Consider the following 72,089-nt stretch of genomic DNA (forward strand, 5'->3'; position numbering starts at 1 on the left):
ATTATCAAGGGCAGAGCAGGCACCACTCTAGGTAGATCTTGCATTTGAAAATGTGTTGGCAACACCCGAACCACAAATTTTCTAGTAAAGTACAAAGCACCTTATGTGTAGAAATCACAGTTTTATTTTATTTTGGGCATTTGTGTCCAAAACAACTTCAATAAATCTTTCATGGAATATTTAATGAGATTCTATATCAAATGCTTTGCCAAAATTGATCTGTGCAGGTATTCTTCTCCTCTCCATGTTGCATTTCTATTGAGGAAAGCAATGAAATTAGATTATTATCCTTCTCTTTGTAAAAATAGTTTGGTTTTTTTTTTTTACTTTTACCCATCCAAATTACATTGTCTTTATTGAGTCTGCAGATGTTGCAACTTAACTACGGTCATGACTGATGTCATTTTTATTCAGACTTTAATTAGTCAAGATGCTCATAGGTTTCTTTCTTTTCATAGTTTCACTCACCCTTTCATTATTGATTGTAATTGAATTAACCAGATGGTAACTGCCAAGTTCACATTTGTTACTTATTCCAGAAGACAAAACTCAAAAGGCACTTGCACTGTCATATTTGTTGAGATTCTAATTTCTGCAGTAAAGCTTGTGCTAAAGGCAGGATTATTGTCTATTATTAAAATGTTTTCAGATAGAAACAGAGCAATTCTTTGGAGACACTCAAAGGCTGAGGTTTTTCCTGAATTTTATAAAGAAGCCTCACAGTTCTGTTGAGCACTACTCAGGTATTTCATTGTTGAGGGAGAAGGTGTGCTGAGCAAGCCTTTGTGAGAGGCATGTGTGACCCCACATGAGCCAATGGATAGCCTATCTTTTGGGAAATAACTCTGGGGTAGGAAAGCAGTTCCTAGACATTTCACAACACAAAAATGTAATTTTCTGTGTAGCTGACACTATCTTAAATGGCATTAGTGTTTCACTCCACGTCACCGTGGACCTTGGAAAACAACAAAAGATTGATATATTAAGGTTTTGTCACACTTGTCCATCCTTGTTGAAAGTAGAAGGTTTTTTTTGCAATACCCCATAATCATCAAAAAGCAAATGTGTTACTAGTTACTATAATTTTCAAAGATTATATTTTTATTTATATTTTGGAAAACATGTTTGTTTTAAGATTTTGTCTTTATTCTCTTGCTTTTAATGAAATAAATTTCATCCCCCCCCCCTTTTTTTTTTTTTTTTGGCAAAGGTAAAATGGGAAGAAAGAAAAAGAGAATAAAATGAATATAAAATGTTGACATAGTTTTTATGGATTGTATTAAATCTTAAAAAATATTAAAATAGACCAAAAAAAATTCCAATTAAAAATAATGATCATGACATTTACCATGATCATGACATTATTTTTAGCCAGAGGGTTGTATCTGTCTATGAGACTCCTATGAGGAAAATAAGATCTAAATTTTAAATGTGTTTTACATTTTGTCAGGCTGAAAAACTAAAAAAAACAAACCAGAAAAAGTCTAATGCAAACAACAATGGCATGCAGTTTTACACCTGTTAAATTTTCTGCCTATAACATACAGGCTCATAAGATGCAAGAAAGGTTACACATGTTCTTGGATGCAGACATATCCATTGTTCTAAATGATGATAATATTTTCTTTTTTCTGTCAAAACAAAATTTTTCCTTAGGAAACTTGTTTATAAAAGCATTATTTTATTGGAAAGCCTTTCTCATGGAAAGTTCTCAAATCACACTGATTACTTGCTTTCTGCCAATAACTTTGATTTAAAGTATTATTATTACAATGTTTCCTGCTATGCCTATTAGTTGTAACAGCTCGATGTAGCGTTTGACAATTGTTTAATTTTTATTCTTCTCAGCTTGAGTTAAAGACAAAAGTTGAAGAAGCCAAGGGAAATAAAAAAGAGATCTCTTTGAGAATCACAGATTGATTTTTCCTTCTGACATTACAGAAATTAGCCTATTCTTAAGTAGTGCAAAAGGGCTTGTATCTCAAAAGCTCACTGAATTTCTATCACAGTGTTCTCTTTCTCATGGCAATCTTAACTTTTGCTTTAACCAATGGGCTTTTAGATGGTCTTTATATCCAGAAGTTTTCTATGCTCCATCCATACTGGTGTCCTCAGCACAGACTCGAGGAGCCAAAGTGGGTGCTGAAGTTTCACCTGCAACAGCAGGTTGTAGTTTCACCTGTGACAGCACTTGGCTGCTAGAACATCAGCAGCATTTATCTGACTGAGATAAAATTAGCAAATAAATGACAGGGCATTTCCATGCCAAGGACATTTCGGATAGACACTTCCGAGTTTCTCCCTGAGACAAATGTGTGTGCAATTCTTCTCCCCAAGGCGAGGGGCTGTCAATAGCTCTTTGCAAACTGCAGAGCATCCACCATGCTGCCAGCCTGCAGGGAACAGCAGCTGTGGGGCCGTGGAACAGTGGACTTGCATACAGAGATTTTTGTGTCCCAAACACTGCAGAGGTGCCACATACAAATTTTTGTATAGCCAGGATTAGCAAATGTAAAGAAGATTTGCATAAAAATAAATATTTAGCAGGGACTTAGCTAACTGGGTAATCTCCCAAAAGCTAAAGCTGCAGAGTAATAAAAATTGAATGGCACAGATATATTGGCAATAGCTATACATGCAAAACTTAGACCATCATGTTTTTTCCAGTCATTGATATTCAAATATTCTGAACTGGGTTTTCACAAAGCATCCTATGTCTGAAACAAATGTAAAGATTTATGTAAAGATTAATGGAGATTAGAGTGAAACAAACAGGAAATAAACTCATTCTTATCTTGGCACAGCTTACAAAGTCACTCTCTATTTCCTTTATCTCTTAGGGAATATATGAAGCTTAAAGATTTCAAAATCATGCTACATGCTATAGGGTGGAAAGAGCAATCTGTAAGAGCCTTTCTGAAACTATGTTTACAAAGAATTTATTTGCTGAAAAATAACTTGACATTTATTTATCTGACTCGTATAATGTGTAAGCTAAACCCAAAATCTTTCACAAACAAATATTGCCATTTGTACATCAAGTAGTAATTTGTGCTTAACACAAACAAGCAAAATTGTTTAGCAATTTTATTATATTCTTTGAAAGTATGCATATTTTCTGTGCCTCCAGAATAAAGTTAAAAATACCATAGCAGGCCTTTTGGAATGATAATGTAGTTTATTGATGCACTTTATTGAGGTCATCCTTTGTATGTGAATACATCCACCAAAATTTTCATTAAGACTTTTAATTCTCTTTCTATTAGATACTGATGTTTTCTCATGGTTCCATCACTATGAAAATACTGTATCAAACAGCAACTTAACAAAATTAATTTTTTTCAATTATTCATTTTTGAGAAATGCAGTTAAAAGGTTCATGACAAAAAGAATATCATTATCTCAATGGATAGTTTTTTGTTACATGGCCTTACTCTGAAACACAGATTCAATGAGATTTCTTACTTTCATAAATGTAACTATGTGTTTTAAAGGGCTGAAGCCCAATCTGGTTCAAATTGCAGAGTAAATTGTGTCATATTTCTGTCATTGCATTGTCATTTGTAATAAACTGTACCCTTGTTTCTTGAAGTTTATGTCCTATCATATATCATATATATCAAAGTTAAAAAATATATTGTTGACCATGCGCAGCCACAATTTTTTGAATGTTCAAACACTTATTTGCTAAAATGTGTTAATGCAACAACTTTAAATGACTATGAATAGAACCTGTTCTATTTAATTGTAATGGCCATCAGTGTAGAAAGAGATCTGCAGGTAGATTTCCTGTTGTTAGGTCCTTCTGGCCCTGTAGGATACCACTGGCTTTGAAATCAGTTTATGTTTTCTATCCCAAGATTAGGTGCTTTAGGCAATAAAACTTGTTTATTCTCTTCTCCTCCCTTAAAGAATTAAACTCAATCTGGCATATCAGCAGCACTTTTGCTCCCCAGATACTAGGCTTTACAAAGAATTCTGAGACTTCCAAGATTCATTAGGGTCCAAACTGGCAAACTGTTAGCATGTACTTAAAATGACAGTGCAAGTGAAACAGAAAATTTCTTAATAAGGACACTCATGGCACAATATGATTTAAAAGTTAAAAGTAACAGAATAAGACAGATCTTTTCTCACGATACTGATCACATGATTAATCTGTGACCCTAGACATTAGCCCTCTAGACATTTAGAGGTATATACAGTTTACTTGGATTTTTTTTAGCAATCGTCACTGTTACTGCCTCAAACACACAATGACACATAAAAAACATGTCCAAAATTAACTTCTATAAAATCAAAATTCAGAGGACTTCCCTCTTGAGCATTAACCTTGAAGTCATTACCACACACAAAATAACGATAAGGTGTCTGGTTAAGGGACTTCAAAAGGTATAATCTTTGAAAACAACATGATCGGGAAAAGAATCTCTCTGCTTGAAGTTCTGAAGGGAACAAAAATTCTTTTCTTACAACTGTTGGAAAATTTCGTATGAAACTTCACCTTTGTTGTCAAACCATTTTATTTGACTGTAAACATCATTGTTCCTACTATAGTGTGTTTTAAAGAGTTTATAATGTTTTAGCATTCCTTTTACAAGCTTTTTTTATTAGACATTTATAATGACATTGGATGAATTCTATGTTTTTACCATTTGTTCTGTGTTCTCAGAGCTTGATGAGAAAACATTTGTCATATTCTTCCTCTCGTTACCAAAAAATCCCTATTTTTTATAGGCTATCATAACATTTTGCCTCCACCATTAGTCTTTAGAAAGACCTGCAAAAATTATGTAAAATGTTTTTGCAGCCATTTATTTATTTTCTTTTATGTTGCTTCCTACTGGCCATGGGCCCTTCTGCTGCAGGCAGGTGTTGCAAAGGGAGTGGTCCCTAGGACCTACTTGGGATCTAGAGTCACATTTTGGCTCTTTAAATTCCCCTTCCCCTGTTGTGCAGTTCTAAATAACTTATCTGCTTGATTCTCCACCCAGTACGCCTCAGAAACCTGCAGCCATTACATAACCACACCATCTAGTCATGCCTGCATGAAGGTACTGAGCTGGTGCTGCAAACTTCCAGAAGAATCCAAATAAACAGTTTCTACAGCTATCTCATTGCTAGCTACACAACCAGTAACTATTTTCCAGTCACTGAATGGGCCTCACATAAGGCATAAATGATTGGCTGGTCTCCATGTCAAAGCTGTTCATTTCAGCAGATAAAAAAGTTACATCAAATAACTACCGCAACAGAGGCTGATGACAGGCAGCACAATTGTTGACAGATATCCTGCAGCAAAGTCCTAGGAAGGGCTTCTCCTTGAATTTTAAAATGTTGTACTGCATGGGGAAAGATCTATGTTTATGTGGGCATTCCAAATTAGTTTAAGCATGCCCAAGTTTGTAAAGAATGTAATAACTCATTTAAGAAAATTGATACAAATTGGAAATAAAACCCCAGAAGTTTCCCTCCACACACTGATGGAGATTAATAGAAGAGCTTATGTTCTTTACGTATTGTGTTTTTTCCACATAAGTTGTTATAATAAAAATGTTGAGTCTTTTAGCATTAAAACCTTCCTTGCTTTAGAGAGCCACAGATAGAACAATACCTTTCATACTCACCTAATTAAACTAAGTAAAAACATTCCATTCTTCAGAAAAGATGCAAAGGGACTGTTCCTTTCACAAGCTTTGTTTTATCCTGGAATGGAGCCACAGCTGGGAAGAGACAGAAGCTGCTATATTTATAGACAGAGTTTTGTCTTTCTTTACTTATCAATCTATAGTAAACTTGAAATCTTTACCTAAGACCTGGAGTAACTACCTCAAATCAAGCCCCTGTGAAAGTCAGCTGTTTGACACCACACATTGCACTGGCCTGGGATTTTGCAGTGCTTCTGAGTCTAATTCTGTGACAAGGAACAGAAGAGCCCTCAGGGTGTAGCCACCTGAGACTCTGTGCTCCTCTGTGCTCACAGAAGCAGTTATTGGCTTCAGGGCTCTGGTAAGGATTAAAGTGTAGCATGTATACTCCTTGGTCCATTTAAATGTGGGAGTCTGTGGATTTGATATTATTACCTTTATTTATGCTGAAAAATACCTCAGTGTAAAAAGATGTTATAGGATGTTGTTAAACTGAAACTAGGGTAACAACTTAATGGGTGGATTTCCACAGGAGCTACAGAGAGTTAAATGCACAACTCTCCTATTTTAGAAGAGTTTCAAAATCACAGATAATAGCAAATTAGATTTCTTAATGCTAGGAAATCTTGGAAGATATGTAACATATTATGCTGCCTTATTATTTTAGTCTTTCTTCTGCTCATCAGTCTTTCAGAAGCTGAGGTCACACAGTGTGAGGATGTGAAAGGCTTGTCATTATAGCAGAGGGTGCTGCTGTGTCCGTGCCAATAACAGCAACTGAGGCCTCTGCTGACTTGTGTCAAAGCCATTGCAGCAGTGATGATGGCTACAATGGCTTGTGCTACTTGAACATCTACTTAGGGAAATTTTGTGCTGTTACCATGGTTTCTGGAAGTTGCACTTTTTTTATTTCTTTAAGACATATTTGTGATATAGAAAAGAATATAAAATTTTTGGGCCAATGGTTGGCTTTGGGGCTCATATTTGAGCATAATATGTGGTGATATGATTTTAGCCCAGAATTTAGCAGTTCAAATTATAATTTTAGACAGGGTGAAACACCAGTCTAAATAACTGGAGGCCAACCTTACAGGGAACAAAGACTCAAGATCTTTCACTGGGTGCATCAAGGCTGAATTTGCCACATCTTAGTCTTGTCTTTAGATTTAATTAAGAAACAGAAATGTGATCTGGACTAAAGGACCAGATTCTCAATCTCTTAAAAAGAATTTGTGTAGAAAAAAATGTCACAGAATAGTTTACTAGACAGCCTCTTGGATTAAGCTGCTCTCTTTCAACAAGAAACAAGGAAAATCTAGCTACAAGGAACCATAAATAGATATGACTTGCCCAGTGGCAATTTGAGAGCTATATTTCAACACTTTTGGATTATTTTTGGCAAAAAAATTGTAGGCATGCAGTGTATGGGCAAGTAGCAGTCACTTTTTAAAGCAAGAGAGAGAAAAATCAGAAAAAGTTTATATGCAGCATTCAGTACTTGCATGGTACAAGTTGATGTGAAATACTCACTTGCAAATAGAGATACAGTTTGGTTTTAAATCCTTTCCTTTCTAATTGTATCGTTCAGACATGATGTGTGCCATATTTTATCAAATCATTCTATCTACTATCTATGATAGTAGCTCAAAAAATTTGCATCACTGCTGACATAAAATGATATGACCTGAAAAGCCTAAGATAACCTCATATGATTCCATGCTTAACACAAGTACCATTTTGTATAGCTGAGGACCATGTTTCAGGTCATTTAAAGCTGTTTTTTTTTTTTTTTTTTTTTTTTAAATATTCTAGTTGCAAAGGAGTCTGCATGTGCCAAGAGCAGTGATTTTGTGAGCTGAAAGAAATGATACTGCTCGGGGTGTCACCCCTAGCATGGAGGAAAGAGAGAGATTTTTCCCACTGAAAGTGGGAGTCAAACCCCAGTCCTTCCCGCGCTGCTTGCTGCAGCTGATCCTGACTTGCACATATGCCATTAGTTGTTCACTGCTGGAGCAGAGGGATTCTCAGCCCACCTGCTATGCAGGTGCTGCCACGCAGCTGCTCTCTAGGCAAGTGCTTGCACAGCAGCCCCAGGAGCTCAGTGCCATGTCTCAGTCCCTGCTACAACAAAATAAAACAGCCATAATTAGTTCCCACACTTCTCGTCCTTACTGCTGTAACATACAGGGCTTAGGAAGTCTAACACTATAGTCTTTCTGAATGAATCCTTGCCCTCTGTAGCTTGGGAAATGCAGTAAGAAGAGTCAGCAACCTAAATATTTACTGTCCAAAAGGCTAAATAGATTTTTTCTTTCCTTCTTTTTCTGAGGGATTTAAGTTTTAAATCATGACCTGGCATTGTAACAAAAGTTTTTGATGCACCAGGAGGAGCAGATTTAACTCATCAACCTATAATGCCAAACTATAATGCTTTAGTCTGTATCTGAAACAGTGGTCTATGCTATTTTTATGATGACTGATAAGAAAAAACATTTTATGTCTGACTGATATTATCTAATTCAGGTATCTGCCTGAAGTTAAAATGAATTTTATCTCAAATTTGCCTACTTTTTCTGCAAAATTCCAGAGTCTAGACAACCAGCTCTGATGCTGACTTCTGCATATAGAAGTTTGAAGTAAGGTCAAATGAGTCCCTTCCTTGGTTTCAAAAAGTGTTGAAGTCTATGTACACAAACTGTAATGCACTGAATGACAGAAGCCTAAAGCAGAAAGCAGGTAACAGTAAGATACCTGTAGCCATCAGCTCTGCAGTGTGTTCCCTTTCTCTTCTGCAAATGTGACATAATTAGGGTTTGAAACCCAGAGCTATCCCAAGCCAGGGTAGTGCTTTCCCAGCTCCTCCCAAAGCAAACAACTCTTGTGAATTCAATGGATCTTTTTTCTGAACTGCGATCATGGAACCGTGCTCAGTGTTTCTGTTTTGCCACAGGGTTTTATCCTTTGCCTGCAGTCAGTGACAAACTCAGATAGATTTGCACCAGTTGTTTTATAGTAACATTCTAGTAAAACTAAAACAGACCGCAGAAACTCTAAATTCTCTAATTCCTTCAAATATGAACTTCATTGGTATTGTTATGGATTTAACTTTTTATTTTCAATATTATTTGTTGCTTTTCCTGGAATATGTGAGCTGTATATTACATATGGACATATGTGCTGTATATTACATGTTACTATACTTCCTATCCCAAAAATCTCACGAAAGTGAAAAGTAGGCTGATGATGCTAGAATAGGACTTTAAAAAAAATATAATAATCTTTCAAGCTTCATTAAACAGCAATTTTGATTACAGTTACCATGAACTGCTCATGTGCTGCTCTAACCAAAGAAAGAATGGATCTTTTTTCCAGCTATGAATATGACTGACAGTAGCAAGAGGACATAAACAGTCCAATTTTACTCAGAATTACTTGACTAACTGGTATCATTTTGTCTCTGTATAAAACAGATGCTTCCATTCCAATCTATGTGTTATGAATATCGATAGCAATTTCATAGGAGTATTACATGGCAAGTATTGTAACTGATCTGAAAGATGTAATGATGTAGCATGGTATGAATAATAATGGGTAATGACAAGCAAACAACTAAAGCAAAAGCTCTGTCCTGCTGAAGTTCATCAGAGTTTTGCCACTGACTTAAGCAGGGGAGTCAAGGGTTGTGCCACATTTTTACCTTAGACATTAAGAAAATGACATTTATGAAAAGATTCTGAGGGTTGTTCTACTTAAGTTGTAATTAATTGGACTTTCTAAAGAATATGAAATATTATTTTCTTAAAAGTACAGTGGAAATAAGGTATTGGCTATGGACTTGATACTTGCAGTAGTTTTGACCCCAGAAGTGGTTATGGATGGATCATGAAGTTGGTTTCAGTGTTCAGGAAAATAATATCCCCATGTTGCTATGCTGAAAAGCCAACCAGAAGCTTCACCACGGATTTTTTGCTATTTTTTTTCTCACTGCTCTTTGACTTCTAGAAGAAAAGAGAGCTGTCCATATGTTGTGAGCATGCATTTATTATTTACATCTATCCACACTTACCAGTACACCTTTCCACAGGTTCTGGTAGAACAGGGAATGCTGCATTTCCATGCCCCACTCTGCACTCCACCTCTTCTGACTGTGTGAGTGCAGCTGAATGGGTGGGGACAAGCTGGGGTGACCTGCACTGCAGCAGTGCTTCCCAGTTGCTGTTGGGAAGCTGTGTTCTCACTTTGTATATGTTTACCATCTGCTTTGGGATAATGCTCTATGTCAACAGATGACATGAATATTTACTGTGGGTTTTATAGGGAGGTCTGATTATGAGGACAAAAAAACTCACAGCCCTATATTTTTCATGGAAGAAAGAATACTCAGACCTATTTCAGCCAGGCAATACCTGCATAACTCTTTACTAAGGTCTTTAACATTATATTGTTTTTTATGCTTGCAATATCCTCTGAGATAGGGAAGCGTGTTTTGCTTTCAAATATCTATTCTCAGATGACAAAAAAAAAAAGAGATAAAGACACACTATGAAACTTGTCCATATTCACTCAGAATGTCTGTGAAAAAGACCTTAACCCAAAATCTTACTTGCGCACAGCCTTGTGTTCTAGATAATTGTAGATCTGAAATACTGTATTCACATCTTCCTTCTAACTCTTCTCATAAAATAAGCAAGCTGGTATTCCAAATAATGACCAATATGCACAGCTCATTTCATTAACATCTTCATATTAATTTATTAAAAAAAAAGATAACTTTTTCATATAGCCTTTTTTCATGGATTTTTTTTAAAATTTAGGTTTTGCTTCTTTTTTTTTGAAATTTACATATTCTTGAAAGTGAGTGTTTCTTTGTCTGAAACCCTCTAAATTAATATTTACTTCTTCTAATTATTAAGTTGCATAGCTGTCTTACAGTTAATTGGAGAGTAGTTCATACTGTGTAGGTAACACCCGTCATGGTAAAAAGAGGATTTAGACAGCTCTGCAAATAAAAATATGCTGATATTTTCCTCATTAAACCATGGAGAGATCTGCAAAACTGAGACTTCCATAAACCAGCAGGTAGTTATTTAATCCATTAAGCAATCATTAAAATAATAAAAAGAAAGAATCCATCAGTTTTAACACACTGATTCCCACCACAACAGAACTGACAGCTTGTGTACAAAGTATATATATCCCAGCAAAGAAAGTAGACCAGAGAGGAAAAGCTGCTCTGTAAAAGGAGACAAGTCTGAAAGAGTGTTACAGCAGTGACTTTACATACCAAGAATGACATAAAGACCATTCCCTTAGTGCTATCAATACAAATTGTATACTCTAGGGACTTAGAGACTTGGACAGCTCGTGACAGTGGGGTGATACATCCTCACGTATGCAAGTGTTCACACAAATACAATTGAGTCTCACAAAGTTTCACCTTGGGGATGTGGTGTCATGCAGTCAGCTGAAAACCTGAAATTTTGTAAAGTCTTAAGTTTGAAAATTGATAGGAATAGAAAGAAATTGCATCAGAGGCTACAACAGACACACGTGTTTGCATGCATGCAGAAGTTTTGTATATTGATGCTTTAAAATACAAGTAAAATTGTCATCCTGATTCACAGTGAGGGCTACCACAGTTTACACAGCAGCTGGAATACAACTTAGTTAAGAAGAAATTTAATATTATCATCCTTTGTCTGACAGTAGAAGTTGTGCTTTATCTGAATGAGAAAAAAGCAATTCATGTGTCTTCTACACTGCACACTTATATAAGAAGTTGTAAAGGCTGCTTTTTCTTAAGAGGTTTACTTATTTCTTTTACTTGGTCTTTCTGAATTGGTCAGATTTATTGCTTGATAACAAGTGCCCTTAACACCCAGTTATGTTTGTCATAAATTGAAAATTACAGTAGAATTCACATGTGATATCACTTCTCTTAAATCAGCAGAGCTCCTCTGTATATGGATTATAATACTTGGAATTAAATACATGAGACACAAGTAATGGAAACTGACGTCCAATAATTTTATATATAAGACTGAGTAAATACAGAGTTGTTGGTGTTTCCAGATAGCAAGATTCCAGTGTTTTCCATGAATAATATTAAAGTGAGTTTTTAAGGGAAAAATGACATTGCAAGATTAATATTTTTATGAAAGATGAGATGAATAACTATCCTCTTATTGATGACTTACATGACCACAGAATTACTTATCATTAGGGTCCTGAAACTGAAGATGGACATATATTCAATTGACTGGAGCAATTGTGTCTCAGGATGGGAAAAAGGTTACAAGTTAAAAAAGAAGCAAAAATAGGGTCATTATTTGTTCTCTAGGGATTGATTAAGTGTGTCAAAGGCAGTCAGCCAGCAATCTCTTAGTCTCTTCTTTTCAGTGGGAGGTAATGAAATTTAATTAGTGAGAAGAGACAGCTTTCACACTAAGGAGAGGAGGGAAGAGAAAACAGGAACATCAATGTGCACAGAGAATAATGCTACAGTACATAACAATCCCTATTAAAACTGAATTAATAGCCAAAGCTGTTTGGCCTCTGCTCTTTGTTGCAGGGCATTCTCACTTTAAATAAGCCCCCGAAAAATGAGGTAAAGCTGTATTTCTGTTATTAATGGTATGAGGCTTAGTTCTGCTAGGGCTGAAGGCACAAGTGCAACTCTGCTCCTTCGCAATTATATAAATCCTTCCAGGTTGATATTAAAACATTCACAGTTTTTTTTCCCATTAGAAGTAGTAGTTAGTTTGTTTACGTTCTTTTTTTTTTGTTGTTCCCTTTTTCTTCTTTGGCTTCCCTATTTTGTGGACTTATGTGCCCAGTCCAAATAAATATGAGTTGGGATTAATCCAATTTATATGTTTTTGGATCTCACTGAGAACCTCCAGGCAAGATTTGGTAAAATGTACATTGCTAATGCATCTACGATATTAGCAGGGAAGGACTGCATTAGAAGTGTTATAAGCCTGTGCCTAGGGTCTCAAATTCCTTGCAATAACTGCTTCACTCAGGAGTGAAATTCTCATTAAAAAGAGATCCTGGAATTGCTGTTTGCATGCAAGAGCTTGGAACTGTGATCAAAATATTCCTGAAGAGGTAGTGCATGCCAGCTGAAACAGGTTCCTTAGTGACACCCAAAGATGGCCCAGAGCAGGGGTTCCCTCCAGCCCAGCTCAGCCAAGCCACCCAGCTCTGGATGGCCCAGAGGTCATACAAATGGGGATGGGTGGGTGAGCACCTGTCAGCTGTGAGTCCTTTCAGGGCTCTCCCCAGGGTGCAGATCAGCCCCACTGCTGATCCCCGAGGGCAAGGTGAAGGAATGAAGACAGTGATTCTTCAAATGCATGTGTATTCTAGAAAAAACCCCAAATCTCAAAGTACTATTTGTGCACTGATGTCCTTTTCTTTCTCTATTGTTTCTCAGATAATCTACCAAGATCCATGGTAGATGTCTATCATCTGGAAGTACAGACACTTTATAGATTTGTGTGTATTCTGTCTTAGAAGCAAAACCAATTTCTTCCAAATGTCACAGTGTGTTAAGTAACTATTAGCCTTTTTTTCTTTCTTTTCTTTTTTTATGCATAGAGTGGAAGTAACCATCTTTTATTTCCTTCCTCCAGGGGAAAGAAGCCTCCAGGGATTTAATTGTCTAATTCTCCCTGAAACTTCTGAGCCATCTTCCCTAGGATGAAGGACTGCCAGTCTCTGGTAGTGCTGGGTGACAAAGAGCAATCCCTGCCTCCCAATACCTTGGGCACTGCAGAGGCTGATCCAGTGCCAGGCATCTCATGGATGTTCTTGGGCTCCTCAAGCAGAGGCAGGACTTTGCTTCAGCAAGGCTGTAGCTTCTTCATGTGGCTTGGGAGTCTAGATGCAATTCTAACCTTAAACAGATTTTGTTCTCAGATTTTACTGCTGAACAGTGATTCAAGTATTGAACTGAGCTATTTAAGAAAAACAGAGTTTTTTACTCTGTTGTTTGGGTTGGTTTTGATTTTTTGTTAATTTGGTTGGGTTTCTTTCATTTCTTTTTTTTAACAGAGACTTAGTAATGTGTGTTATTTAAAAATCCCAACAAAACTAAACCCCAATGATCATTAATTTTTAGTGACTATTTTACCATTCAAGGCATTTAGAACTATGACTTCCATGTCATACATATGTTTCTGAAGTACCAAAAGAAAAAACAAAATAGAAGATGAAAATGCTGAAGCTCATGCTTGCAGTATGTGTACTTAAGGCCCATTGACTCTTTTATTCTTTTTCTTATCTCATAGTAGATAACATTATATAACTTGTCTTTGATACTAATTTTAGGCATTGTTTTTAAATAGGGCTTTGAACCATTCTAAATAAATCTATTGTGGAAACATAACCATGTGAAACTTAAGGGAAAGTACTTATCTCAGGAAAACTACTGAGAGAAAAAATTTATTTTCTATGTTCAAAACAGCTTTTTGATAAAACCATCTTTCTGATCACATGTAAGCTAAAGAAATCTGGGGTGCAGGGAAACACTATTTTACCTCTATGAACATTTTTAGTTGAGAAGGAACCGTGTTTCTAATAATAAGGCTGTGAGTATACACCTATGTCTAAAGTCAAATACTTCTAGTTATCCATCAGAAAAAATTCCTAGCCACGAACAAACCAAAGGCTGAGACACCCCAGTTTGCCTCTAGTTAAACACAGACTTCATTTCACATGTATTTGAGGATCAAATCTCAAAATTCTGTCAAACATTGCGGATGACTACAAAGAAGTTCCTATTACAGTTTTACTCTCTTCATTACTGTTCTGGATCCTAAGTCTTTCAAAATCACCAGCTTTAATTTTGTTGTAAATGCAAAACAAGACACAGAAAAAAGAATTTTCTTCTGTCTAGGGAGCACGTAGATCTGTCAGCTTTTCCCAGTATATATCTAAAATTTCTTATTTTTTGATTAAATTGAGTCATGTTGGCCTAATGAGCATCCCATTGAAATCCCACATCTGGTTACTTACAGGCAGCAAAATTATTCAAAACAGCTCAGCCACTGATCATCCCTGCTAATTTCTCCTGAGACACAAATTTAAAAAAGAAGGCAAGTAAACGGGAATAAAGAACAAAAGCGTTCAGACCATCAAATATTAGAGTAAAGGCTACGGGCTATCAGACCTGCAAGAAATACGGGAGATAAGCTAAACAAATCAGAAGTGTTATTTGGTTTCTGATGAATTTTCACACCTATACTAAATACTACATTGTATTCTTCTGCATTGGGCTTAATGAATCTCCGAGTGGCAGCCAGGCTTGCTCAGAAGCCATGAGTCTAAGAGAGTAAGTGCAGTGTTAGAAAAAAGGAAAATTTCAAACTGCAATTACAATTAAAGATTTCAGAAATATGTGACAGTTGATATGCTAGACAGAGAATGAGAGGGGAAAATGTAAGTTAATTGTTCCTCAAAGAAGGAAGTTTCAATTTAAAAAAAGCTTTAATTTACGTTATACATCTTGATCTTGAAATAAACCAGGTATTTCACATTTCCCTGAAGATACTCAGGGATGCTTCAATTCTGATTATCTCCAAAGTGCATTGATTGAGTTGCAAACCATGATTATAAATGTAAGAGAGAATACATCATCTGGGATTGTTTCATCAACCTGAAAGAAAACTGTAGAGAGAATCAGGAAGGAAATAAGCCTTTTTATTTAATATAAATAACTAATGCTTTTTGGTATCGTTCAGAGGCTCAGATATTCCATCTATAAATGAAATTAGGCCATTTCTTACTTCAGCCCTTTTACAGGTGCTTTCTACAGGGGGACCAGTTTTGATGCCAAAGTCTTTAGACATCTCAAGGAGCAGCTTCCTTGTGCTGTAAGGTTGAATATACGTTTGAGCTGCATTATACTTCACCAAATATCTCAGAAAGCATCAGCATTTGGGAACAAACCAAGATAAGATACACACTGTTCACCCTTTGGAGAGAGCATGTGGGTATAGATAGCACAGTACTGATGCCAGTTATACTGCTCCACATGTAGCTGAAAAGCACTTGGATATTCCAGTTAGGGAAGTGACATAAGAACAATACCAAAAAAATTCTATTAAAATTAGAAACGTGCTGTCTGACTAATAATTTTTAAACTTCAAGTTTATGTGAATAGTCATGTTGAAATGTTGCCTACACACTTTCACATACTAACTTACTCAGGATAGTAGAAGTCTATCAGAAACATTTAATTGCCTATGAAGACAGGCTTCCTGTTTCATTGTTGTTGTTTTTAAACGTAGAGATTTTATGCCAGAATGTTTCTAAATTTATTTCCATACACCTTAACCTAAAGCTGTAGTATTAGAAATTTATTTGCATATTTTCCCATCTCCCTTTGTGTTTTAGCAAAACTGCAGAGTGGAATACTCAGTAACAGAGAGTGCTTGTGAACTTTAATATTCCAGCTTATATTTATATCCTCAGCTGATGCAGCTGAGCAGAGCTCCACTGATTTCAATTGCATTGTTCTCACACTGACTGGTAAGGCTTTTAAAGACACTACACTGTGGCAATAAATCCTGGGTCGTTGACACACTGCAGGAAGGAGCATAAAATTGGTGGAGTTTTTTGTTTGTTTTCTTTCAGGGCTGAATTTACTTAGAATTTTATAGGCTTTTTCCTGTACAGTTGTGTTGGTTGTTCTTGGACAACAGAAGTTCACTTTGTTGCCATGCCTCATAGCTCTGGAAAAACAAGGTAAAATTGAATTTATTCTTCTTGCTGGATTGAGGTAAAGCTTATATTCACTTAAGGAAGTAACTTTGCTGAAAGATCTTATCTTTTAGTGGAAGGTGAAAGAAGGTAAAAGCAAAAGGCAAACAGAGGATGCAGTCGATACCCAATTCAAAAATGTCTCGAAATTCTAGACATGTGAAGATACCTGGCTTTATGTGAAAACACAGGTCTGTGTCAGAAGTTCCTCTACAAGGCCAGTTCTTTCAGGAAAGTAGTAACAACATACTTCAGGGTAAGGAGTGGGCGTGGAGGGTTTGAGAGAACTACACATTACAGAGCAGATCTGGACAATGAGGTACATCCCGCTTCCTGAATTTTTGGAGGTGTAAAAGGTTGTACAAAAGCACCAATGAGTGAGAGGGCATTTTTTTTGGTCAAGATTGTCTGCTATGAGTTAACATACTCTTCTCTCACTAATGCCATTAATTTAGAGACATTTAAGGTCAGAAATGGTTTTTAGGTCTCCTGGTCTTGTTCCATAAAAGACCCAGGACACTGAAGTTCATTTCAATAAACAATCACATGAATATACCAGTATTGAATCTACTAATTAGATCAGATTTTCTAGGGAACTTTCCTGCTAGATAGCCTTCTGCAATGCACTCGTTGTTGGTGAGAGGATGGTGATGTAAAGACAGTGGTTACTACAGTGACCCAACAGGCGGTTTCTGCACAGCCAAGGCTGCAGCCTCATTCAGGGTGGCTTGAAATCTTATGGAGGAGCAGTGAGGATTTTGCAGCAAAAGCAGAGGGTCTACTTGCCCTACAGCATTCTTGTATGCCAGTGGGCACAGGCAGGAGTAATGGGATTTGAAGTTAGTATTGAGCAGAAAAGTAAGAACTAGTAACTTCAGATCAATTATGCAGGCCTGATGGTGTTTCCTTTGCAAAGAATATCAACATACATGTTATGTTGCAGGAAGCAGACTTGAAAATACAGGAGAGAAAAACTGATGTAAATTTTGTACCACTGAGGGAACTGAGTTTTCTCTATAGACTCTCTATGGTACTCTCTCACAGGTAAGAGCTGTGTTGCCTGGAGTGTTAACAGAACAAACAGCTTGACAGATTCCACCTGCACAGTAAGGAAAGAGATAATCATTATTGCACTGTAAATATTAACAAGGTTAGCTTTCTAGCAGGGACAGCTTAGGAAAATGGCCATCAGGCCTTAAGCTGAAAGATTCCTGTTTTGCTTCTATCTCTAATTTTCTCCCTGCACATCTCTCATGGGGATCAGTGCAGTGTTTAATGTTCTGCTGAATATCCTACAAAAGGCCAGAAAGACTAAGCATTTCATAGTGGATTTTAACTTTTTCACACTCACCTGGGATGAGGAGACAAGGAACATTAGCAAAACACTATAAAAGTGGGTTTTTTTAGAGGCCAAGGACTATTATGTTCTACATAAACACAACAATTAGAATAAAAAATTCAGCAATACTGGTCATTATTTAGGAGCAGAAATGGACACGGCATTCAAATTAAAGTATCAATTTATGCTTAGGCAACCAAGAATGTCAGCAATTGCCAAATTATTAAGTCTTAGATGACATTATAGTGAGCAAATATGTCAGAACCAGTTGAAATAGTCAATGAAGGAAAGGTGAAAAAATTTCCTATCACTGTCTCATTATGCTACAATAAGAAAGACTTGTTTGATAGAAAAAAAGGAAGAAAATGTCAAAATCTTTAATACATTATTAGAACACAATGTTAAATGCTTTTACTTTTTTACTTTCACTTTTTCTTAATTTAAGTCTGTGTTTATCTAAAATGTCAGGCTTGTAGTATCCTTGTACCTCCCTGCTTTTATGCATTTTCAGCCTTTAGTCAAATAAATAAAAAATCCTTAGCTGTCCATCTTTACATTTCTTTCCTCTTCGTTTTGCTGTCCATGATTACTTTCTTGAAATGCATTAGCATGCAATTTGCATAACAAAAGGATCAATCTAAATAATAACACATTTCAGCATCTCAATCAGAGACTGTGCACTTTGTAGATATCACTTTTAAAGAGATCACATAAGAAAATACTATGATACCACATAAAACCAGCTCACCAATCTTGATTTTGCCTGTGTCTGTTTAATTGAATAAAAAAAAAAGTTAAAATTTGAAAATAGGAAAAATTATCTAGTTAGAATGTAATGTCTCCACATACTAAGCAACATCATCTAAGTAGGTAGATAATTTGCTGATGTTCAGAACCAATAATGAATTTTAGGCACTGGTACCAGTAATTTTTATTTTTCATCCATATATTTCTTGATATTCATATTTGGGATATTTGGTTGTTAATATACTGGAATTTAACTGCAAGTCACACACAGTCATTTCCCATCTGCATCTGCAGTTTAGGGAAGTAAGAAGTTCAATATCAGAAATTAAATCAGTATTGGAAATGCATGTGATTACTTCTCAGTAAAATTCCATAGCAGTTCATTTCCTCAAACCCTGGAGAACTGAAATGAAGAACCAAACATTCACTTAATTGATAAATATGCATTTACTGAGGATATGGAATTGCAAATTAATAGAGAAATATGTTATTACTCTAAACCCTATTAATCACATCCGTTTCTAGCACTAATAACTCTTTGAAATGATGGCATATGTGATGACCATTGTTTACAGTGGTGGGCTAAAAAATTGCTATCTTGTTATGCCTCTATCTGTTTGGTACATCTGCCTGTTTTTTCCCATATGGTATTTTGGATAGGTAGCTTTACTTTATTGTGTTTTCACATGGTGAAGTTTTGTAGCCTGAAATCTCAATCTTGAAAAACTACAGTAACACAAGCAGTAATAGCAATGCCATAAGAACTACAATTCCCCATAATATAGGAAATAGGACAACGTATCTCCTTGATTAGGAAATAAGAAAGGCATCTTGAAACACATTTTATGGATATCAACTGCTGTTTTAAACCTCATTATGGTAATACGGGCCATTATTTTTTTTATTTTATTTTAATTGCAGGTATTTCTGCACTGCATTTGTAAAGCATCACTTTTACTTGGAGTTCATAAAGATGGGAAAAGATGCCATTATGTTCCATGTTGAACTCTGAAGATTAGCAAGTGTGCTCCCACTGAGTCCTTGAAGCTCACATATGGATTCACCTGGGCAGTATACACACCGAAGTGAATTTGGTATCTCAGCAGTCACAGAATCTTTAGACTCGACTGTATGCTCTTAACTGATGCTAGGACATGACCACTTAAAATCTTCAAAAATAATTTGCGGTGCCATCTGAGCTATCCAAAGAATAAAGCCTTGAATATAAATAAATAAAGAGAACAAGTAGCAAAGCTATGAAAACAACCTTGCCGGGAACAAACCCATTAAAATCAATGCAAGCCACAATCAATAGTTAAGATTTTAATATTCCGAGTAAGTCCTTGAATGCTATAATTATGTATATGCAAGCTAGAAAAAGATTTGTGAGCAGAAAAATCTCAGAAATATTCAGTAACAACTTATCAAAAAGAGGAAGTCTTGGTGGTGTTCAGACAACACTGATAAAATAGTCTTTTATCTCAATTCATGCAAAAGATCAATTAAACTAATGCTTGCAAAGAGCTTTGGAGGGGAAAGCAACTGCTGCATGATGCTATCATGCTAATGATGCTGCCAGTGAATTCTCTTGCACAGCACTTCTTCAGGGTAGAAGAAAAACAGGCAAGAAAAGAGAAGGTAATTCCCTTCATCTCAACACTGGGAAGCAAGGCAGGGATTCACAGCCACGTCTGCTATTAGGAGCTCTTTTGCCCCTGTGGCAAGTCTCACAGAGCTCTGACTGTCCTTTGGGACACTGTATGCATTTGTGGGCAGCCCCAGAGGGTTACAGCTGCAGAGACACAGCATGAATGCTACCCAGGACTGTGCCATAGCTGCTGTGCAAAACTGCAGCCCTGAATTCAATTTCACAGCATGTTTAGCTCAGATCAAAGTGCAGGTGGGTGACCTAACCACATTCAAAGTGTTAAACCCTTGAATCTGCCCTTGTGATGTGGCAGGAAAGAGTCTTAAGTAATTTTTCTTCAACTACTGGTGAAAGGGTTGTATATGCAAGTAATTAAAATTTCAACAAATAAAAATATCCATGTTTTCTATTATGTTGAAAGAATGACTCACTGGACATTCTTATTTTAATGGGTACTTGAAAAAGAGGTTTAATATGATATTATTTCTGACATAGCAGCAGAAAGTGAGGATAATTTTAAAACAGGATATTTTAAGGCTGTTATCTGCTCATTAAAGAAAAAATTTCATGATAACTAACGTTAAAACATGTGATACATTTCCCTCTATGTAACTATGGTGCAATAAAAGGGAATGTGTAGGAGTTAATTTCTCTAAATGAAGCAGATGTAAAAATGTGTTCAAGAAGGTTTTCTTTGGTAAATTTTACTTGAATTTGTTTTTGGAAATATTTCTATCGACAAACTGAGTTTTTCTTTTCTGAATGCTTCTGTAATAATATATTTCAGGCACTGCATATGAATTATGTCCTTCATTTTATATGTAGAAATTGATTAACTAGCAATATAAGTACAAAAGTTTTACCTATTTAAATAGATCTCTTATGAAATAAACTTTATGCCTAGAGGGGACTTTATTAATAAAATAGGATAACTGGGAAGTACTGATTTTATTTAATGAAAGCACAGTTTCCATTAATTCCAGCATGTACATAGTTTATTCAAATTATGCCAAGGCACATAGTGGCTAAATCTTCCCAAATGTATTTTATTATTGGTTCCTAGTGTAAGATTCTCTATTAGGAAGATATGTAGGAATGTGTTGATTCATTCTGCATAGGACAGAAGGGAATTTATGAATTAAATGAATGCGTTTGGATCTGTCTGTTGTGAAGAAACCACTGCTTCCTGTCAGGAGTTCTAACTGGAAATGTGTCACATAGTAAGAGCATGCTATGATCCAAGGCATGAGACAACCTAAAATCTGTAATTTGTTTTCTTTAGTACAGAGTTGGATTTTTGGTCTTTTTCAGAAGAACAATAAGCTCACAGATTTATATTAATAAAACTGTGAGCACACGTGCTCAGGATATGGAGACACTCATAAGGCTCAAGTAAGTAAGGCTCAAACCTACTTCTCCAGGTCTTCTGTGCTCCCCCAGCTATGACACTGCAAAGAAGGGCAGCACTCTCCTTCATGTGTGAGGGCCAAAAAGAATAAATATCACAAGACTGAAGAAAAAGCAAGGAAGATGAATAGCAACTTTAGAAGACACACAGAAGCAGCAGCTGGAACGCTAGGATTCTACCTCCTGTGCCTACGAAAATTGGTATTTAAGACATAATTTTTAGCTTAATTACATAAATATTATGTATTAAAGCATTATTTTCAACAGAACAATAGATACAACATTTAACTGTCATTCTAGAAAGGGCCTCAGTACTGCTTTCTAGAGCATCTCTAAGCCAGGAAAAACTCTCCACTGGTACCCTGGGAATATAAATATACTGTGTGTTTGCAACTCTGTCAGCACTATTTGCACGTAATTGTTCTCTTTGACTAGTTTCAGTTCCCTTGAGACAGTATAGGAAAAGGAAAACAAAATTCAAATTACATTAGCAAAGTTTGCTTTTATTTATTAAATAGGTCATATAATACCTGTTAGTTTGCTCTAGCACAAGGTGTATCAGGCACTTGTTTGAAAAGGGATCTTTCTGTGACCTAGGGTGAGAAAAAATGTGTTTCATGGAAGTGCTGAGTAAGCTGTTATTCTGCATCAATCCACCCCTTAAGAACATTAGTACTCTTAATAGGTTCATAATACCTCTGTCTATACAAACACATCCTTCCTGCACCCTGCCCCCATTAATTCTCTGGTTTAATTCTTTGCTCAGTATTTGGACTTTATTGCAACTGCTGACAGTGTCCTTCTGTTTCCCACCACTGGAATGGATCAGAGGGAGCTTTCTTTCTCCAAAAGCTTTTTGCTGGGTAGTCATGTAACTGCTGCTGAAAGAGCTGACCGGGTGGCTCTGTGAGAAACCCTCCAGGGGAGAGACTTGGACTGCAAGGAGAACAGGGAGAACCCCTGATGGAGACAATGCCTTAGCCCACTAGGAGCCCTGCTTTAGGTCAAGACATCAAGTGGAAATAGAAAGTTCTCTTTTTAATTAAAAAAGCCAAACAAACAAAACCCCCACAAAACAAAGCAGAGGTGTTTGGGAGCCTTTGAAGAAGGAGTGACAGGTAGGACAAATCTATGAACAGTGAAGTGTGAGGGCAATAAAAGTCTGATACTCCCAAATCTTAAATTTATAAGCCAATCTAAGGACACCCATTTAGGTTGTGCATTTCCCATGGAATGCAAATATCCTAAAAATTTTCTGGTAAATCTGGTAAATCTGCAATACCCTGGATCATAGAAAGTAGTCTTTTTACTCTTCTAAATCTCAATATGCGGGTTTATCAATCCTCTCTGGATTTGTAAGTGTATTTGTACTCTAAAACTGCTAGTCCTGACTACCTAGGCATATGTAGAACACATACAGAAAACGACAAAGCTTAAACCAGAAGAAAAATATATCACTGACTGTGCCTTCAAATATCATAACTAGCTAAAAACTGATTCTAACAGAAATTATATCATAAAACTTTTTTTTTTTTTAATTATTATTCACAGTGTGTTTTCATGTGTAACAGAGGGAAACATGCTGTTACAGAACTGGTAATGACTGCAGTTGCAACATGACAAAGAAAAGAGATTCCAGTTTAGGCTGCCATCAGTACTGACATTAACCCATCCATGCTGCATTCCCTTCTGTGCTTATTTGGTCATATAACAAATAAGTAAAGCAAGTTTGCTGAGCAAGCCCAGTATAAAATGCCAGAGTTTTCCTTGTTCAGTCATAATTGAAGAGCAGAAAAAGAGCACATTACTTGCTCTTTTGATGCCCGTTTTCAATCCAGTTGCCATAAACTTTTCTGCCGCGGTTATCTTTCCACTTCTCTAGTGATATTACTTTTCTATACAGGGTTCGTTCAACCCAATTTTGACTGTATTACTAAGGCAACTAGTTGTGTACTGCAAGCAGCAGACATTCTTATTCATCTTTTCTCTGTCAGACTGACAAAGCAGTGCTTTTAAAAAGCATTTTTCTTTCATCTTTAAAAATGAAGTCCCTAGGGAGCGATACCAATTTACACCAGTTGAATTTTTCAATCAAAGGGCCAAAAAAAAAGAAATTCCAACAAAGAGCACAGTGAAGAAGCAGAAATCTGGGTTACTTAGGAATGACTGATCCATGTACTGAAGGAACCCCCAAAGTCTGAAAATACATCTGATCTTTAATTAGCACCATGGAGTCAGAGTGCCCTACTGTTCCTGGCTGAGGAGAAGGGAACTGAACATCTTTTCTTGCTTTCCAGGGAAGCAATGGCATCTTCTCTCTCAGTTATGGCTCCTCTAAGGCATGCACAGTAGGATTTTTCAGCCTGCCAGTTGAATCCACTGCAAAATGATAAATTGTCTTCTCTTTATTCAAGTGGAGAATTTACTGTACTTTAGCATTATCCTTTCCTTGGAGATCCTGGGGTTGGTAATCTTGCCAAAGCCCTGGGAGAGCTGAATGGACTTTGTCACATTGCTGTGGCTGGATGTGATGCTACTTAGATCAAAGTACTTGTACATTTAAAGTGGCTGCACTAAGGATGTACAGGCTGCCTTCATTAGGAATGCTTCTAAATTTTGAGAATTTAGCTTTGCAACCCCAAATTTTTATCCTCTTCATTTGTATTTATGAATGATAGGTTCCAGTCAGACCAACTATATATTATTTCAGTGTTGCAGTCCTTAAAAAATTCCAGTAAGTTCCAATAAAAGAGTACCTCTACTTTTGGAGGAGTGCACTCCCCTGAATATGCCTGCCTCAGGGCAGCGGTGCTCAGCACTCCTGCATGCTGAAAGGCTTGTCTGTGCCACATCCCAAGGCAGGAAAACCCAGGTCCTGCCAAGATGTGTGTTGGAAGGTGCTGCTTCTCCTCCTGCTCTGTACAAGCTGGAAGCTTTTTGATCTGCAGGGGCTTCCAGATGGGAACAGCAATCCTCTGTCCAGGAGTGGTGATTTCTGCTAGAGAAAACTCTGCTTTCACTTTATTTCAGTCTCTGCCAATCTACATACTGCTTGTAGGCTCAGTATGCTTCTCCTTGACCATGTAATACTTAAATCCAGCAAGAGACCTGAAACACAGGCCTGACTCCTTCCTGTGCACCACTCTGTCAGGAAACACTGAGCTCATTGTACCAATCTCAGGGAACCCAGGGGGTTGTAGCTGCCTGGTCTGGCCTAACTCTTCACCTACCAAGCAGCCTCCTGCCCCACACCATTGATCTTTGGGTATTTTCCTAGTTTTTCAAGTCCTACTCTGATGTGGCAGGCGCCGGGAGGGTGGCACAAGCCGGCTCCCTCCCCAAAGGGGGTCCCTGGTCCGTGTAATTCCACCAGATTCGGGGTGGGCAGCCCCCGGGGTCCACTCGGTGTGGCGTGAGTCTTGTAGCCACAGAAATTCAGCGGGAAATATAATGGAACGAACCTGGAATCCATCTCTGTTCTGCCAGGGAGGTTTATTTGGGGTAAGGAAAAAGGGTTGCAGGGGAGGAGAAGGGGGCAGAAAGGCAGAGGAGGTTCAGGGTCTGCCAGCGCAGAGATGAAGACCCCTCTCTGACGCAGACACTGGATTATAAAGGGAAAGGAAGGGGAGGGACTGTCTCCCCTAGAGCCAGTCCCGGGGAGTCTGAAGGGAGAACTGGCAGGGGGAACACATTCAGGTACAGCAGAATGCATATTTCAAAATGAACCAATAGCATACAGAGCAGGGGAACAAAGGAAGCACATGGAATCCTAAAAAACCACATGGCCACACAACTCCCCTGCCAAGTCAGGATCACCTAGAGCAGGTGACATAGGTGGGTTTTAAATGTCTCCAGAGAGGGAGACTCCGTGATCTGAGAAGCCTGCTCCAGTGCTCTGTCACCTTCAGTGTGAAAAAGTTCTTCCTCAGGTTGAGGTAAAACTTCTTGTGTTTCAGTTACAGCCAGTGCTCCTTGTCCTGTCACTGGGCAGCACTGAAAAGAGGCTGGCACCATCTTCTTGGCACCCTTGTTTGAGATATATATGTGCATTAACAAGGTCCACTCTCAGGCTTCTCTTCTCCAGACTGAGCAGGCCCAGCTCCCTCAGTCTCTCCTCATAAGAGAAGTACTCCATTTCCTTTATGAGGAGACCCCTCATCCTCTTTGTGGTCTCTGCTGGACCCTCTCCAGTAGCTCCTTGTCTTTCCTGCCCTGAGGAGCCCAGAACTGGACACAGTATTCCAGATGTGGCCTCACCAGGGCTGAGTAGAGGGGGAGGATTAGCTGCTCAGCCTGCTGGCCACTCTTCCTGATGCACCCCAGGATACCATTGGCCCTCCTGGCCACAAGGGCACTGCTGACTCATGGTCAACTTGTCATCCACCAGGAATCCCAGGTCCTTCTCCACAGAGCTGCTCTCTGGTAGGTCATCCCCCAACCTCTGCTGGTACTTGGGGTTATTCCTCCCCAGGTGCAGGACCCTGCACTTGCCTTCTCTGGATCTCATCATGGGTCTCTCCACCCACTTCTCCAGCCTATCAAGGTCCTACTGAATGTCAGCACAGAGTTTAGGCATATCAGCCACTCCCCCCAGTTTTGTTTTGTTGGGTTTTTTTTTTTATTTTTGTTGTTTTGAATTGTTTTTTAGTATTTGGTGGTCTATTTTTTTTTCATTCTGTATGGGTATAATGAAGTGGGTTTTTCTTAAACATATCTTTGGAAACAGAAAGATCTTGGCAGAAATATTTTAAAAATAGAACAAAACCAAAACACAGCTTAAGACAGGTACCAGGAATGGAAAGTTCAGCATAAAATCACAATATTATGATGTTTTGAGCAGCAGGAAAGAGAGTCATAGGAAGTGGAAAGTGTCAAGCAGCTCTTGTAATAGATGCCAATGCCTGTGTCTTCAATGTTTAAATGACTGCATGCAGGATTGAAGGCAGTGCCTCAAAGTGCACCTGAAAGATGATGTAGAGGCTCAAAAAAGAAACATCAAGCAAATGTCAAAAAGGGTCTGTTCTTACTTGCAGCTAGATGACTCAGTTGAATAAGTTTATCTTTTTCCCCACAGTCATCAGACACTGACTGGGCTTTGGAAGATGGAGCAGAACACGGAGGTTGATGGTGTAGCTGGGTTCAGTGCTGGCATGGCTGCTGGAGTAGCCTGGCTCTGATCTGGCTTCTCACAAGCAAAGAAATTCAACCCTTATTTCTCACCTGCACAAGCAAACAAGCAGGAATGTCTTGCTTCCCTCTGTTCCTGGGCTAACCCCTGGGACAAAGAGCCCAAACCAAATGCTGTAGGCAGTGCATTACACAGTGCACTGAAGTGGTACAAAGAAGTGATGTTAAGAACAGCAGTGTGAGGTGTCTGAAAGGGAGATTTTGCTCTGTGCTCCCCATTCCTGCTGGGCTTCCCAGGGCTGACAGTTCCTTGGGGCTCTGGAAGCTGTTTCTGCAGCTGTAAATGTTGTCCTAGGCACAGAGTATTAGCAAGACATTGAAAATATTTTGAGGTTTGGTTCTGAAAATTAGTTTTGAATCTCCTCCCATTCAGAAGAAGCTTTATAAGTTGAATGAGAAATCTTTTAAAGCTTCAGTATTTTAGCTTGTCAAATTACTGAAGAGGATCCAAGCTCATTTTTTATTTTTACTCTTCAAAAAATGTTGTCTATCTATAAGGCCTCTTTTTGGTCTGATGTTTTGAAGAATTTTGAAAATAGATATAACGTAAAACAGTATTAAAATACTGACAAAAACTTTATTATTTTTCAGGGACCATATGTGTTTTCTTTTACATTATCCTTCTCTTAAATTGACAGCATGGAATGAAATTTTGATCTCCATTTTATTAGAGAAGAAAAGATTTATCCTTTTCTATTTTTTTTTCATTTTCATCTTGGATGAAGTAACTTCAAAAGGATCCAGTAGTTCTATTCTTTAAATTGAAAGGAACTAATAAGAAGAAATCTCATAAAAATGTGAGGCAAGAGAAATTCCATCAAACAGTTACTGTTTTCAAACTGTCAAAATTAGGAATTCAACAAAAAAGAAGAAAAATATATTTTTGCATATTTTTCAGTTCTGAAAAAAATAGAGGATAAATTTACTGGTTAGAAGCTTCTTATCAAAGTTTTGGGTTTTTTTTCTCCCCAGTGACTACTGGTGCTACGATGGAGCATTCTAAACTGAAGCCCTCAGTGGAAGTCCAGTTGTAAACATTGCTAAAATAAGACTATGAATGTTCCAGAATCAACATAAGTTTTTAATAATTGGTAATTCCAAAATAGCTATTTTTAAGAACATATTATTAAGAGCTGTTTTGCTTCTAAAAGAATTCTGTGTAAATTCTGAAATTAAAGGTTATCTGAAATAAAAAACTTGGTAAAAAGCTTAACCAAGGAGACAAAGTTACATGTCCACAATATCTCTGTTTTTATTTGATTCTATAAAAGACTAGTACAATATTTGTTCAAATAAATGAGACTCTTTCGATTCTAATATAGTTTCATTAATGTCCTCTGATTTTGATTTCTGTGAGGAGAAAACCTGTAGTTAAACTGTGGCTAGCACAGGTCTTTCTCGTGAGAACATTCCGCTGTGTTTTATAAACAAAGATAAAGTTTGGATGTTGTTGTTACAGTGTCTCGAGATTTGGACAGTTCAGGCCTGGCCAATCAGGCTTAGGGGGAGGTTTCTGGCTGACCAATCTGGGTGACCTCTGAAAAGTCTATATATATGTTGGATTCAAATAAAAAAGGGTCTTTTTTCTATTCTACGCTGAGAATCCGGGTTTTCCTTCTCTGCTAGCGGCTCAACAGCGACATTAAACCTATTAATTCTGTTGAATTTTTCTCTTTTTATATTGTGAGAGACTTAATCCCATATTATTAAATATGTATTTTCCCCCTTTTGCTTTCTTTTTAGGGACATATTATCTACCCTGTTCTTTTGCTTTCTGTAGTCAGTGCTGATCTATTGCAAAGTACAAATTAATTATTTTCATGTGAGCAACCATTTCTTTGCCTTTTCACTTCAGTTATGTAACTGTCATTTTTGGGTGGTTTCTTTAACTACCTTGAAACTTCTCATTGTTAAGAAGACATGAAATTCACAGTGGGTTTTTGCGTTCACCTGGGACAATCATGGTAAGTAGTGAAGGAGCCCATCAGGCCATTTCATAAAGCACTTCCCAGAAAGCCTTCTGCTTTGAATTTTCTGTGGAAAAATTGAAGTATTCAGCATGGCAAACTAACTGACTTTCTATTCATCCTGTTCGCCCTCCTGAAACCCCTCAGCAGGGAATTATATTACTGGAAGATGTGCTGACCTATTGCATTGCCTGTTACTGGCCCTACCACTACTGCTCCACGTACTCTGGATCACAAGTTAAAGTGTCAGGGATGTTCCTGAGACAGTCTCTCCCCAGGTACCTGTGTGTCTGCTGGCTGAGAAAGCAAACTCCATCTCAGTGCCTTTGGATTAGAAAGTCAGCTTGAAATGTAATTGGTCAGGTGGACAACATCTGTGCAGATGTTCAATGAAGGATGATGAAACTTTTGAACACTTTTAAACTTCATTTGGTAAGAAACATCAATTAATAGCAATTAATATATCAAAGGCTCACAAAGAGCAGTATCACAAAAGCTGTGGAGATGAAAAAAGATAGCTACTGGTGACTTTTGAATATCATGTTGACAAAACAGGACTTTTCTCTGCAGCAAGTTCTCCAATGTTTTATCATGATTGCACTTTTTATTTTGGCTAGGAAATGACTTCTCAGTCCAATAAATATGCTTTATTAAGGTAATTTTCACAAAATCTAGTTTTAAACAATACTTTTCTGGATTTCATTTTGCAGCTTCCTGTGGTATCTTGAGCAATTCTTATCTTCTCTTTGCTTTTACACTGGTTTTTCATTTGTCAACTATTACAAATTTATTTAAGCACACTCTGCCTGTTTTATGACTTAATTTTCCCTCATACATCCCCTTTATTGATGAGAGGATGAACCTTCATATTATTATTTTTTGGGTGGTCATAAAATTACTTATGAATTGGCAAAAAATAAGAAGAATACAACTGAGAAAAAAATACAATAGAGAAAAAAACCTTACCATAGAAAATGCCTTCTAGAGTGACAAGATTTATGAAGTCTGTGTGTTGCTTTTTGAAAATCAGGGTCCAAATTTAAAAGCCAAGATTACTAGTTGCTTTTAAAACAGTTACTAGTTGCTTTTAAAAATGTAATCTGCTATAATCAGTGGACCTGTAAATGATAGAGCAGTGTTGCTGTTGCTTAAGGTGTTACGGGTTATAAATTGGGGCTCGTGCTAAGAGAAAAGAGCTAGTACTGCAAATATCTATTTTATATTATTATTTTGCCAGATTCATGCACTTTAGCTCTTCCATTTAATCTTTCCCATCTGTGCATCTTTTTTGTCTTAAGGAAAAGAAAGAGCAAATTGATATCTTAATTCATTCCTTTCGCTCCATTCACTACACTGATTTTGAGAGATATTCAAAAGAAAAAAAAAAGAAGAAAGACAGAAGAGCAAGACAAAAAATAAATGTTGTTGCCTGAATTACAAAGCAGCGTGGCCTTGAGAGCATGAACTTTGCTTGAGCTATAATGGGTGCAATAGTGTATAAAATTTAAACTTTTCTTGTGGATGAATGTCAACAGCGGTTTGCTCTTTTCACAAATGATCAAGTAAGTACAATGCTGAATATACAGAAAACCTTTAAAAAGTACCTTTTCTCCCCCCAGAACATCTATCAAGCACATCCACAGTGATGACAGTTTTCCACTTGCCCTTATTTGTACAGTGTTGTTATGCTTAGAGAAGACCTGTCTGACCGAGTTCACTCAGTTGCATCTATGTTGCAAGGAGTTAGGTCATCAAGACTCTCTTTGGGAAGCTATTTTTTTTAGATTTTCCAGCTGACTTATCCTTCAAAAACTCAGTGCTGCAAATTAGAACAAACTGAGGAAACAAAAATATCACTTAGGAAATTTCAATTTTGAAGGGCCAACTTGTAAAAAACCGTGCCAGACTATATTGGCTTTGATGAATCTTCTGATCAAACAAGGTTTTAGGTCTTTTTTCTGTTGGGCCTCTGCCCTTCCCCGTTGGACAGTCAGTCTTTGCCTACAGGTGTGGGACCTCAACAGCCACAGACACATAAGATAGCCTGTTTGTGCTGCCTTTTTGGCTTTGAGGTGCACGAGGTTGGCAGGACCATCCTGTGGGAACAAGATGCTGAGAGCCAGGGAAGCAAAGGAAAAAGGGATGAAGGGGGAAAGGGGATTTGTAAATTTTCAGGTGCTTTCCCATAAAGGTGTGAGCCAAAAACTCTGGGCACTTCATCCATCTCATGAGGGAATTGCAGCACTGCAACTGAGGCTGCCTCTAGTGGGATATTGTTGGCTTTGTCAAAGCTGGATTGAAGTAATATCCAGATAACCAACATTTCCAGTCAGTGAAGTCAGCTCCACATCTCCCAGAGCTGCGGGGCTTGGGAATGTAAGCCAGAAAGGCTTGTATCCTGCTCTCTTGGGAACTCATCTTCTGTCTAAATTTGAGATTACTGTTTCCAGTAACAAAGAAAGAGATAGAGGCCTATTCAACTAGACTTTTTTTTTTTTAAGCGAACAAAAAGGCATTTTGAGAGTTTCCCTCTTTGACTGCTTCTTTTGTATGTGAATTCTTCACTCCCTCTGTGGACCAGAACACGTGATTTCCAGGCTGTTGGGTCACAGTGCCCAGGGAGCAAAGGCAGAAGGGGCAGAGGCCACACAGTGAGACCAGACATGAGAGCACTAGGATGGCAGAAGGATGTGGGCTGGTACTTTATTGGCTAGATTTGAAATACCTGCTGTTATCCTTCTCACTTCCCACAGCTTTTCAAGGACGAGATAACATATTTTCTCAAAGTTGCTTGCTTTGAGATATATATATATTCTTCCGGTATATATATTCATGAGAGCAAGTTTCTACCCTTAACAAAAGCAGGCTACAAAATAATGCAAGATGATGGAACTGAAAGTTTTACACAGAATCATACCAGAGTAAAATTCTAGGGCACATTTGTGTTTGCTACAGTATTGATTCTGTGTTTCTTTTCCAGTAGGAGCAGGAACCTCCCTTTTCTTCATGCATTTTGATCTGTGGCCTGGAAAATTTTTATATATGTGTGTGTGTATATATATATGTATGTGTGTGTGTGTGTGTGTGTGTGTATATAAAACTTATTTTTTAAAACTAAGAGCGAATAATTACATTATTAGCAGTGACATTAGAATTCCAATCAGTTCGAAATTAGAGTTTAATTTACTATATGTTTCATGATTCTGAACAATTCTTTTTTTTCTTTTGAAAGAAAGAATACCCATTGTGGGAAAAATAGGTATTTGGTACCAAATTTCTCTATCCCACACTCTTATGATTTTTGCAATAGAGAAAGGCATAGCCAGACACTTTAAAAGTCTGAGGACTATTCCACAAACAGCTATCTAGAAAGGTATTCATGGTGGTTAAGAGATTTGAAACAATTCAACTCTCACCATTTCAAAAGGATAAAGATCAATCAGCACTAAGTGCACACTAAATGCATTTTAAAAGTTTGTTTGGTTAGAAGAATACATCTGGATCTAATTATTGCTGTGATGTAGGGAGGCTTGATCTCCCTCAGTGGAAAGAGGCTGAACTTTCCATTTTTTCTAAAATCAGATAGGGAATGAAACTTGAAGCTTCATGTCTTAATGCTAAAACTGGAAACACTTAGACCATTCGGATGGGTGTCTGGATGGCAAGTTACATCTTTCTGTGATAGAAACAGAAGATATGAAAGATGATCTTGTTGATCAAACTTTTCTTTATTCATTGCAGATAAAGGACTCCCAGGAAAGCAAAGAACTCTGCTTTCCTTGTGGTGCTTATTCTTCCTTGATGACTGTACAAGACACATAGGTAATGTCCCTCGCACATGCTGTGTTTATTGCTAATGTTAAAACATCTACAGTTGAGGGAAAGTGGTGACAGAAGATAGAATGATGTTAGAAAGATAAACTGCTAATTTGAACAGCTGTTTTGTAACTAACTAAATGTGAGTTAAAACCTAGATTTCTTCAAGTAGAAGTTCATAGAGGAAAACTTTGGACCTTTTCAGTAGATAATCTCTTTATTTAAGACTTTCACCCCAAACACAGCTGTGACTATTTTACCAAAAGAATATAAAGGCTGAAAAGATGAACACTATTGTAGAACAAAACTATATTGCTATAGTGAAAGAAATTTAAAATCTTTATTCACATATGTTGGGAATCTCAATATTTTAGTGGAAAATGTAGAATAAAATTGAAAATATGATCTCCATTTTTATCCTAGACCCACAAAACAAAGACTGATAAGATGGCAACCAAAGAAATGTGAAGACACTGACCATGATAAAAGACTTGTGATATGCATTGAAGTGAGTGGTAACACAGACTAGATTGAGGCAATTCTTCTTCTGCAGCAAGCAGGAGGAGAGAGATGACTGAAGCCCCTGGCTGAGCAGAGGAAAGTTCTGCAGAGTCCAACAGAGCCAGGGGGGAGTGGGGGACAGGGCACTGGGGAGAAGGAAGCAGAGACAGTTCCACTAAGGAACAGAGCCAGCACAACAAGCACCAGGATTCCCTGTCAATACCAGGTAAGGTGTCACCAAACCTTGCTTCACCAACCTGTGAAGCATTTCACCATCACTGCTCGTTTACAGCAAATGCACAGTAAATTTGATGTGTCCTGAAACTGGGTCAGCAATAAAGACACGACTTTAATAAGTGGCAACAGAGCATGTGTCTCTCTGCTTTGATGTCTCATTTTTTTGGTTGCCAGGACAGCTATCTGCCCTGCTGTACAGAATCTCTGTCCAGGTCCTTTAAAAAAAAAAAAAATTGTGCTGGGATCAAAAGAGCCCTTCATGTGCATGGCCAGCACTTGCATGTGCAAAGCAAGGAGAACCTGCAGCTTTCAAGACACGAGAAAAATGTTTTCAGAAGAAAAAAGTGGTGATATCTAAACACTACAAAGGACTGATGCTCCAAGTATCTATGTAAGTGAAAAGAAACTGTGATAAAAAATTCAGCCAACTGCTTTGTAGAGCATTTCAAGCCCCATGAAGCAGACTGAGGCTCCCCCAACCCCCAGAAGGGTCAGAAAGCTAGAAAGTCTTTCAGACATACCCATTCATATGTTACTTTGAAAAAGGTAAGCTGTATCCAGGAAATTCATCCATGTGTGAGTTATTCAACTCTGTAGGATTGCTGCTGCACTGAAAAAAGCAAGGTCTCTGGCTTTGTTGATCAGATCCACCTATGAAAAGCATAGTATAGGTGCAGACACAGTGTTTTTATCAGTGTTGCAGTGACTTGCCAGAGAAAACTTGTAGGAGGCAAAACCCAGCAGCTTTAAGCTAAAAACCTGTCATGTTTCCAACAAATCTTACTCTTGAGAAATGTCTTCCCAGGAAAAAAAAAAAAGAAAAAAAGAAAAGAAATTTCATTAGACTTCAGGATTTTTATTCCAATAGCTGTTTTTCAGCTCCTCAAAGAGTCCTGCAAGACAGATGAGACTGAAAGCCTGCTCTGGTTGGCGAAGCCCCCGAGAGCACACTGTCAGCCCAATTAGGCTGTGTGAGAAATTTCAAAGCTTGGGCAGTGGATGAAATTAAGTGACAAAAAACCTGAAGTGACTTGTCCCATACAAAGCTCTGTGGATAGAAGGAATGATGTTCACTGACCCAGACAGGGAAAAATAGATGTGAAAAATGAGATCTCAAGGGTGGCCCTTAATGACGTTCTGTGTTGGGGAAGTTAGGTGCACAGGTAGATGGGAAACGTGAAAATTTAATTTCAGTGGGTAAATGAGTCTGGAATTAACTTCTGTGACCTCTCAGCTTCTTCTGTAATTGCAAAAAAGGGCCAATACTGAAGAAAAAGGTAATTAATTACCTGCTATCACATTAAACAGTTCAGATTATTAACCTGCTACCAGATTAAACAGTTCCATACAAACACATAGTTGACTTATTGGAAATTTAGCGATGTAATAACTTGCATAGTGACTTATCCACTTTACATGCAGAATGTAAATAATAGATTATAGTTTGGATTTGGCATACTGCTATGAATTCTTTCTTTGATTTCTACTGCTATGAATACATAAAGAAAAGACTCTAGACACAGCTCATGGTAGATGTCCCTCTTGGGACTACCTCATTAATAATTCTTCTTCTTGATACATCTGAAAATATTTTGTAGATTTTTTATAAATTTTTCATATGTAAATAAATATTAAATTGAGGTCACTTATTCTTAGCTGATTACATAATTGTCTTGCATCAGATCTATAAAGTGCATATTTTCATTGGAAAACTGTACCTGTAAAATAAATTGTTTTTCTCCAAAGGTACAGAACATCTTCGAAAAGGTCACAGTGTCATTACTGACAGGAGAGTTCATCAGTGCCTTTCAACCACTGGCAGGAAACAATGTCCTTTTCTCAGGTACAGCTCACTCAGAGATGGATTTTTTTGAGGGAGGGCTACTCTTGTGTTCTCTGCTGTTCAATGAAGTAGTTTGACCAGCTGCAGGCTGCTCTGCACATGTGGGCATGACTACCCTGCTGAAGGATGCCTGAGAGTGCAGAGCACTCAGTGCCCCAAACCAAGCAGCAGCAGCTGGGGTTGGTTGGCCCAGGATGCTTGGACTGGGGGCCACTTGGCCTCTGGACCTTCCAGGGTCTCCAAGAGGCTGCACTGCTCTCTGCTTTCCTGCCCAAGCTCCTTTGGGAAGCAGCTGCTGAAATTAAAAAAAACCAACCAAACAAAAACCAACTGAAAGTTAATCACCAGAAGGGGTTTGATAAAGCTGTTTTCACTTTTCTAAGTAATACGTGTCAACAAGCAGCCTCTTGTTGGACTGAGGCAAGAGGGCATGAGCAGGGCTGAGATAACTTCCTGTGCTGCACACCTAGGAAGACACAGCTCAGCTAAGGCAAGTCCTCAAGTTAACATTCTGAAATACTGCTTGAAGAGTTCCTTGCATCTTCTCTCACTCTTCTTTCTTAGCTGCCTGATGCTGTTGGATTTAATTTTTCTGACCACAGTTTTGAGACTGACACAGTGATACCATAGCTCTTGGAATAAAATGCTTTTTCCTTCCTTTCAGTGAATTTCAGCATTTCCGTAGTCAGCTCATAATGTCTCTTATATTGATCAACTCAGTTCTCTATTTTTGTTACCCACTCATCCACAACATTAATTTATTTTGATGTATTTTTTTTTTTTGTAAATTAGTAACAGCTGCTTATGAATCAGACTATATTAACCCACTCTTGTTTTTTACTGAACTCAGGATATTTGTTAAACCTTTAATGAAAGCTTTCCCATTCTCCAGTTAATCTTTCTTCTTGGGAAGAACCCATTACTGTATGGAACATCACAAGAGTAACTCACCCATTCTTAATGTGAGGCAGAATATAGTTTGTTTTCTTCAGATGAAAAAAATCAAATATTTCAGCTGTGAAACTCCTCACAGAGAAATTCTAACAAATGCTGTATTTTATCATATTCACGTAAGATGAGAGAAGAAATAAAAACCAAAACCAATAAAGTCTCAGAAAACAGAATTAAACCAGTTAGTAAGCAGCCAATCAACTCTAGAAATTGGATGACCAATTCTGCTGGTAGAATATCTGTGCCAATATATGTGTAATGTATTTAATTTTTAAAAAATATGCTCTTGCTAGATGTGAGATTCTATTAACATATTTCCTAGCTCTCTTAATGCATGGTAGTGGGAATGTTCTGGAAAATTATGAATAAATCCAAATAATTTTGTTATTCAAGTTCCAAAGTTTGCTCCTTCTAGGAAAATCAGTGTTCAGTTTCTTTGTTTTCTTGTCTCAGAATCCATCTGTTTAGTAGAGGTAATCTGGTGGGATGTATAATGTGGTTGCTGAAGAACCATGCTGACACTCAGATGCACATCATATTCTGTAGTCCCATTATAGTCCTTTAGGTGACCTTTGGGAAGTTTTTCACCTTTCTGTGTCTTAGCCCGAGCACTCTTCCTTGGGGATATTATCCTCCTCTGTAAAGTTTTTGTGTAAATTTTTTTCAATATTAAGAATATTCCAAGTGAGAAATTCATGTAAAGCTCCAGGACCTAATGGTAGTATCAGTGATTCTGCAGATAATTGCAATCTTTTTCAAACTCTTCCTTGAAAGAAAAACATTCTAATCACCTCTTATAAATGAAATTACCCTCTGTGCTTTCTGCTTCCCTCCCTCTGCTGTGGGTCAGCACCTTGTTGGAGCTATCCTTTCCAGATATATTTCTGACTCCCTCTGTGACTGGGCCACTTATCAGATACATCCTGATACTTCCCAACAACGTGTGAGAAAAACTGAGGTTAAAATAATAAGTTCCTCATAATTTTTGTTACAAACTAATTTCTAAATGTGAAAATTATGACTTTCACAGGTCATGTGACTAAATGTGTCAGGATTCGTGTCATAATAACACTGAATCCTATGACCTATTTTAGGATGGCACTCATCTATTATGTATTTATTAACTTATTTTAGATTTTTTTAACACATAGCATATTTAAATATGTATAGAAACCACTGTGGACTTTAACACAGACAAGATTTTTCTTTTTTTCTTCTTTTACTTTCTTTTTATTTTTCATTTTTTCTTTACCTTTCTCTTCTTTTATGCGATAGGTTCTTCAATATATTTTGCTTGTGCATTTCATCTGAAGTTTCTCAGTCTAAATTGCAAATGTCTGAGAAGTCATTGGAACTGAGGGGTACCACCAGACTATAGACTCTAAAAAGATGCACCTCAGTACAAAAAAAATCTGTTCATTGCAGTGGTTGTCCTGAAGGAGGCACAAGAGGCAAACAGTAAATAATCTCCTCATAAAACAGAGCCTTCATTTGAAATTAATTAGATAGTCCAATCTCTATTACTTATATACTTCCAGGGACCTCATTAGGCAATTAAATGGGAAAAAGAACTCCCCCTATTCTTTCTTTTCCTCTTAATTTTAGACTAAGCAAATTAGACATAATATGTATCAATATGATTATCTTAACTGGAAGTAATTTTCTTATGTGCTTTGTGTATACACAGTCATTGTTTTTCCAACAAGAAAGGCTTTTCTTCCAGGCACTGCTGATTCCATTCTACACACACACACACACAGATACAGACTATTACAGCATATTTTTTACTTATTATTTAGTTGACTGCTTAGTGATTCTGGTAAGCTTGTATATCTAAGACAGCAGGAGAACTGCTTGTCTGTATTTTGCCTGTAGCCTGTTGTGATGAGGAAGACATTACTATATTATCTCTTGCAGGGGACTTTCATTTTACCAACTGACAGGACAGAAAATCTGTTCAAAGGATTATATAATTGCTTTGATTTAAAAGACATAGATCCACAAAAGAATAAAAGGACATTTAGACTCCAGGAAGTGTGTTGAAAGAGGAAAGAAAAAAAGAAAAACAAAAAACAAACCAAGAGTAGAGTACATTATAAACTCCAGTAAAAACTGACTTTTTCTCAGAAACCATTCACTCAAACCGATGCTTTATTTCCTTTAATTGTAATTTATCAAAGGCTTTTGGGATTGAAGTCCTGTATAACCACAGCTGTCCTCCTGGGCAAGGAGAATTGCACAAACCTCACTGAGGTCAGCTACTGAGAGGTTGATCCAGGAGATCCCCTTCCCACCTTTCTCTTTAATACTGTTTAAATTACATGTGATTTACGACTCAGATATCCTAATCAAAACGCATTTATTGCTGCACTCTTTCCAGCAGTTTTGTTGCATAACCTGTGCATGACCACTCATTGTCAATACAGAAGGCTACTGCTGAACACCATGTCTGCTGTTTACACAGAGGCACATGGTTATAATTGGTTTCTCTATCCACCATGGATGTGATTGTTCACAGTTTTTAGTGATTCTAAGGTTTCTAGGTAGGCGCACTTGCCCTGGCTGAGGGCAGCTGCTGGTGGATTGGCACAGTACAGATAAGCAAGCAGCCACCACAAATCGTTGTGCTGTTCCCACTGTTTAGAGAAGAAGCAGAGAGTATACATGTCGCTGCTGAGCCACTAGCAGAGAAAGAAGACCTGGATTCTCAGCGTGGCATAAAAAAGAGAGCTTTTATTATTTAATTCCAGCTTATATAGATTTTTTAGAGGTCACCCGGATTGGTCAGTTCGAAGCCTCCCCCTAGGCCTGATTGGCCAGGTCTGAACTGTCCACGTCCAAGAAACTGTTTTAATAACATCCAAACTTTATCTTTGTTTATAAAACACAGGAAGAAAAGAGAAAAAGTTCCCATGAAAAAAGGTCTGTGCTAGCCACGTATGCATGCAGGGAAAATTCCAGGAAAGACAGGAACAGAGTATGCAGGTCCACCCTGGTGTTTCAAATATAACATGAATATTTTGCTGATAAAAGCTAAAAAGGTACTAAAAGGGCTTAACAACTCCTTATGGTTCGTGAATTATTCAAGTATTAACAGTAGGAGTGGGCATTATAGAAAGGAGGCTCCTAAATCACATAATCTAGAATTGTTTGGCTTGGAAGGGACCTTAAAGGCCATCTAGTTCCAATCTACGTGCCATGGGCAGGGATAACTTCCACCAGGTCAGACCAGACTAAATCTTTAACATTCATCACAGAGTTCCCTATTACTGAAAGAAATGATAGTGTTTGGGGCAGAGCAGAGGAATGCCTAGGTCAGTAGTTTGTTCCTGAAAGTTGAACATTTTGAGTGTGGAAAACAAATGGGCTCTGTGTTATTCTGTAAGATCACAGATTAGATACAGCTGGATGTGACATTAGCTACAGCATGCCATGACACCAGGGAAGTTCTGAGAATCAGGTAAATTGTCTGGAGACGAGAATTTATTTGTAAGAAATACAAGCACCATATTTTTTCTTATTCTTAAGTAGTATTCTGAGAATAATGCTATCATCCTGCTGGGCATCCTTCAAAAGGAGGAAGAGAGTGCAGGGCACTAAACAGAAAAAGAGGAAGCGTACATTTTTTTAATATAAAGAGAGTCAAGATAAGTCTCCAAGCGGCTGCCTTTGAAAGCATGGGGCAGGCATTTTTTATTCATGTAATAAAGTGATTTTTGTATTTGTTTCCAAGAAAGAGCTTCTGTGCACAAGCTTTTTCATTAATATTGGAAAAACCCCAACCCCAAAATAAACAACAAAACAAACTTCACTAGCCCTGAACTCTAAATCTATCTACTTAATTTTCTATTCAGATACTTCTGTAAGATTTAACCTTTAATAACTTAACCTCCTCCAATTTGGCAACTTTTGGACTATCCAATGTCAATAAATAAATTACCTTTGCTCTAGGAGTGTTTAATGAGTGCTTTATGGAAGATGTATGAGGCACTGAAAAAAGGAAGGAAACTTGTAAATGTATTGCATCTATAATCAGACAACTTATTATCTTTTGGCCATTTCCAGTCAAAGAAAGTGTACTTTTGAATATAAAACCAGCAGAAAAACTGCAATGTGAAATGTGACTCCCTACCCCTTAAGGGCAAGGCACAGCATTGTATGAATTTTATGACTGTGGGGAAGTGGAGAAGGAATTAAAGTCTTTGTGCCTTCTTACAAACATATAGAGCATGACAAACTTTTCTTTAATGCTTGGTCAGTGGTATATATGGACACAAAAACTTCTTTTCAGAGGCTGTCCTGATACATTTACAAATGCAGAAATGCATATTTTGTGCGGAGGTTGAATCTTTTGTTGATGTGAATATCATGAGCTTTGCCTTTAGGCAAAAACACTTAAATAGATTTAGCATTAAAAAATGACATTGTATTCTGTCCCTGTGACCTGAATCTGGTATGAAACATCCTTTTAAACATTTTCATAAGTGAAAATTAAATGCCAAACCATGGCAGCATTCATTAGGAGCAATTAAAAAGCATTTAGCAAGTGTCTGGCTGTAGTTCATCGGGATGGTACAGCTTGCACTACATCAGCTTTGCAGCACCAGCTATTCCCCTTGGTGCAGTTATGCCAACATCACGCTGGCACAGGAGAGCAGAGCCACAATCTTCCTCTTCAGAGTATAGATGGGTAGAGCTTTAGGGTTTTTCTTATATGTGTTTTAGACCCCATAGTCTTTATTCTAATTCAAAGCTGTCTCCCCAACATGGCTAACTGATTCAAATGGGAGATACAGAATGTTCTATAGGATTTATTAACTAGGTGTGTCCACACACATAGCCTCTCCACTGCTTCACTTCATTATACATTTTAGCCAGAGCATTTCTCTTAGCTATTCGTCTCTCACAATGATGTTATTTAAAATTTTTCTGTTCTGTCTCACAATTTAATTCCCCTAAGTACTAACTCACAGCCATTATACTTGCTTTCTACTGTGTGTAACTTTGCCATAATACGTGGACAGAAATGCAAAAGTAGTGGAATGATAAATCATGTTTCTCATGCACTAAATATCTTGCTTTGTGTGACCCATAAATGCCCCGAGCAGTGTGAATTCCATGGCTTTACTCTGTAACGTCCAGTATATTAATACACTGGTATGTAAATCACATTTCATATTAATCACTGTTTATTTTACCCCAGGAACATAAATAAGCATTAAACTTAACCCTCTCTGCAAAATTTTGCTTTGCATAAACTTTTCACTAGTCTCAACTCTTGAGTAACTTCTCAGCTTGAACTTTTAGAAAGTAGAAAGTCTTTTTGTTCTATGCTGGTGACTACAACTCAGTGCTACTGCAGCAGAGGGTTGGATTTTCATCAGGTTGGATTTCCCATCTCAGTTCTTGATAACAGACTATCTCCTTCTTGAAAACCCCAGAGTCACCCTTCTGACTTCCACGCTACCATGCTACAAACAAACAAACAAACAAACAAACCCAATGCTGGAGCCATGAAGTAGGATAAACACACCCAGCAGGTTTCTCATTGAGAAGTGCAGAGCAACCCTGATTTATGCTGCTAGATATGAAAATATTTTGATGAGAGAAAATTACAGTTTCAATTGGGACTCTTCAAAACTCTTGTCAGAGATCTTAACAAAGATAAGGAGAAAATAAAATATTAAGAGATGTAATAGTTGAATACTAAATTTTTCTGAAGGCTACAGCTGGGATCTGAATGGGCTAGAAAGCCAATATTTCACTTTCCATATGAAAATGTTTCACCTGTGGAAATGTCTTGATCTACCACTTCAGATAGCAGAGGAATTGAGAATTGCTTACAGAGCTTACTCCATCTTTATTGTCTGCAGACATTTTTCCCAAAGAAGTGGGCTTTGTTATTTTTCATTCCTTCTGTTTTGCTCAGATGGTGATAAGGACCACATTATAACAAAATCAGGGCATGTAAAGGAAGTATTTTATATCTAGAGGAAAAAAAAGTTTCTCCAGATTTCACCAAGGCAGTACAAACCTGAACAACGCAGCTTATGATACTGAAAACTGGGTTTGCTTCCTTAAGCATGACTGCTCCAGAGCAGTGGGAAGCTTTTTACATTGCCTTTTTTGGGGTAAATTTCCCTTCAGCTAGAATACGATTAATTGCTGAAAAGAAAGTAAAACCTGTTTCTGTTTGATTAAAATGGTGTTTAGCATATTTACTATCTTATTCTGAGAATCAGGAAACTTAACAAAGACATTTGCTCTGATTCTAGTGTATGGCAAATCACACTATGAAAAGCCAGTGTCCATAAAGGAGACAGGGGAGTCCTGCAACTTTAGTCGAATAGAGGGAGAGAACCCACTGGGGCATTTGCCCATGGAGTTTTCTGTCTCTCAAGGTTTTGGAGGGCGCAGTCCCCTTTTATCCTAAACTCCTAGCCACATGCTGCCCTCTTTCTTTCCCCATTGTGTGAGGTGCTAGGACGGTACAGCCTTCCCGAACCACCTACTACATATCCCTCCTTGAACCTGTAATTTTACCCCAAAGATCAGAAGCTCAGGCTTGTGCAGACCCACTTGTCTGTTTCAGGAGTCAGGCTGGCTGGGCTCTGTAACAAACCTGCTCCTTGCAGTTAAAGACATTAAGACCCATTTCAAACACCCATACCCTCACCCATAGAATTGTTTGTAAAGACATTAGCACATATCTGTCCTATCACTAGGGATTGGTTATCTGAAAGCTTTGTTCCCAGAACAGCTACTGAAACAAGTGTTTCACCTTCCCTCCTTAGGCCTTTCACTTTATAAACATTTCTGTTAATGCACAGATTTATCAGGATTTGCTAATGAAAATGAGTACAGAAGATTGTACTGTTTAATGGGCCAGAAAAATACCATCTCTCAGTTCTGTGAAGTGACATTTGCCATCACGCAGTGACCTCTGCAGAGCCTGCAGTCAGATTCTGTTCTCTTTGCAGGGTATCAGTGGGGAATATGCTATCCTAGGACTGGTGAATATCACATATGTGACATGCCTACCTATTAAGCTCTTTGCAGCCTACTCCCTAGGGTAGTTCTCCTTCCTGGGCTGTGAATTGGCTATTCTACAGCTTAAGCTGTTGCTAAATTGAATGCATTCTGAGGGATAGTGCAGCTGCCCCTCCACCGTGAGCAGGCTCAGACAAAGCTTTCCAAGTGGATATTGGAGAAGCTGAATAGAATAGAACAGAATAGTTTAAGTTTTTCAGTTGGAAGGGACCTGCAACAATCACCTAGTCTAGATGTGGTCAATGGCACCTCACCTTCTCAAAGTCAAGGTCTTTGAAATGCCAAAGAAGTCACAGTGTGTGCAGAGAGTCAGCACACCACCCAAGCAGTAAGATTTGAAGAAAAATCAAGCCTAGTTTGGTCCTTTGAACAAATTCATAATTCCCAGTGATGGAAAATTGCTCTTTCAAGTAGTAGGAAAGAACTTTTATGCTTTACTAGTGGTTCTTTGTCTGCTTACATCTCATTTTTGCAACATGGAGCGTTACTAATTAATATATTCATGTATTAAAATTTGAAAAAAGATGCACTTGTATATGGAAGGCACTTCTAGGCAATTTAAATTAAGCTGAATACACAGCTGTGTATTCAGCTAAGATGGCACTGTAAGGGCTTAAAATTCCGATCCTTTTTTTTTTCCTTTGTCTTTCTGTCTCTACTGATGTTTGTCCTCATTTCTAAAGTTCCACGTAGATGTAAAACTGTGAGCTTCATGCTGTGGTTGTGTAATTTGACAGACTTCAAGACCGACTTTGAAAGCCTTTTGCTCAATGATTTAAGGTACTGCTAAACTCCTCTATTTTGAATACCCAGGAATGAGCAACTTAGTAATCAGATGTAAGTCCTGCAAGTTTGCTTGCTAACTGTTCTCGTTTTCATGTCTTTAGGGAAGAGTGTTATTTTTATGGGAAGTTAAACATTAGTTAGTGGGTGCATCAGCATAACTTGATTTGCCATGTGGCTGTAATAAAAGCAGTACAAAGGCCAAAAAAATTTTCATTTTATGTACACATTAAAAGTCAACCTGCAGCCTTTTCCACTTTTCTAAAAGTCCGGCAAATACAGGACATAACTATGTGCCCTGGGCTTTTAGATGAAACCAAGTTAATATTTGTTAGTTGTTTTTCATGGTAGAGTTACCACCCATGACAGTTGAATGCATTATTTAGGCCAGCTAATCATCTGATTTGATCCTTTATCATGAAAACTAGGTGAATATTTATTTTTGGGAGTCAAAGAGTCTGAGGAGGGGAAGGGAAATTGGTTGCTTTAGAGTGTTTGGATGAAGGGAGTAGCTGTGTTTAATCAGGGCCAGATTTATGAAGGGGATGCCAATGTAAAGATTCCTGTTGGAAATGATCCATGTGTAATACCATGGTTTGACCTCAGTTAAGTCCACAAGGCATGTCTCATCTAGATTGAAATTAGAAAAATTAAGGTAGCTACATTAAAGATGGAATAAAACCAGTCTGTGAATACTTGTGGATCTGCTCCCTAACTCTTACAACTGCCTGTCAGATGGTTTTTTTCTTAAGGCTATTTAAGTATCCACACATTCCTTCTGTGGGTCTATGTCAGTAAAAATCTATGCTTTAAAAACAGAAAATCCATCTCCTGCCCTGATAGCATGTGTTTACAAATTCCATGATGCTCTTCAGTGTTTCATCATGAAATCCAGGAAGGAGATGTACTTGGTTAAAATATTTTTGCCAGGCTTTCAATCTTAATCCCATCAAGGTACAAGAATAAGCCCCAAACAGATACAAGGAAAAGGTAATTTACTATTCAGGTGTTCATAATGCATGTGAAATAATTGGCTCTTTCCTGCTTTTCCTTAGTTCTCTGGGATTTTAATTTGTGCAAACAGTGCTTGTTGTAATAACCTATAGATTGCTAGCCTTAGAGGGTGTGTTCTTCTATAAACTTATTACCTTCTATTTCACGCCTGTTTTGGGTTTTGGGTTTTGGTTTTTTTTGTTTGTTTTTTTTTAATCTGTAGCACATTATGTTTACTTCAAAATACTGTATTCAAATTTAGTAAATAGATAATGAAGATAATGAAAGAGCTTTTGTCTTTACAGGTGTGATCCTTGAGAAATCCAAGCCAGTATTTTGCAATAGAATTGCTTTTTCATGCTGATTTTACTTTGTGGTCATAACTACCAACATAAATTATGCAAGGGAATTCTGGTTGCATTAATACTTCATTTACAAAACCTAATTAAGGCATCACTAAAGAAGCAGAAGTCTTCCCATTTGACTTCAGAGGTCGAGGCCCTAGAAATATTGTTAAACCCATGAGGAATCAGCAGTCTGAAGGAGAATTGGTAAATGAGCAAGACAGAGGAAATATAGATTTTTAATAATTTTTCATTGCTTGTTTTGCTCAGGCTGCTGTTTTCTGATCCAGTTTTCTTTAAACAAAACAAAACAAAATAAAATGTAAATAAAATATATGGGCTGAACATTTCAGATGTGATTATCTACACCATGCACCTATTTTCTTATCAAAAGCATGCAGTTCTTACAACAAACACTGGGTTATTTGCATAATCTGTAATTTTAAATTACTTGATAGGAAAGCAAAAGGCCATAAGAAGTCATGCAGATGTGGAATAGTGCAAAGCCAACTGGTGCCATGCTGTTATTAAAGGGAACACAATGTGCGAATACTGATTCATGTGCTTCATATGTTTACAAACATCTAAAAGCATTTGGGAGGAATCATGGCTGTGTCCTACATGACTAAACAGAGTCAGCTATTTTCTAACACTCTTGTTATTTACCTTTTCAGAGCAGATTTTATTATATTATTTTTCCTTATATGAGGTTTCTCTTGTGGAGTTTGACTGGAGGGTCACAGGTTTTATTAGAGCAAAATGACAGCTAAGATAGGAATTCGGAGTTCACTCTTCTGAGAAGCAACTGTGACTTGCAGGTCTCTCTGAGGAAGACAATGGGTCTGTTCTCTCTTCTTGCTCTATATGCCATGTCTCCTGCACTCAGTAGATAGAGAATAGAAAAATAAAATTAGAAACAGAAAAGTACAGAAAAATTTCACCAGTATATTGCTTATATTAATATATATATATACACACACACTCAATTTTAAAGGAACATTTATTGAATGATTTCTACAGTTCCCCTCTGAATTAGGTGCTCTGGCACTCTCACTGACAAGCTCAGTTCTACCAGCTCTGCTGCTTAGAACCTCCCTTATGAAGATGCTTGATTTAGTGCTTATTTTTTCTATTGTGTCACCCCTCCAGCTTTGTGCAGATATACCTTCCTGGCTGTCTCACAAAACAAAGTATGTGGAAATGCATGCAGAAAATTAGGTGGCTAATTTTCAAGACCATTTAACTAATGAGGATTTTTTTTCTGCTTGGAGAAAGAGGAGAGGAGGATTGCAACCTTTCTCAGAGGCACCTGGCCATGGGCAGAGCAGACCAGGATTTACCATATCACCCTCCTGACCTGGCTCTCTTCCTGCAAAGAAGCTGATGTGTGATGCCTCTGTTTCACCTCCTTCTTCACTTATTGTTAGAGATGTAATGAGTGTCTTTATATTCTACAATAAGGCCTTCCTTCTCTGCAAATTCTATTTGAAAGCAAAATAATGCCAGAGAGTCTTTAAGAAGTATGTTATGTTCTTCAAGGTGTATGCAATGTATTTCAAGGTACCAAAATTATCTTTGATCTAGGCTTACATCAAATGCTAATCCAAAAGTTATTAGTTGTGTTTGTTTTGTTTCTATACTCCCATTAGTTCAGGAGCAGTGCCACTTTTCATTTCACAAGCCTGGACGCTTGCTTTTGATGTCAAAAATGAAAATTAATTTAAGAAAAATACCAGGGGAAAGAAGGATTGGTCTGCTGTTAAGCTGAAACCTTCTACAAAACACATTAAAATCAAGAGAAAGAGTCCACTGATTTTTCTACACAGATGATAAGTTATTTAAGCTTTCTAGTACAAGGTGATTGAGAAAATTTTTCAATATGGGACACTAATTGTGTCTGATACACTGTGTTTTTGAAAACATCGAGTTCATACGCAGTGAACAAGTTAGATTTTTTTTAATATATTTTCTTTTGTGTTTGTTCCTAAAACTTCTTTTAATGAAAGCTTAATGTGGAGGTAGATGTGAAAGAAAATTTGAAGGACTGAAAGTGTGTTGTATTGTGAGATTTTAAAGTATTTACTACGAGAGTGAAGAGCTGCACCCTGATGTAATAAGAAGAAGATGTACCAATGAACACATTTCAGGTATTGGATCCTTGCTATGAAACTCAAACTGTGCATGCTGTGAATATATAAAGAATAGATCTGCACTTGAGCTGAACTAATAATGTAGGCTCCCCATCAAAAGCAAGGAGTGAAACACTCTGCTTCTTCCTTCAAACTTGATTCTTCTCTGGAAGCTCATCTGCACTGTGGCAAGATCACCTCTTGTTGACATCAGCAAAACCTCTAGTAACAGACACTAAAAATTAATTAAAAACCCCACCAAACTCAAAACTCTCTTTCATCTCCTATGCTGTATGCTCCTATGCTACTCTTAAACAGTCTTTATAATTCAGCACCAGATTCTACCTTTTCAACAGTCTTCAAAGTAAAATAAAGAAGATGAATGATTGCTTTAATCCTTGGTTTTGCTTCTGCTCCCTGCAGTGACTGCCCAGGGGAGGTTAGCTGCATGGTTGGAGAAGTGATGTTTTCAGTGGAGTCTGTTGTGAAAGTAAATCAAACCCCTAACTGTGCTTTCAGTCTTTGTACTGTGCTGCTCACATCTATGCCATGATTAACATCCTTCAGCCCCAAACACAAATCTGGAAACATTATTGCTGTCCTCAGGCAATTATGCAGAATACAATTAATCTAGCAAATTCTTCAGGAAGTGTCCAGTCTTGTCAGACAGAAATGCCACTAAGGGGAACTTCCAATGGCCACATGATCATTGGGCTCCTTAGAAATTAGTGTGCCCTAAGAATAATTTTTCCACTCTCAAAAAACCCAACCAAAATACTGCTGTGATGCCCAAATGTTTTACGGGTGAATCTTTTCCTCATTCTTTTATTTTGTGAAGAAAATATTTTAAAAAATGTAATGATAATTTGTGAAACAATCTTGTGTATTGCATTAGGGTTCCTCCTGCCTTTTTTAAGAAGACTAGGGAGTAGGAGGGCAAATAACTTCAGGAAGCTCATGGAGGTCCAGGACATGAGGACAGCTAACAGAAGAAGGAAAATAAGAAATGCCAGTTCTACTTCTGTAACAAGTGTCTCACAGCTGCCGCTGAGAGCATGTTTGTGGTATTTGGTGGGTGGTGAAGGTCTCAGTGGTCTGATACAGTTTTACCCCACTGATTGGTGCTTAGGTCTGTGTCTGCACTCATATCTTTAACATTCAGGCTCCTGGGCTTCCGTCAATGTGTTCCAGAAAGGCAAAAACATGTATATGCTTTGTAAAGAGCAAAATAGCTCAAATACAGAATTCAACGTTCAAATGGAAGTATGTTTCAAAATATATAGAAAAATATATTTGCACAGGTGAATGTACCTAGTTTGTCCTGATGAAAAGTTATCCATCTCTGCAAGTTTTAAGTCTACTGTTAGCCTGGAATACCTCATAGCTTGCAAGAAAAATGAGATTTCTTCCCTCTCCACACAGGTCTGGCTTCTTGGTATCCATCCAGGAGGCAAGAAGTCCATGGTTTGATTTTCCTTTCCTTTTTCCACCTTCTTTGTTCTTCTGGACACTGTTAATGAAAATAGAAAGGTCCTGCTTTCAACAGCCTATGAAGCTGATCACATCCGAGCCTCGCCCTGTGCAGCCAGACCTTGAGATGGCTCCAGTGCTTACAAGAGAAAGTGAGAGCAAAGGAGTGCGAGCTCCCTGGTACTCCATCTCCATCAGAAATTCCTGCCAGAGCTGCTTCAGCCTCAGTAAGTAACCCCATCACATAATAGCTACACAGCAATTTCTTCTGATCCTATGTACATAAAGCCCCTGAGCACAGTAAGTGCTGATTCCCACTCTTTTCAGAGAAAATTATCATTGCCTATTTGCCCGTATGATCCCTATATGATTGCTATGCTTCATTACTTATTTTACAGTTGGCTTTCCAAAGAGAAAGCCTGTTAACAAATCTTAATCTAACAAATCATTCAAGTCATCCAGCCACTTGGCTGTTGGCTGACCATTTTTCACAGTAGTATTTTATATATGAAGATATTTTGATCTTTGAATCATAAAAGGTTGCTAATCAATGCACTATATTTACCCCAGAGGAGCAAGGTAGTGCTTTAAAATATTCCCTTAGTTTAATGTGTTCTTGTATTTAAGAAAGAACAGAAAATAAACAAACAAAAAACCTCACTTCCTGTCTGGTAATAAAAATTATATTTGATGGTCTATGATTTATTCTTTCAGTGAAGATTCTTGCAATTTCTTTGCTTATGTGTTATTTTTGGTCTGATACTTGCAAAAGAATTATTTCCCCAGACTGGAATATATTTGCAGACTAGAAACTAAAGTCTAACTTCTTTATCTTCCTTTTTTCTCCCTCCTTTTCTCTAAAGCATACATTGTGGAAAACAAAATTTCTCTGATACTGCATTTTATCCTCCAGAAACCAAGCAACATGATCCAGCTTCTCAAATACTTAAATAACTGGTACTCAGTCATTTTTCAGATTATTAGAAATGCAGTGCATCCTCCCGTATTGGTGTCTGCATTTTGAAAGCCTGAAGCACCCTTGGGCATACCTTTGTTGAGCAGTGGGGTCATTAACTGTTTAGGAGAATCAGACCCAGTGGTACATTGGAATGTATTTTTCCATGTTATTTTGTGGATGTTTCATTTATTTTCCTCTTGTTGGCTTTGGTCTCTCTCATCCTCTGGGATTCTGTATCCTCTTAGGAACCACAGGGACATTTCCTTTTGAGCAATTATTTTCAAGGATTCTTAGGTGATGAGCAAAGAAGTAGCAAAACCTACACAATTACTAACAAAAGCAAAAAAGAAAAAGCATTTATAAGAAACAGCTCTCTACCTTACTCGATTGGACACACTGTGGATTTTGTGGTTGAAAATCCAGTCTTTTGAAAAGTACTGGCATTAGGTCTCATCACTTTCTCTACTTTTCATTTTTGTCAAACCTGAGAACTGCAAGAATAACAATAAAATAAAAAAAAGGACCCATTTGCCATTGTCTGCTCTCATACCAGCACATCCCTGCCACCTTTGTAAAGCAGCAGAGATGATATGGTGTGGGGAGCCATGCAGCTGGGAAAGCACGCTCGTCAAGCTTGGCAACAGTTGCATACAGGAGGTACATCTGCAGTGTCTCTGGTCTTGTGAAGGTTCTTGAGGAATTTAAAACCATTTTAAAATGTCATTTTGGAGCTTCTTGAAAAAAAATTGAGTTTGCCTGATCAAATGAGGGTGTAGCAAGTAAGAAAAGAGTAGTATTTGACATTTTTCCACAGAATATTTCCATATAGGAGGAGCTTTATTTTAAAACAGTTTAAAAAATTTCCCTCATCCAAAACACTTTATTCAGCTTCAGTCTGATGATGCTACTATCAGATCTAATACTACAGGTGAGCTTGAAGTGCAACACATGTGTCAAGGTCATGGGAATTACCATTTGGGGTCAGCTCTAAAGCTTCAGGTACCCCAAGACTTAATGGCAGTGTTCCAACAGAGAAGGAACCTGCTGCCTATTACAGATATGGTACACAGGTTATAGGAGAGATGTAAAATTTAGATTGCCCCATGATTACTATTTGGCTATCCTTATCCAAATATCTGCTTCTGTACTTATCACAAGTTTTGCTGTAGAAGATTCAGCCATGGTATTTCTTCTAACCAAGGGCAATTTCCTCCCCAGTTTTTAAGCTGGTGTGTAGTTTGGAATGGAGGAGGTGATGAGCTTTATTCTTTGCAAAGAACAGATACAATTGCAGGCCATGCACTCTGTGATTTCCTTTCCATCTCCTTTGGGGTCAGGAGGAGATGAGGCCATGAAGCTGTGGAGCAGTTAATGTGCACAATCTGTGCATGTCTTAGAAGGCCCAGAGGGATTATACCTCTAACTGTATCTCCAGGCAGTGCACCAGCCTTGCTATTGATTGTATACAGAAAACACAACCTTAAGGTAAAAGAAAGAAATATGGAAACACAGCCAGCAAAGCAAGTACTTTCCTGATTTTTTTTTTTCAGAGAAAGTTGAGAATCACTTTTCATTCTGTTTCATCAGTAAAAATCTACTCCCCCAGTGAATCCTTATCCCAACAAAACAGAGTTGCTGTTTTTTATTTATGTGACTGTGAAAAAAAGCTGGACCTCTCTGACTGGAGAAAACTTTTTATTTCAGTGGAGTTTTTGATTCCCTTGGGGACAGGGCAGTTGATTGGCTGAATTAAATTTACAGAGACAAAGAGAATTTTAAAACTGATTATGACCTTTGCCTATAATACATTTTGAACACTGTTGTTTCCTTATCTAGTTGCACAATTCTCAAATGATTATAAATACTCAGACACAGTTCACAATATTGCCTATTTTCAAACCTGTAGTGAAATAAATTATTCTTGTTTTTCCTTTCATGCATTTTGAATCACTGTTTCTTTTTTATTCATTAGAATACATTGTTTACCTTTTTTGTCTGAATGGTTTTCTGAAGTTCTAGAGTTTTAACCAGATAAATGAGAATTAAAATTAATTTTTTTCAGAGTTCTGTAACTTTGCTTCCGAAGGATCATACCTGGTCATCTTTTCCTCTGTGTGTGGACTTGAAATTAGATGCACATTAAAAAATCCCCAAAACAACTTTTGAAGCCACTAGCCACGGTTATCTAAATTTGATATAGTAGTGAGATCCTAAAACTGCTCATGAGTTTATGCAAAGCTCTGTCTAAGGAAAGGCAATAAAGTGGAAGCTACATCTGTGGGAAGTCTCTGCTCTTACTCTAAACATTAGAAACAGCCACCAGGAAATCCCAATGGTCTGTAATTTTTTCTATTCATGGAGCTTTGAATTTCTCTCTCATGCTTCCTTACAGAATATGTCTGCTTGTAGATGTTTCCAGTATAAAACTCATGTCCCAAAAAAGTCAGATTGTGCCAGTTATCCTCACAGCTCAATGCAATCCATTTTTAAAATTACTCATGAGACTTTACGGCAGTACTGTGACTAGGTTAAAATGAAGTTAGGAAGCCCTGCTCCACTGAACTCTAAGGCAAAATTCCCTCTTGCATTAATTGTGCCATAATTTTATCCCCAGAGAGTGAAGGGTAGAATTTCTGTGAACATTTGCAGGAAGATTAGGCTGTAATCCCCTCTGAGGGAATGGAACTGATTGCTGTTACAGTGCATGTTTTTAAATTAAACTACTTGTGCTAAGGAGAAGGTAAGGCGCCGGACCAACCCAGTGTACAGGGGATAAAAAGCCAGATTTTGTTCTTGATTTTGGTAAGAAGTCAGAATGAATGGGAGGGAACTGCTCTTCAGTATAAATGGGACCAGCCACTGGATCACGCTGATCACTCTTGCATTAATGTTGCACCTAATGAGCAAGACAATTGTGCTTGGTTGTGCAACACAGAAAAACCTGCCAGCCTCTTTCAGGGGGAGCAAAACAGAATACGTGAAAATGACAAAGAGTAATTAACAGAACTTTAATTATGAGTGTAAGGTATTTTCAGCAGCTGATGGCAAATCCTGTTATGAGTTATGTACAATAAAGTGCAAGCATCTTCTGGGTAGCCTAGTAATGTGGAGAAGGAATAAAATGAATTAAGAATGTGAATTAATTAATTGCCTTTGAATGGGAGGGGTTACTAGTTTAAAATGAAAACTTCCTTTTAGGCAGCAGGGGCAAATGGTCAGTAGTGAGTTGCACTGTACTCAGCAGGTCAAAACATGAGATAACAATATTAGCAGTGGTCAAGAGAAAAAGTTGTGCATGGCTTCAGCCCCATTATGGAGAGAATGGGTAAAGGCCAGAATAAGCAATTTAGATATATCATAGAAAGAGACATACACTATTTTAATAAACCCCAGTAAAAGAGAATACAAATGGCCATGAAGAAATGTCGTGAACAAATTAAGCTGCATGTCTCTTAAAATCTCTGATTTGCATGTGTGTATAAAATATACAGACATGGTGGGCATCTCATTAGAAACTTGCAACTTAAGGGACCCTCTACCATCCTGGCAAACATCTTGCTGCTAAATGTAACATGTAACTAAACTAAATAATTTCTTTCACAATCTGCTCAAATGTTATCTTCAAATTGCATAGCTGTTCTCTTGTCCCCGTGCACATGGAAAAGCTACTTCAAGGCAGCTGGGTCCAGGCAGAACTGCTCCAATATTCGGAAAGTTCACAGCCTAAATGTTTTCATGGGCCTGTAGTGGACATTTGTTGAACAGTAGTTTTAAGCTTAAATTATTCCTGTCCCCCTTGATTTTTCCTACAAGTCACTTAGGTCTTCTCTCAGCCTTAATTTTGGTTACAGAATAGCCCAAATATCTCAACTTAGGCTTTATATATGCCTTTATGCATTTCTCTCCTTGCAACCTCTATTCTTTTTCTGTTTCATGTAGTGCTCAGCTTTCTAAGGCTTTTGCCTCTGTCAGTCCCAGTGTGATTAGAGTCAGGAATTTTTTTCATACGTGAAGCTGTAGAGTTCCTGGGGTTCTCAGAAAACACAGGCTGAAGCAAACCAGTGCCAAACCACACCTAAAGTGACAGCCAGGCAAGACGCTAAGCAAAAGAAAAACGGAAACGTTAGGTTTTCTTAAGGAGTAAGGGCTGTTCCTTTCTAAGACAAATGTCCTATGCACACTCTGTTCAGTGTTTCCAGGGATTCGGTGAGTTACTGTATCTCTGATCTTTTGGTATGAATTGCACCACAGGTAAAGTCTGCCTTGGTAAACAGGCTTTACACTTTTGCAATATTAATTGATTTTTTTTAAGAATTATTGATGTGACTTTGTGCTTTGTTATTAATCCGGAAATTTGACAGAATGGGTGCTTCAAAATAATTTAAAATTCTCAGTTTCTATAATTATCATAATCTGACCTTTGACTTTTTTCAAAATCTACATTAAAAAATTACAAACAAACAAACAAAGCCCAACCAAAACCAATAGAATCATTTGGACAAGGGATTTTGACATTAGAACTTGAAATTCAAATAGTTTGTCAGTTATTTCTCTGCCAAAATACATGTCTCTAATTTTCTATTGACTCTCTCTCTCTTTTTGGAGGTTTTTTTTCAATGAAATCAATGTAGGAAAATATAGAAGAAAAAATAATTTAAAAAATTTAATTTAATTTCACAAACACCCTATCTTAGGTATGTTGTCCCTTATATGATATTTAAGTACCTCCTGATTGATTGTTAAAAGTGAAATTATTAACTTTGAATATGAAACCTATTACAGCAGTATACAAATTTGAGAAACTTCATAAGGCCTGGGCATAATATACATTTATAATTTTCTTTTCTAACCATGTTCTTGAATTGACAAGAGTGTATTTGCTTATTGTTTCAAGCTCTACTTACTTATGTAATTTAATTTGAAAAGTGAATGTTCTCACTAGTATTTGTAAATGGTACACATTGCTACAGAAATATGGTGGCTCCCATGGTAGTGTTAAAATTCGATTCAGCCACTTTAAATCTGTAGAATCTATTTTGAAGAAATTATTCACAAAACTCAGGGGAGTGGCTATTACATTAGTAGATAAAGTAATCTGTTGAAATCAATTTAGTTAAAAATGTGCTACTTAAAAATGTAAACTCCTCCTTCTATCTCTGCATCTCAATTGATGCCAGGTTACACATGATTTCACTTGAAGTGATTTGAATCACAAAGTACAAGACTGAGCTCTTAACACTGATTAGGGATCTTCTTTAGCTACCTTTTCTTAGGATTTTTCTAAAGGCAAGAGACAAAAGGACTACTTTAATGATAACTGTGTGTCTTAACTACCTTGTAATTCTGTTGTAGCAATTTAATACTTATTGCTTCTATCTCCAGTTGGAAAATGTGCTGCCTGGGGCCCATGGTTCATCCTAAACAGTACCAGCCTAGCTTGCTGCCATTTCCCAATGTGCTCTGAATGACTATTGTGCTTCATTAGAACTCAGAGCCCATCACATTTTCTTATTAACTGAGCCAGTTGATGACTCTGTTGGCTGAACAGTTTTAACTCCATCTGGTAAAACAGAGTTGACAGCTCCTTTTTGAGTCAGTTGCTGTGTATGTTGAGGACCTAATTCTGTTCTATTTGCCTTCACTGGATGAAGAGGTATACAGGAGGACAGAATTTGGCCCTGAAAATAAAAGAAGTCCTTAGGGGGAAAAGCTGTTGATTTGTTTAGCTCCATATAGGGGCTGGCAAGGTGCTACTCCAAAGTCCTTCTGCTCCTGTGACTCCTCAGCAGACCAGCTCATTTGCAGCCAAGGCGAGTATAACCCCTGGCCCTGCTGTGTGGCTGAGATTAAATGTTAAGTAAACGCAGTTTCAGGTTGCTGGCTTTGAGGAAGCTGCAGAGGTGTAAATGACAATAAAACTTGTTCTTCAAAACTCAGGAGGAGTCTTGTAAAGAGGTGCTGTCAACAAGATTTTGGCTTAAGTATTGGCAGAGTTGTCAAGATAATGTTCATCACCTGTTCTTCTCCTGTCACTGCTTGGCAGCAGAGTTATTTTGAGTACTTTGTAACCTCCACTGCTGCTCTGAGATCACTATTTACATCTGAAGCAAACAGAACTTTGTGAGTCTCCATGGGTTTCGACGGCATCGCCAAGAACCAAACATGGTAGCGTGAGCTGTCATCATGAACTCCTCAAGTCCATCATGCCCCTGTGCGGAATCTCTAACTCTGCTTCAAAGACAGTGAGGCAGCTGGAAGAGCTGAATGCAAGGTCTTTCTTTCAAAAGACCCTTTTTCCTGTGCATTGTCACATCAAATGCTCTTGTGGACATGGCAGCTGAAGTCAGAGGCAGAAAGAAAAGTCATGGTTATTGTTATGATTTTGATAAAAATCAAATTCTGCCTTTGTTTACTTATATTGTAAACCTACATGAAATTAGTGTTTTATTTCACTAACTGTGGAAATTGTATCCAAAAAAGTATAAAAAATTGGTATAACATAACAATGGATTTGGTAGGGAAAGGAAACAGAAATTCATACCAGTTCACCTGGATTTTTTACTTGCACCCCACAGAGAGATGTGGAAAGAAAGCAGAAGTTTTCCTGAAACGGGAATTTTTACGACACGGAGATATCTCCAGAAAACATGCCACCTGAAAATCCTGAACTTAAAAAATTCATATGTCTTTCTCATTACCACCTAGATTCTGAAGATAAACACAAAGACAATGGAAAACTACGTGACGAAGATTAGAATGATGTAGTTTAGCAAATGAACCAGGGTAATGGATTAAGCTACAGAGATAGTATGACCTTTTTCAGATTGTCTTCTTCTATATGTTCTGTATTGCTCCAAGTTTTGGATATTTGCAGTTTATACTGAATATTAAATTGTTTCAGGGCTCTTGTACGGGCTGTATCAAAGCTATTAACAGGTTTAAATGAACTAGTGGAGGAGAAATTGCTGATTGGCTGCATCTAGCCACTGCAGTAATAAACATCATTAAAGTAATATTATTGTTCTTTCCTTGAGAGAAAAAATAATGATAATTCTGAAATTTCTTTAATAAGAGTTTTATCAGGCAGTATGAATTCTTGTCCTGGGTTAGCTGCTCAAACTTTTAGGAAAAACATAGGTTCTTGAATACTTGCCTAAAGCTCAAATAAAAATTTGAAACACTGCACATAGCCAAGGGAACTGAATAGCTGGAGTGAATTATTTAGTTTGATCTCTTTTTTTTTTTCCCCATGAATTTCATAATTTCAGCTGTTTAGTACCTTCTGGTTTTAGGGAACAATGTTATGTTTTATGCAGAGTGCAGGAGATAGTGATTTAAAATAAGTGTCACATCCAGTGTAATATATTGTACTGGAATTTTGAACTTTCATAAACAAGTGCACCAAAAGCACTGGAAAATGGGCTCTTAGTAAAGTCTTGTTCTTCCTAGAGTGTATACAAATATGAGGGAAACAATGGAAATATGTTGCAGTATAAATCCACTCCAAAATTTCTCTCCTGAGCTACACTAGCAAATAAGGCATCCTTGCTTTTTCCATTAAAAAACAAAAGTAGATTGAATAAAAAAAATGATAATGTGGGACGTTTTTAAAGTGTAAATTAACACTAGTTTAAAAAGATAAGTTCATTCTCACTGTTCATCAATTTTTTTAATGTCAACAACAAATATTTCAGACACAAATACATGTCAGTAGCTCTCTGTTTAGATGTAACAAAGTCTAAAATACAGACACCTGGTCTCAGTGGGCCAGTCTGGATTGCCAGAGCTGATCAGATGGATTTCCAATGAATTTAGCAGATAGAGCAGGGTAGCCCTGAAAGGTAATCCAAGAAGTTTGTGCTGAGCAGCCAGCCATCTAGTATCAGTCCCTCATTTGCAAGCACATGAGAGGGTATAAAATCACCACCATGTCATAGCTTGTGCAAAAACAGACAAAACATTGGACCCAGGAGATAGGCTGACAGAGTTTGGGTTGTTCAACCTGGAGAAAAGAAGACTCCAAGGTGACCTTATTGCTGCCTTCCAGGACTTAAAGGGAGCCTGCAAGAGAGCTGGATGGGGACTTGGGAAAAGTGAATGTATTGACAGGACAAGGGGGAATGGATTTAAGCTGAAGAAGGGTAAATTTAGGTGAGATATTAGGAAGAAATTATTATGAGTGTGATGAGGTGCTGGAACAGGTTGGCCAGAGAAGTTGTGGATGTCCCATCCCTGGAAACATCCAAGGCCTTATTGGATGGGCCTTGGAGCAACCTGCTCTGGTGGAAGGTGTCCCTGCCCATGGCAGTAGGGATGGAATGAGATCATCTTTAAGGTCCTTCTGACCCAAACCATTCTACGATGATTCTGTGATTTAGAAATGTGGCTACCTGGCCTCCAGAACACATAAAATCTTGGCTTGGATTTAGGGCCTATGTGTCATGGGCAGAGTATAATTGACTCTACAAGAATAGCTACATGTGGTGTCAAAAAAGATCTGATGCCATTTTTCAGGCATTAAGATTTATGCAACGTTAGCAGGTCAGTTTCCTGCATTACTCTCTTGGACATAACTAAATGTATCACATTTGAATTTTGTCAGTCAGCTTTTTCCAAGGTTTTTGCACCAAGTGCTTTTGAAACGGAAAAATAATCAGAGCTCTTGACTCATTCCTAAGCTTTTCTATTCCAGAGACAAAAATTTTTGATTAAATAAAACTGCCACAATCAGATTTTGATAAAAGTACCTCCACGACTCCATATTAACACTTTAATGATGGTATATAAGTCCCCTCACATCATGTTTTTGTTTGCAATGTTTTCAACAGCACTGGCAAGACCACTTATCGTACTGTTAATGTTTGTATCACTGACAGGACATGAGTGTTCTTCTGATGTGATTGAGATATGATTTGTGCCAGATGTAATTTCATGGCAAGTGTTTGTACAGAATCACATCTGTCAGCATATTCTATAGCTACAAAATTTCTAACTACCTATGCCGACAAAACCCACTTCATAATATAACTTTCAGGCAATTTTCAAGCTTAAGAAAAATTATCTTCTAGCATAAGCACTTAAGTGAATAATTTGTATGCAGTTAAAAACAGATTCTCTGGAGGCAGATGTGATTTACTGCTAAAGTAGAAGTTCAGAAACATTAGAGAGAAAAAATAGTGTTTTTTCCATAACTGCAATCCCACTATGATACAAAAGTACTCTTCTGGGACAGCTTACAATTCAAACCCACAGATTTCTTGGCTTTTATCTTCATAAATTTCCTTTTTCTTTTAAATATCCCTGGACAACTAAATTAAAAAAAAAAAAGAATAGGAGATGTTTGATTGACATGATGATCCCTGCCAATTTAAATAGGTGGCATTTTAGCTTCTCCTGCATTAGTGTAAAACTCATCCTGACATCATTAAGGCTGAAACGTAATTTTTTAAGTGGGAAAATGTATTCTTTGTAAAACTAAGCTTGCCAGCTATACTCTAAATATTTGGTTTGCTTTGAAGTTTACACTAGTGTTAAAGATACAGAAGAAAGTCTTTGCCTGCTGGAACAAGTCCAGAGAAGAACCACTAAGCTGATCAGAGGACTGGAGCACCTCTCATATGAAGGAAGACTGAAAAAGGTGGGGTTGTTCAGCCTGGAGAAGAGAGGGCTCTGGGGAGACCTTACTGCAGCCTTTCAGTACCTAAAGGGGACCTACAGGAGAGCTGAAGGACTTTTTAGAATGGCATGTAGTGACAGGACAAGGGTGAATGGCCTTAAGATGAAGGAGGGTAGATTTAGATTAGATGTTTGGAAGCAATTCTTTACTGTGAGGGTGACAAGGCACAGGAAGAGGTTGCCCAGACAGGTTGTGAACTCATTATCCCTGAAAGTGTTCAATATCAGGCTGGATGTGGCTCTGAACAACCTGGTCTAGTGGAAGGTGTTCCTGCTCATGGCAGGGGCATTGGAACTAAATAATCTTTAAGGATCCTTCCAAATTTAAACATTCTGTGATTCTGTGATTCCATTCTATGATATTCTGTGTACTTGTGCTGGATCATTTCATTAAAGCAAATAAAATATTTCAAAATAGTTGGAGAATGAGTGGTTAAGAGTTGTAAAGATGGCCATGCTCCTGGCTGACATGAATCAGAGTGCAAACAATAACATCAGTGTCAGCTTGGTTGCTTTTTTTGCAGTTAGGTTTCTCAGAATAAGAACGGGGAGTAGTTTATGGCAATTTCCTGTATATGGTGTACATAATTAACATGATTGGGGCAGCCTGCTTTAAACCAATTTGCCTTAATATTCTCTTATTTTCTTTCAGCTCTGATCTGTTTCCAGTTTGTGGGGGCCTTTCTTTTTTTTTTTTTTTTGGGGGGGGAGGGGGGTTGGGTGGTTCATGTTCGCTTCTAATCCCCAGCATAGGCATTTGCAAAAGTGCATATTTTTTTGTTTTATATCTCCTTACACCATAGGGTAACAAAAATTGGGCTCTCCCCCATTGCAGTGAGAGAGACCCAGGAAAACATTTTGCTATTAATTTTTCAGGACTTGATGTCTGCTAAAATATATAGTTCCTGTCCCTTTCAGCAATTGGGTAGACTGAAAACTGCATTTCGTAAAATGAACTCTAGAGAGACCTCAGTTTATGTTTTACCATAGGCATGATGATGTTAGCTAAACACAGCAATGAAGTTAAAAAATGCAATGGGCTTTCACAAAACTCCACAGGATTAGATTTTCAGCTGAGACTTCAGTGAAAACAGATTTGAAGTCTAATTGCCAGAGTTGCTAGGTTGATGTAGGTGATACCAAAATAACAGTGCAATTCTGTCTGACAAAAATATCACGAAATAATGATAGCTGAGAGTGCCAGGTTTACATTTGCCTCTTTAGTATCAACGAAGCGTGAAAAACTGTTGTGCGAATAATGTAAGATGATTACGTTATCTGCTTCTGAAGTTATTAATCTTTGTTGTATGGGCCTAGTTAAATCAGTCAACACAATCCTTTCACTGAAAGAATTTTTGTTGCCAAATAAAATCTGGTAATGCACATTGACAAATCATTTTTCCATTCAAGATAATGCAATTAAAGTTGATTTCCCAGTAAATTATCCTATTTTTCAAAAATCAGCAAGAAAAGCCCTGCAGGTTCAAGCTTTAATTATTTAAATGCTTATAAACTACAGCTTGTGAGGCCTGGATGAGCAAATAAATTGAGGGAATGCTGAGCCTAGGAATTTTAAAACTCTTAAGCATTTAGAATAATTACTAGTTTAACCTGGAAAGCACTTATAAAAAGGTAAGAAATGCCAGAGGGAGGTGTCAGAAACAAGGAATCATCATCTAATCTTATTACTTATATATTTCATTAGTTAAAAACTACGGGGAAAAGGTAATTGATGTCACATTTGAGATAGTTGATTCTGTAAGGTAATGAGGAATTCTGTAAGATAATCAGGAACAAGTTTATGCTGAAAACCCAGACAAGTTTCATAATGGCTATGAGGTTTTTAGCCAGTTTTAATGTATCAAGACATTTATCAGTGGCACACAACTCATGTGCAAATCATTGCCTGAAAGAATAAATTCTTAGAAGCAGTTAGTGAATGTAGCTCTTCTGATGAATGAAAATCTTAATTTGAAATCTGTCCATAATGATAAAGTTATTTCTAGAGCTGGATCCAAATATAAGGTTGTGTATTCCTTGCCTCCTTCTTACTTGCTGTAAAGTCTAGCTGTTTTTCTGTCCCTACTTCTTTGTTCTCCACTACATTCTTCAGCCTACCTTAGGGGTGGTTGAGTTTGAAACAGATGACTTAGATGTTCAACAAGCCTCCACACATCTCTCAGACTAACTCCTGAGTATATAGTTTCCAAAGTTAAAAAGGTTTTTGTCCGTGCTAGCAGTTCATCATATTTTCACTTTGATAGGACTTATTACTGCTGCAAAAAGAGCTAAAGAAGGGAATTTTAACCTTACTTTGACAGACACATTAGGGGAAAAATGTGATAGTGATATATGTAGGGGAATTCAGATAGTTTGACTATAGGGGAATTCCCCGAATTTTATTCTTATCACCAAGGAATCAGTCAGGTCTAAAACACAGTTCTAAAACACATACATTGTGTCTTGGTGCTTTACTGTGAGCTTTACATGGGGCTTGGTGTCAAAAAAAGGATCCCAGGTCTGGTGAAGCGCCTTGGGCAAATATGAGCCATGTCCAGGCTGACACCCAAGATCTGAAGAGGGAGGCAGTCTGGACTTCAGAATGCTTCTGTGGAAAGAGACAGTTTTGAATCTGATGGAGGATAACCAACCACTGATCAGGGGAATGCCTCTCACCACGTCTTTGCATATTCCTCAGACTCGTGTGCACCTGGGATTTGGCCTGTCAGTAGGTGTTGCTTTTGGTCCATGGCCTGTGTTTTAACCCAGAATTAAGAGAGATATTTGGGTGATGACAGTTAAACAGATGCAGAAAAACCCAAACAAAATAAAAATCGAGGCTAGCTGATCAAGCTGTTGTTTGAAGCCACAAAGCTGTGCGCAGATACACTTCACAGCCCAGGACAGGAATAGGCTCAAACTGGCACAGTGTCTGGGGCCCTTGAATTTCTCCTGCTGTGCCGAGGCAGTGCTGGTACCTGTTGTGCTTGTTAGGGCTTTCTGTGGCAGTGCTGTGTTCCTGCTTTGATTGAAGCATGTATTGTAAATAATATGTTATAATAAAGCCACATGAAGGAAGGTAAAGAATCAGTATCCTTGCGTGTAACCTGGGTAAATTAACAGGGATTGTGTATAAAATTATGAAAACCAAATTTTAGTAGTGCAGGTAGGCAGAGTAAATTGCCTGAGATTATCCCAGCTGTACTCTCTAATATCCATGGATATTCAGCAGAAGGAAAATAAACTGTGATCCAACACATGAAAACACAAGTCATTATGTCCAATGCTTTAAAAGCAGTTGACTGAATTCTGCTATCAGTTACAGTTACAGGGTGTGTGGGGAAGAGGACGTGAAGTGCTGCGCATCCATGACTTTGTACATGTGGAAAACCTCTGCAAGAATGTTATTGGGTTTTATTTCCCAAAACTGTCCTAGTCTTTCCCCATTTCTTCCTTGCAGTTGTGTCCAGAATACGTACCAAAATAAGCCATGCTTTTATACGTATCTTGTGTGGCTATTGCATGCAAACACAAAAAGTACACATGGAGTATTAATGAGGTTGTGTTTGCGATTATCTGGGTGGAAGTACTCTCAATCTGGCATTACTCTTTCAGTAATTTATAGTGATGTTCATACTTCCTAAAACAGGAATTACGCATGTGAAAGCATCATGTGTTTGGAAATGAAAACAAAAAAAATGAAGAAAACATACGTGGTATTCTGTAAATCTTCTTCTCATTATTTAATTCTGTGTTAAAGATAGTATTTAGTTCTAAGAAATATCATGTATTGCACCTGTAGTGGACTGCTTAAAAGACTAAACTCCATTCCTGAAAATTTATCCCTTCCACTGTTTGGTGAGCCCTACCTCTCAGCCTGGGTTCACTAAGGTACATGAAGAGACATCTTTGCTTAGCCTCCAGTGAAATTACATATTAATTTAAAACATGTAACCAAGGAAAAATAGTGTTCAATTACCATTAAAATTTAATGTACTTGCATAAGCATTTCATAGCAGTGTCAGGCTGAGGATACAGAAGTACAGAGCAAAATATTCAAATATGAAAGCCCATTATTGTTTTTTTCTCTCTTGAACAGAAATGAATAATTAACCTCAAGGTTGGAGGCTTACTATGACTTTATATTCCCTTTTTTATTGCTCTACATTAAAATATATATATAAGGACATGTCTGTGTGTGTATAATGCATTGTGCTAGTGTATTTCAAGAGCATTAGGGGTAGAGCTGGGATTTAAAAAAGACTTAAGAAACTCAAATTTCCCCCTGACATTACTTTTTAAAAGCACTTTAAGATCTCAGTAATCGCGGTCCTCTGAAAAATATGCCCTTCAGTCCCTTGTTAGAGTCCAGCACTATAAAGTGTAGGGTGGTGGTTGGGTATATGAGTTCACCCCAAAGCTGTGCTTTGACAAGCTTCTTCTGGAAGTGAAAGGAGACCTGCCTTGACTTCTCTTTAGAGTCACTCTATGTCCTTTGTGTTACATCCTTTCCTCTTTGTTAGGGTCCAGAAACTGGATTTGTATATGTACAAAGACAACTGCATCATATTTGTATCATAATTATATTGTGTTTGCTGAATACGATATGGCTGAGAACTTAGAAACCTCAACAACTGCTCTAGAAATTGTGGCCCTTTAACATGAGCCTGCATCAAACACAGAGTTTCCATGCAGTTTCCTATGATTACCCATGTTCTTAGCTTATGTGGGTTTGTGGTTTTTGGTTTTTTTTTTAACTTGCTGAGGGTCTTTTGAGACTATTCTGAAAGAAATCAGCTTTTTTTCCCCCTCTAATTAAATAGTTTTATGTGACACTGAAACTTTTTTTTTTGCAATAGAAGTTTCCGAGAGTTCCTGAGATCCCAACAGAGTTTCTGGAGAGACAGTAGACAGGCAGTGCATTCTCACCTGTAACTTGGAGATAACATAATATAGCAGATCCATATTCATGTTCTGTGTCCTAGTCATCATGCAGCTCAAAAAAGTCACTGACTACTCTCTGGCTGTAACACCTTGATTTTGGAGTTAGTTTGGCTTTGGTTCCATGGTTTTAAGGTCTCCATTTCACTTTGGATGGGAAAGAAAGCAAAGTTTGTGGAATGTGAAACCACTCTCTTCCTACTCTCCTGCCTTCCTGAAAAGTGTCCCATAATAAGACAAAGAAGAGCAAACCATCTTCCCAGCCTCCCTGATATACAGCAGAGGGTATTTCAGCTGGGAGCTGTGCCCTAAAAAACTCCCAAATTCCTCACTGCTTCCTCAAAACTGGGATTTTCAGCATGATTTTGCCTGCAGAAAAAGCACTGTTTATGTCTGTCTTAGATAGGTGACCAACAGATAGGAGAAATTCTTCCTTGAAAATCTGATTGCTTTAAATGTCAATCTGCACTGTGTACATAATATTAATGAATAAATGTTATTTAATCAGCTTTTTTTCTTCAGAAAATAAGCATGTGGCTTCTGTTTTAAAAGGAAAACAAGCCTGTGTGTAGAATTTGTAAAGCATTATTACTGAAAAATACACTGGATCTGTAATCTTATGTGAAAAATATGCAGGACCACAGAGCTGCAAGACAGTTCAATTTTGCTCTTTCACAGGAATCTCCAGTGGCACAAATATCAGAAGGGATCCAAGAGAGATAAAATTAGAAATACAGATACAGAATTCTAGATTTCTTCTGTGAGTTTACCCACTCATGTATACTTAAATTTAGAAAATATTTTCATTTATATTGCCTTGATTCTTGTTCCTTCTTAAAGAAAGCAAACACAAACAAACAAAACACACAACAGAACAAAACACCAAAAGCCTCTCCAAACAACCCCAGAAAAAACAGTTAATATTCCTTCTGCAGAATCATTGCACACAGATTCTAAATCTGCTCTTGGTCATCTAATAATGTTCAATGCTCTGTTGTACCTTCATCTGCATCTGCATGAGTAATTTGCCTTTAACTCAGAAAACTTGAAGGTCTCAGCCTGAGTTCAGAGGTGTTCTGCTAATTGCTGCAGAAATATCTATGATTTAACTGAGAAATTTCCGGTTCAAAGTACTTGTAAATCTCTTTAAAATTACTCCAAGTGAAATACAACAAAGACTTTATGTTTCTAGTAAATTTTTTCAGCAATTTTTATTCCTTATTCACAGAAAATCATGAATTCAGCCAAAGATTATCTTCACCTGCCTTATAAATTGTTTGGGAAAAAAAACCCAAAAACCTTCACAAAATCCCATGTGATTGGCCTTGCCTTCCCCTCTCCTCTTCTCTGAAAGAACACACTTTCCTATATCTACTAGTTGAAGGCCCAAAGGACTCTTCACCAACACTTGTCTCCATGAGAGGCAAAGTGTTCAAGGTGCAGGCTCTGAGATGTGAGGCCATCTGACACAATCGAAATGGAGCAATTTACTCAGCTTCTTCTCAAGGTAATATTGCACTACTAAGACCACAGTTTTGACATTCAAAAATATACCACTGAACCAGTGGCTTTTAATCCTTGGTTTGCATCCAAAAAAGAAATACAAAACTTCCAATGAAATTGTAGGCTCATCTACAGTAAATTTAAGCTCACTGACTTGGACTTCTGTTTCTACATTTTTTCTTAAAAACAGCTCATGAACTTTCTGGGGCCAAAGAAAATGGTTTGTAAATTAAAAGTATGACGGTAAACAAAACATATGACCTCAGCTCTTTAAAGTTAATTGTAAAATAATTTTGATCTTTTTGACTGAGATGGTATTTTCATTTCAATTTTAGTTCCAACTTGTTTCCTTTTCAACTGAAGTCATTAACAGTCTCTATTTCCTCTACCCCTTTCTTTCGTTGCTTCTAATGGCTTGCCTGGAATGGCCTGCACGTCACAAGTATTTTCCATACCCCTCTTCAAATGGAATGCCTGCATGGAAGGAAAATTCTAGTCTGAAGGTGTCACTCCTCCGCTGTCTTACCTGATAGGATTCAGCAAGACTTTGATATCTTGTGAAAAGTCAAAACACTTTCCAACTGAGCTCTGTCACGGTGACTCCACTGAATGCACCACAGAAATGTAAGCTGTAAAATTTTTCCTTCAGCCCTGGAGGAGAGGGGCTCTTTCACATTCCACAGGAGAGTCTCAGAATTTACTATGCTGTCCCAGAACATATGCAATGCTCAAGACAGAGTGTGGAAATATGGTGAAATGTAAAGAACAGTGGGAAAGAGTGGCTAAACTTAAGAGAGGCTGGCATGAAAAAGTGGGATAGCAGAGAAGTTCTTATTCCTAGTGGTTAAAAAACAAAGCATAATACTGTAAGTGTAGAAATCAGTGTTGCTGTATCCAGAAACCTGTAAAATAGATAATTCAGATTAAATGTAGAGCTACAAAGTAAAATCAAGGCAGGGCATGGAAAAATCATGGTTCTTATTTGAAGGGCAGATTCAGCAGAAATAATGTGATGCAGGCTGGAAATTATAAGAAAATTTCTTTAGGTTGAGATGCGTAAGGGAGGCACACATTCTTCCCCTCCTTAGCTGAAGGATTTGTCTATGGAACACAGGATCTCTAGGGGACACAGGGTTCAATTTCCTCACTGGACTTGTGATGCACAGACTTCAGAAATTTTGTGTCAGTCATCCAAACACCAAAAAACACTCTGATAATTTTTCTCCTGTTTATGATCATGTATAGTATATTAAATTTTCTTTGGGGAGATGGCATTTTTTTCATTTTTGGGCATCTCATAGTTTTCCAATGAATAACAAAATGATATGTGTACATGATGAAACAGTGGAGCCTTGACAGCAAGTTCAATGAGTTTATCTATTTTCGTCTGAGAAAATTGCTGTCAGTTCATATTGCATCTCTCCAGGTTGAAAATGCATCTTTTATCATGGGTGAGATCCTCATCTTGCTTTCCTCGTATGTCAGTTCAGAACTGGTCCTTTGACTGAGGTGAAACAACTGTGACACTGCTGTACTGGAAGAAAATTCAGATTCTATCCCCAGCAATTTGCACAATTTTATGTCTGTCTGTGCATGAACAAAAGCCTTACATTTCATGTTTGGGGTTGTTTTTTTTGTTTTTTTCAATGGATTAAAGGAATGAAAAGTCTTATTCCCAAAACAGTGAATGCAGTTTATTATTCACACTTCAAAATAAAAGAACCTAGCCAGTTTCCCATTCCTTCAGTGTATGTTTGGAAGGTTTAATGTATTCCTTTTAGCAGTGAATTCCTCTTTACAAGTCTAATCTGACATAGAGCCACCAGAGAAGAGAATTCAGCTGGTAACTTTGAGACTGAAGATCTAAATTTTTTAGGATGTTAGTCACTTACTTAAAGGTAGGAGATAATTCTGAACTTCCTCCTTTCTTAATGTGCAAAACTGAGATAATTAGTGAGGTGTTTTTATTGTTCCATAGCTTTTTGAAGAAGAATCAATTCCTGTCTGACAAAAGAAATTATTTTAGAAAAAAAAACAACCCAAACTTAGAAGAGGTTTGTGCCTCTTTAAAATCCATCCACGGTAAATAAGGAAGGTTCAAGAACTCCTTGTAAAATTCTGGGCTAAATCAAAGGAGTATGTTTGATATGAAAGAATGATATTAAAAACCTTTGGCTAATGTTTAGTCCCCATACTTTAATGAATTAATTAAATAGTTTAAAGATAGTCTGGTATAGACAAAAGTGATTTAATCCAGGAAACGTCAGCATGGACTTTGTTCCAGTGAGCTGTGATATCTCCTAGAGCTTCCCATTATGAAATTCAAAGAGCTTTCAGTAGAAGCACATCTGCTTTCCTATTTGCCATGGAGGTGGCTTGTAATGAGGAGGGATGTATAATACTACTTTGACTCCACAGACATTCGAATGCTCTGACCACATTTAGGATGCATTCATAAATGCTTCCCAAGCAAATCTTAGATGAGGATATTTAAAGGGGATTACATCTTTATTGCTGTAGCTTCAAAGACAAGTAAGAGCTGGCCTTTGCCATTGCATTTACATTACATTACATAGGTGATATTTTGCTGTTTTTTTTTTCCCTAGTCATCCTATGTCAACTATTTTTCACAAACTATTTTTCTGGGTAAAACAGGTCTTTGGTTCCACCAAGTCCAGACAAGCAATTCAATGTTGGATGAAGAAATGTAAATTATTGCCTTATGCCTTCAAGATTGCTGAGAAGAGACAGGAAAGAAGAGGTCCACAAAGTTCTGTTGTCACTGTGGTAAATTTTCATTATGCTTCAAGTGTGCAAATATGACTTTGAATAACAGCACTGTGAAGGTTTGAAAACTGGTGCAGCGTGCTTCACGGAGATTTCTTTCAGGGATTTATTTTCCCTATGTTTTACACTCAATTTTTTTTTAATTAATTAGTCAGTGTCTTAGACTTAGCTCTTTGTGTCAGAGGTCAAACTTGCACTGATTTCAGACCTCTCATGTTCATGCCTCAATACAAGTTATTTGTTCCAGAAAAGCATTCAATCATTTGAATGCTTTTCTGCATCAAAACATAACTATAGACCTTTTGAACTCCACTCAGTACTACTACAAATCTAATCCACTTATGAATATTCATCCAAGGTAACAGAAATTGTGATGCTGGTGTGTTACTTCTACATAATTGAAGGCTCTTCAATAACACCTGTGAAACCTGTCTGACTTTTAAACTAAGCATAGCTATCTTTTTCTTGTTTATATTTTATTATATCAAAAATACCACCCTGGGAACATGGTCAAACAGATGATTTTGATAGTTGCACTCTAAAGGAATGAGGAAAACATAAATACGTTCTTCAGGGAGAAATAAATTAGAAGGATTTGTTTCATTAGAAGACATATAAGCTTTTGTGATCCATCTGTTGGCAGTAGATCTCCTCACCAATCAGACCTGGATAGTAAAAAAAAAAAAAAAAAAAACACTCTGTGAGTTAAAAGTTAGGCAGAAATCATAGCTCCAAGTTCTTAAATTGTCCCACTGAGGGAAAAAATAGGATCTGCCCTGTGCAGAACAGGTGGCTGTTTCTCAAGCCACAGATGTCCAGAAATTGGAGACAAAAAATCTGATGACAGACTGCTGAAGGATAAGAGATATATTAATGCAAGGCCTCTCCATCTTCATGCCTGAGCACTGCCATGGAGCACCTGGGGCAAAGTCCTTTAGGAGGAGCCTGTACTCATAGCTACTCTGACAAAGGGACTCAGACAGGTTCTCTCTTGCTTTTCTCTGACCCTTGAGTACTTTTGGTGAAATGGTACTTTTAGGAAGCTTATCCTCTTTTCCTGCAGTTGGCTCCTCTCAGAGCAACTCTAATTCCTGCATTGGCTGGGCTAGCAGTTAGCTTTGAGCTGGGCTTCTTCCCTGTCAGCCCTATTGCATCCACATCTCCATTGGAAGAAAATGATGCCTTGGCTCAGTTTTTCCTGGTTTTGGAATACATGTTTCTTTTCTGGATGTTACAAGCTCCCTTCTGATGACCACCAGCATTACTATTTCTATAGGCATGAAATTGGCATGCAAAATCTCCATCCTCGTTACCAGCCAACCCTTTTCTCTTGCTTTTAAGCCATCATGGAAGCTGCTTCTAATTGTCTGGTTAACTAGAGCTATGGGGGATAATGAGGCCGTTTAGCAATCTTTCCAAATTTCTACTCCATGGCACTTTTTTCTCGGCTTCACTCTTTGTTAGTCTTATTTTCTCTGTCTGCAAGCCACAAACCTGAAATTTCATGAATTTGTATAATATTGTGTAAAGAAAACTTGCAGAGAACTGCAGCAATTCAGGGCAAGAGAGGCCCATTCCTCAGGACTAGAGTGAAATATTTAGATGCACAGAAAGTTCCCAACTATGGATGGTACAGTTTTTGGCTGGAAGACCTGAAAATCTACTCATTCCTTCAATTTACAATGTATGAAATGGTGCATTGGAAATTTGTGTTCAGTGAAAGTTAGGGAATAATAATTAAAGTGATACCAACTGTAATTTCTGAGGAATATTTGAAGAACAGAGGTAAACAACATCATCTGGAATACAGAAGACTTGGGTAAAGGCATTTTGGATAGTTTTTCCCTGGGTGTGGGGAAGAAGTAGACAAAAAAACCAACCCAGAAATGTTCTGAAAGTATTGAAAGTGTTCAGAATGGTATTATTATTATTATTATTATTATTATTATTATTATTATCACTGCATTTTTGCATGCTCTGCAGGAGTCCAGATGCCAGGTCTACTTTGATGCTTTACAACTTTAATTAACCTTAAAGAAATTAAACTTTAATCTCTGTAAAAACACTTGTCTTCAACATCCTTAAGTTAGGCTCAGTATAGAGTCTTAAAAAATAGAGTTTTCCAGGTCTCCCAAGATACAGAGCATTAGCTTTAAGGAGGATAAGTCTGCGGACCTTCTGTCCTCAGTCACTTGTGGTGAGTGGGTTCAGGATACCCATGTCTCTATCTTAAGCATCTCCTCACCACGAATGCTAGCCCAGGCAGAGGCCACGGAGATGCCCTTGTTGCAAAGAAATCCAGTCTGCCAGGGCTCTGTATGGAGGAGCAGGGAAAAAGTCTTTCTTCAGCTTTGCAGAACACACACACATATTCTGGCCCCAGACTGCTCAGTCTACCAGTTCTGCTTGTGCCGAACAAACAGTTCACTTGGCTTCTCAAGCCAAAAACCTGAAAAACCCACACAGCACATTATGCTGGGCTAGAGGAACATGTACAATATCTGCTCCTAAATTCCTGATTAGAAACACTAAGATAATGCTTTCAATCTTTCTCTCGCAATCTTGTCTGAAATGGACATCATGAAGGTAACTTCATTAATAATTCACACTTCAGTAATATTTCAGGCAATGCCACAAGAGAGTAAAGCAAAAATGCACTTCTGAGCTAATTTAGTGACATCTCTCTAACATGCTTGACATGCAAGACACAGATTCACCTTTTAGATGATTAGGTAACTGGATTCCTTTTCACCTTTGATGTCTAGCAGCTTCTTGCTCCCTTTTTGAGTCCTAGATGCATAATGTATATCTTCTTTACTTAGTTCAGTGGTGAGTTCTCCATTGCTTCCTAGTCTTCCATCAAATATGAGTCATGGGCCAAGTCTGCCTTAGACAACCTGCAGAGCTTGAAGTACATAGTCCGTATCTTGAATCCAACGGGGAGTATTTGTGTTTAGTTCAATAAAAGCTGTATGGATCTTTTTTCTTTTCTGTTTTTCCTTCCTCCCCTCTGCAAACCTCTAAAAATGTAAGAAAAATTAGTTTATCCCTGTCAAGTCTACATTAAACCTTTCAGTCTTGTGTAGTTTTTTCCAATATACTCAGGAGAAGGACGTTTTTCCAAAGCACAAGTGGTGTTTTCAGTTAAATAGATGTAATATTAGCACCATTGTGGTATTATTTCCGCAATCTTGTATGTAACATGACTCTATAGATAAAAGCGTTTTTTTTCCTTGGCTATTTATTATTCCCTCTGAAACAGCAAGCAAATGCTAAAACCAATAAAGAACATTTGTTTCAATTGTTATTTTGCCTATAAATTGAAGTGACTGAGTAGACTGATGTGAACATTCCCTATTTAATGCTGCATGGTATAGAAATGGCAAATATACATTGTT

The 72,089-nt window shown here is 37.6% G+C and overlaps 2 long non-coding RNA genes across 3 annotated transcripts in view; both read left to right on the forward strand.

Moving 5' to 3' along the window:
* The window catches only part of LOC146439426 (uncharacterized), a 12,823-nt gene extending 11,644 nt beyond the window's left edge, over positions 1-1,179 (forward strand). For both annotated transcript variants that reach the window (XR_014850796.1, XR_014850797.1), the window contains one exon: positions 1-1,179. This exon is cut by the window's left edge and continues 2,248 nt beyond it. This is a non-coding gene — a long non-coding RNA (uncharacterized LOC146439426).
* Positions 1,180-25,347: 24,168 nt separating this feature from the next.
* Positions 25,348-35,598, forward strand: LOC146439427 (uncharacterized). Its single transcript, XR_014851248.1, has 6 exons — positions 25,348-25,390; positions 32,452-32,532; positions 32,950-33,253; positions 33,439-33,655; positions 35,011-35,107; positions 35,511-35,598. It is a non-coding gene; the product is annotated as an uncharacterized LOC146439427 (long non-coding RNA).
* Positions 35,599-72,089: the final 36,491 nt, after the last annotated feature.

The sequence above is a fragment of the Lichenostomus cassidix genome, chromosome 3 (assembly GCF_008360975.1).
Source record: "Lichenostomus cassidix isolate B80296 chromosome 3, HeHo_3.0, whole genome shotgun sequence".
Classification (NCBI taxonomy): Eukaryota; Metazoa; Chordata; class Aves; order Passeriformes; family Meliphagidae; genus Lichenostomus; species Lichenostomus cassidix.